The sequence below is a fragment of the Anarhichas minor genome, unplaced genomic scaffold (genome assembly GCF_050575085.1).
Source record: "Anarhichas minor isolate MPS153535 unplaced genomic scaffold, ASM5057508v1 ptg000029l, whole genome shotgun sequence".
Lineage (NCBI taxonomy): Eukaryota > Metazoa > Chordata > Actinopteri > Perciformes > Anarhichadidae > Anarhichas > Anarhichas minor.
In genome coordinates, this window is record NW_027466475.1 from 1,902,501 (window position 1) to 1,972,500 (window position 70,000).

The 70,000-nt window shown below is 39.9% G+C and overlaps 6 protein-coding genes across 9 annotated transcripts; 5 read left to right on the forward strand and 1 right to left on the reverse strand.

Moving 5' to 3' along the window:
* Positions 1-1,029: 1,029 nt before the first annotated feature.
* On the forward strand, positions 1,030-5,983 carry LOC142964041 (acetylcholine receptor subunit alpha-like). Its single transcript, XM_076104160.1, is given in 10 exon segments — positions 1,030-1,063; positions 1,278-1,420; positions 2,312-2,356; positions 2,965-3,074; positions 3,180-3,375; positions 3,596-3,833; positions 4,213-4,436; positions 4,510-4,632; positions 4,673-4,897; positions 5,808-5,983. Coding segments are annotated over 10 exon segments (1,467 nt in total). The 3' UTR covers positions 5,937-5,983.
* Positions 5,984-7,571: 1,588 nt separating this feature from the next.
* Positions 7,572-17,867, reverse strand: lnpk (lunapark, ER junction formation factor). 4 transcript variants are annotated; one of them, XM_076104110.1, is made up of 16 exons: positions 17,744-17,867; positions 16,347-16,407; positions 15,541-15,582; positions 15,111-15,161; positions 14,885-15,021; positions 14,669-14,727; positions 14,454-14,494; positions 14,021-14,104; positions 13,871-13,922; positions 13,584-13,694; positions 13,203-13,295; positions 12,894-12,999; positions 12,497-12,567; positions 12,225-12,395; positions 11,476-11,565; positions 7,572-10,264 (listed from the first exon to the last, which is right to left on the reverse strand). In XM_076104110.1, exons 2-16 carry the CDS (start codon positions 16,371-16,373, stop codon positions 10,032-10,034), a joined length of 1,368 nt encoding a protein of 455 aa, XP_075960225.1. In that variant the 5' UTR covers positions 16,374-16,407; positions 17,744-17,867; the 3' UTR covers positions 7,572-10,031. The 4 variants fall into 4 exon arrangements, with proteins under 4 accessions (XP_075960225.1, XP_075960226.1, XP_075960229.1 ...); XM_076104111.1 differs by having other exon boundaries at positions 17,665-17,828; XM_076104114.1 differs by lacking the exon at positions 11,476-11,565 and having other exon boundaries at positions 17,744-17,866.
* A 6,669-nt stretch (positions 17,868-24,536) lies between these two features.
* Positions 24,537-27,188, forward strand: LOC142964039 (homeobox protein Hox-D11b-like). Its single transcript, XM_076104158.1, has 3 exons — positions 24,537-25,464; positions 26,635-26,776; positions 27,095-27,188. The coding sequence occupies exons 1-3, from the start codon at positions 24,777-24,779 to the stop codon at positions 27,186-27,188; spliced, it is 924 nt and encodes a 307-aa protein (XP_075960273.1). The 5' UTR covers positions 24,537-24,776.
* A 5,181-nt stretch (positions 27,189-32,369) lies between these two features.
* Positions 32,370-34,995, forward strand: LOC142964022 (homeobox protein Hox-D9b-like). Its single transcript, XM_076104120.1, has 2 exons — positions 32,370-33,087; positions 34,751-34,995. The coding sequence occupies exons 1-2, from the start codon at positions 32,370-32,372 to the stop codon at positions 34,993-34,995; spliced, it is 963 nt and encodes a 320-aa protein (XP_075960235.1).
* Positions 34,996-55,296: 20,301 nt separating this feature from the next.
* LOC142964079 (homeobox protein Hox-D4b-like) lies at positions 55,297-56,828 on the forward strand. The gene is made up of 2 exons (XM_076104206.1): positions 55,297-55,798; positions 56,506-56,828. The coding sequence occupies exons 1-2, from the start codon at positions 55,363-55,365 to the stop codon at positions 56,826-56,828; spliced, it is 759 nt and encodes a 252-aa protein (XP_075960321.1). The 5' UTR covers positions 55,297-55,362.
* Positions 56,829-59,930: 3,102 nt separating this feature from the next.
* Positions 59,931-64,187, forward strand: mtx2 (metaxin 2). Its single transcript, XM_076104189.1, has 10 exons — positions 59,931-60,083; positions 60,810-60,857; positions 60,946-60,992; positions 61,098-61,170; positions 61,327-61,403; positions 61,556-61,648; positions 61,776-61,814; positions 61,911-62,036; positions 62,138-62,214; positions 63,170-64,187. Exons 1-10 carry the CDS (start codon positions 60,044-60,046, stop codon positions 63,327-63,329), a joined length of 780 nt encoding a protein of 259 aa, XP_075960304.1. The 5' UTR covers positions 59,931-60,043; the 3' UTR covers positions 63,330-64,187.
* Positions 64,188-70,000: the final 5,813 nt, after the last annotated feature.

Here is a 70,000-nt window from a genome sequence, read left to right on the forward strand (position 1 = left end):
GTCTCGTTTAACAGCAGACAGGATGATGTCTAACAACGTAGGTGTGTCGCTGTGCTGTCACATGAATGTGACCAGCTGATACCACGATTGACAGCCCTAAAAAAAACAATGACAGCAAGGAGATTATGAGTAAGCATGCGTCAGAGGAGTGAGGACGTATGAGGAATTACAGGCCTAAATAAGCAATACAGGAAATGACATTGTTTCTTGCAGAACCAGACCAGTTTCTGAATATATTATCAACAAGTACTGATCATAGATAAATGTCTGCAAATATTCAGAAATAAATTGCAATCAGAAACTCTTCAATTTGAGGGATGTATGCCAACCGTTCTTATCTGGAATTCTCAGATATTAACAACAAGTATCAGCTTCACAAATTCAGCATCATTCAGTCTCTATTTTATGTTCAAAACGACAACAAATTAATGCTCATGTGGATTAAAAATCGGTCTCTAGTTCATTGTCAAGCAACAAGTGCAGCTGGTATATGTTGCGTATCTCATTGGCATATATCATAATTTATAGGCTCATAAAGGCATGGTTAATAAAAAGGAACTGTAAGTCTGTTAGCTGGAAACACCTTTTGTATGAAGGCGTTAAATGCAGGTTAAATGTTCTGAACTCTAACTGATCCAGACTTGATGTCAAGAGGATCGGCCATGGATGGTTTTCCCCACACCCCCTCTTAACACTCAGATTAGGTTCTGCTCCGAGGATTTACACACACACACACACTTGATCGCAGTGCTTAGACAGCTCCAGAGACACTCAGCGCCGAGGCTTTTCACCAGCACGGCACTCTCTCTCTCTCTCTCTCATCTGATATATTTCCTGTAACTTCCCGTCTGCCTCTCTTCCAATGCATTCTCTCTCCCACTGGAGGGTTTCGGGTTGCTAGTTGTAAGCCTGGGAAATGTTTGCAGTGTGAATCACAGTTAAAAGCAATCTGCTGGCCTGCCTCTCGCTTCAGCTGTGATTTTGGTTCCAGCGTGAAAACATTTGTGGGGACACGGGCGTCAGCTGGATATGGCGACATGTCATCCTGTGTATCTCAGTCAAAGTGAGCACAAAAGGAAATGTATAAACCAGTTTGCCTCCAGCATAAAGCTCACATTACCGACATTACTTTCAAGTAAAGTTTAATTCCTCCAAATCTGCGTTTTCCTCTGACCTCCCTGTGCAATATGTTCAGAAGATGGCACTCATCAGTAGAAGGTGTGTACCAGAACAACGTGTGACTGAAGTGTTTGCGTACATGTCTGTGTGTCCTATAGGTCCAGTGTTCTGCTCGGAGGTTGAGACGCGTCTGGTGAAAACGCTGTTCACTGGTTACAACAAGGTGGTTCGCCCCGTCAACCACTTCAGTGAAGCCGTAGTGGTCACCGTGGGACTACAGCTGATACAGCTCATCAGTGTGGTAAGAGAGCGGGCAAAAAGTGCACCATATTCTGGAGCCTCCATGTAAAACGGTGATGTACATCCCAACGTGACGTCGGCCACTATTGGACCCCAGTTCCACCGATAACAATAGTTTGTAAAATGTCCTATAAGCACCATTTAATGGCCGACCTCTAGTCTACTCCATACCAGTCACGATTTAAGAGCAGACGTAATGACAGTTTCACTTCACGACTGATGTTAACTTAATGATGTTATGCTACTTGAAGTTAAATATAGGATGGATAATATTCATTTATAGCAAATTACATCAAGAAATAGGCAAACAGGTCCATTCATCTGAGCATCTTATCTATGGTACCAGAACAACAAGGCAGGTCTGAAAACCTCAGTCAATACAAAAAATATTTCATTTTATGCAACGGCCAAACTATGTGAAATAAAAACAGACAATATTCCGCAATGCATTTAAATAGCTTCTGATGGTGCTTTGTGTCATGCATTCATCCAGAATTATCCACACATTTGTTTTGTTGCCAGCAAGTAGCCTTGACCATTGCTTCTAATTATTTCTAACATTAACATTAGCAGTTATGTACACCCAAACAACCTGTGACGTGGCATATGTTTTAACATTAAGGCGGCTGTGACTATCTCCACAACCTTTTTACTTTGAATATGTGGTGTCAAAATGTTTAATTCACATTACAGATTGCCTCGACCATTAATATAATAGGATGTTTGCCTCTGAATGTGCTTTTTTATTGTTACAATGCCACAGATTGTCCATAAAAAACACGAAATAAATGGTTACAAGCGTGCAGGTTGTGTTTTGTCCTGAAATCTCTCATGAAAATCTTACTTGCCTCTGACTGGTTTTGTTTATTCTGTCTTTTTCTGCTTCTCTCAGGATGAAGTTAACCAGATTGTGACCAGCAATGTTCGTCTGAAACAGGTAAATGTGACTGTTGAATTCAGGAAAACCAAAAATATATGCCAACTACACATTTAGAAAATTCCAATGACAATGCTCAGAGGGTTCGTCACATTGCAAGTATGTAGATTTAACAGGATATGGAATAGATCTTCTTTTTATGAATTAAAGTAATGCTCACCTTTAATTATCAACAAAAGAGTGTTTCTACACACAAATTAATGTTATTAAAGTTTTTACCATGTAACACCCAAAATACAGTTATTCAATTATTATAAATCATATATTTTAACAATGAATCTGCTGTTTAATTGACATACTTGGATGTAGTTGCAACTGGTAGCCCATTATGTATTTATATGCTTTTTATTGGTGAATATATACACAAATAGTATCACAAATGAATGATATTTGTTGTGTCAACTAGTTGAAATAGAAAGAAGGGAGGATTTATGACATGGTGACTGCTGGAGGTTATTTGTATTTCTTGTGCTGTGATATATACAGTAGCTACATGACAACTTGTATTTTCACAATGTATTAATTCTGGGAATAAAAACAACTAAACTTGGCTTCATCAGTACACGAGTAGACAAAATTATCTCAAGTTTCCCTGATTTTCACCCCAGCAATGGCTCGATGTGAACCTGAATTGGAATCCAGATGAATACGGAGGCATCAGGAAGATCAGAGTCCCTTCACCCGACATATGGAAACCAGACCTGGTGCTGTACAACAAGTAAACACACACTACTCAAACTCACACACACACACACCTATACGTCCAAATGCCTCGCATGCTTCTCTCACACTCTCCCTTTGTCCCCGTCTTCCTCTTCCTCAGCGCTGACGGCGACTTTGCCATCATCCACGAAACCAAAGTCCTGTTGGAGCACACCGGGATGATAACGTGGAACCCTCCGGCCATCTTTAAGAGCTACTGCGAGATCATCGTCCTCCATTTCCCGTTCGACCTGCAGAACTGCAGCATGAAGCTGGGCACCTGGACGTACGACGGACTGCTGGTCGTCATCAACCCAGTGAGTGTGACTTATATATAATATATATATATATATATATTCACAGGGTTATGTTGACAGATTAGTGTGAAGCTGTGGTTTCAAATACTACAGATCTAGTAACCATCCTATGACTCCTGTCATGAAACTGTAGTTTACAGCATGTAACCCCTGAATATCTTCACCTTTAAGGCCCTTTTCTACTGCGGTGCATTACCTCCTATACTCCTCTGTCTTCTAGGACAATGATCGGCCTGACCTCAGCAACTTCATGGAGTCTGGTGAATGGGTGCTAAAGGACTACCGGAGCTGGAAACACTGGGTTTACTACACCTGCTGCCCCGACACGCCATACCTCGACATCACCTACCACTTCCTGATGCTGCGTCTGCCTCTCTACTTCATCGTCAACGTCATCATTCCCTGCATGCTGTTCTCGTTCCTCACCGGACTGGTCTTCTACCTGCCCACCGACTCCGGTACGTAGACGTATACGGAAACCTGTCCAAAAGAACTTTGACGGTGTGACTAAATAAAGTAGGTTATGAGCGTTTGTAAGTGACACATATTGCTCACATGTGTGGCACATATCAGGTAAGTATTATGAATGTGGAAGCACATGAACTCAGATATTTTCACACCATTTCGGGGGCACTTTCATACATGGAAAACACATGAAATCCACTGGGATGTGCTTGTACTACATGAGCTTGCTATTCTGTAACATGAGAGCATAAATAAAACAAGTTAGTTCATCAGTTTGCCTGTAGAGCCGTAACTTGCCACCATTTCTACTATAAGAGCTGTTTAAAAGTAGCCTGAATGTCTGTCTCTGTGTCCGTCTCCGTGTCTCTCTAGGTGAAAAGATGACTCTCTCCATCTCCGTCCTGCTGTCTCTGACCGTCTTCCTGCTGGTCATCGTGGAGCTGATCCCCTCCACCTCCAGCGCCGTGCCTCTCATCGGGAAGTACATGCTCTTCACGATGGTGTTCGTCATCGCCTCCATCATCATCACCGTCATCGTCATCAACACGCACCACCGCTCGCCCAGCACGCACACCATGCCCGCCTGGATACGCAAGGTTTATACCCGTGATGATTTCAGAAAGTGTTGTGTGTGACTGAATAAAAAGAATGCATCTGTTTGTGTCTCAGGTCTTCATCGAAACCATTCCCAACATGATGTTCTTCTCGACGATGAAGCGTCCCAGTCAGGAGATCCGGCAGAAGAGGTTGTTCCCCACCGACATGGACATCTCCGACATCTCAGGCAAGGCTGCAAATAAATGAATGATACATTAGCTTTATTTGTAAAAAGCTAAATAAATGCCAGGATGCCGTTTCTCTCTGCATTGTACTATTATCATGTTTATAATTAATATGTATTACCACAAGTATGACCTGTCTCTGCCCTGCAGGTAACCCCACCCCCACCAGTGTCACCTACCAGTCTCCCATCGCCAAAAACCCGGATGTTCGCAGCGCCATTGAAGGTGTGAAGTACATCGCTGAGACCATGAAATCAGACGAGGAATCGAACAATGTAAGACAATGGACACAAGTGGTTACACAATAGTTATAAATAAATAATTATATATATGTGTGTGTGTGTTTTATATTATAGTGAATATTATTATATGATATACATTATATTATAGTGAATATTATTATATGATATACATTATATTATAGTGAATATTATTATATGATATATATATATATTATATGATATACATTATATTATAGTGAATATTATTATATGATATATATATATATTATTATATGATATACATTATTATATTATAGTAAATGTTATTATATGATATATATTATTATATTATTATATGATATATATATTATTATATGATATATATTATATTATTATATGATATATATATTATTATATGATATACATTATTATATTATAGTGAATGTTATATGATATATATTATTATATTATTATATGATATATATATTATTATATGATATACATTATATTATAGTGAATGTTATTATATGATATATATTATTATATTATTATATGATATATATATTATTATATGATATACATTATTATATTATAGTGAATGTTATATGATATATAATATTATATTATTATTTGATATATATATTATTATATTATACTGAATTCTCTGTGAGGGTGACATAAATAAGATGTCCTGACGTGTTTATCAAAGTGTTATTTACTGCTTTTTTCATGTTGGAATAAAGGTTAAATATTTAACTGCAAAGTAGTAATACGTGTTTGATACCTTCATTGTTTTGCATTAAATCATTCTGGGATGTTTGCTGAGATTGATTGGATGTGGCACAGCCCTACAGAGAACATGTTCCACCAGCTGCCACTGCTAAATACCCAAATACCGTTGACTCATAGTCAGAGCACTTCAAACACGACTCTCTCTCTCTCTTCCTTCCTCGTCTCGTCTCAGGCAGCAGAGGAGTGGAAGTTCGTGGCCATGGTTCTGGACCACATCCTGCTCTGTGTGTTCATGGCCGTGTGCATCATCGGGACGCTCGCCGTCTTCGCCGGGAGACTCATCGAGCTCAACACGCTGTAGAGGACCCCGACCCATGAGGGGGTTAGGTGTGTTCTCAGGGCTTCAGCGTTCACACACACAAAAACACACACACACACACACAGTTTGAGTTGATCTTTAAATCACCTTCCAATGTGCACGTTGGTGCGTTCACTGACATTGAGGAGAACGCAGTTAAATAGAAATCCATGCATCTCCAGATCTACGTGCGTCATACTTGAAGGTACTCTTGTCTGTTATTTCAGGTGTTTTTGTACAGTGTTTTATTGCTGCCGTTCACTCTGGAGAACATGTTACTACTCTTATGTAAAAGCCATAATAATTCATTTGTTTTTGGCCACTTGATTTAAGGTTTGAGTCAGAGGATTTCCTTAAATGTTAAAACAGACCTTTTAACACGAGAACGTTCCTCATGAGGCTCAACTGAGGATGGATGCTGCACATCATTAGCAAATACTGTCTGTTGATGATGATGAACCCCGACTCATTACTGTAGGTCAGCCTGTTTAGATTTGATGTAGAAGACGTGTTTTATTTAAATCTAACTTCATTGCCAGTTGTATAGCCTGAGTCTGGTTGAGAACACAGTCTTGGTCTTTGAGTGCTGGCGAGATTTATTCCTGTCTGGAAGTTTTATTGTTTTGTTTCGTCTGACACTCACTTGACTTCTAAACGTGTCATTTATATTCATTGTGTAAATATTCATGGCTCAGTGGCATGGGTTGCTTGGTCGCGTGTAAATTCCTCTTGAATCTGCTGTACAGTTCGTTATGAGCTCACTAGTTTTTATTATTTTTGGATAAATGTTTTTTTTGTGGTTGAAAACCAGTTTAAAGTGATCTGCTGTTAACGGTGGACTTTCTGGCGGTATTGAGGTTCATGAAGTTAGACGTCCGTTCGGTACACGAACTGTTGTTCCTTTGGGGAACATGCGGTTAATGCTGATAATAATTGTGTGCTGTGCAGCTTTAATTGTGCCACAGCAAATAAAATGAACTGACATAACAAAAAGAAGCCACATCACAGCTGCAGTGTTGCTGCCTGAAGGTAACTTGATTTATTTTGCAGCTGTGACAAAAAATAATTGAGTTTGGTTTATTAATACAATAAAGTTCTGCTGTCATATTGACTTGACCAGTTGTTTATATAATCACAGTTATGAAGATGTGAAAAAGTGACAAATAAAATATATATATATATAAAAATATATATATATAAATATAAAAAAATATATATATATAAAAATATATATATATAAATATAAAAAAATATATATATATAAATATTAAAAAAATATATATATAAATATAAATATATATATATATAAAAATATATATATAAATATAAATATATATAAAAATATATATATAAATATAAAAATATATATATAAAAATATATATATATAAATATAAAAATATATATATATATAAATATAAAAAAAATATATATATAAATATAAAAATATATATATATATAAATATAAAAAAAATATATATATAAATATAAAAATATATATATATATAACAATAATATCACAATAATCAAAATGTTCTCACTAGTGAGATTCTGCAGCCGGTTTCATTTGGACCAAAAACTAAATGAACCTGTGAAGCGGACATGCAGAGCGTTCAAGAACCACAGCTATGGGCTTCCTCTGTTGTTGAACAACTTTATTAGGCGTGCCATGCGCTCACGTAATGACAACCAGCGTTGGCAGAAAGGTAACCGATAAATCTAGCAGAGCAAAACTAAACTACAAATGCAAAGTAAACGGGTATGAAGAGATTGTGTGTGTGAGACAAAGCAGAATCTGAGACGCTTTTAAATATTAGCGACAGCTCCGTATGTAGAACGTTCACCATGTTTTCATCAACAGCAGGGATACAAAAAAGCTTGTAAACACTTCTTGTACCATCAAAGATCAACATGTGGTCACGGTGTGGAGTCTTTAAATTCATCACATGGATTCTCTTCAACATTCAACAAACCTTTTGTCCAAAAGCACTTTAGCTGCGATGTTCTGATTCAAACGAGGAGCTCAAATTGTTGTCAAATTGTTCTGGGTTGTTGTGAGTTTTTGAGGAGTTCAACAACTAACTAGAAACACACACATACACACATACGCACACACACACATTCACACACACAAAATTAGTGCGAAAATCCTAAATTAAACATTAAAAAGAATATAATGTGTTGTTGGTGTACCTCTTTCAGCATATTTAGGCTGTGTGCGTTTCTAGTTCCAGACCTGTACAACGCAGGTGACACCACATATTTTCATTTGCATAGACACTCATTATTTATTCCGGTTCTATTTAATAACAAAAGAAGAACTTGTTGTCAAAACCACGCCGTGCTGGTGCCGGCCAATGACCCTCCTTAATTCTTATGTTGCTGCAGCAGCTCGACATCGTGCAGAACACACGGTTAACTCATGAAAACAACAGAGCGAGTTACTGAGTGTGAGTGCACACGTTTAAAGCAACAAGAAGAAAACATCAAAAAGAATTATCAAAATCCTACCGAGCACCAACCAGGCCGATACTTCTAAATAGTGATTCCTCGTCTAAATGTTTAAAACCAAACAGTGCAGCAATACTTCAAAAGATTAAAACACAATACGGCCAAATAAATAGAAAGAAACTCAGTGCAAGTGACTTCAGGACATACAGGTAAAACAGTGCATTTGGCAAATGATAGTTTATAATAATGTCACGGAGGACTGAGGTTGGCAATAACCAGAAAGATTAGCTCCAGTCGGTTTGTTCAGAGACTCCTTCACTAACAGCTTTGTTCATCAACACTGACGATGAACTCACGATACTAAAGTAGCTCGGGTTGACACGGCCCACTTTAAAGAGACTACATCTAACTGAGGAGGTTCACTTCTCCTGTGCTGTAAATGAACTGTTGGTGAAGAGAAATGATAAGACATAAGAGCGCAGATGAAGCAGCAGAGTTTAAAACACAATAAAACATGCTGCTCTGCTAAAAACACACGTTCTGAGTTATCAGAGTTCAGTGTTTGAGTGCTGCACACCGTCTAAAGTGGGAAGTTTTAACATAAGTGAAGATAATTTGCAGCTGATAAAAGTTGGCCAATGAAAAAGTTAGACTGCATCTAACTTTCTAACCAGCAAAGAGGCAACAAAGGCATCAATGTAGAGACATGCAGCAGCTGCTCTCTGAGTATCATCGATTCAGCTGCTGATCTGAGAGCAGCAGACGAGCTCGTATGGGGGATTAAAAGACGAGATGAAGAAAAACTAAAACAGTACCTTGAAACCTCGAGGTCCTGAGTGTCTTAAGATGCTTTTTAGTTGATTTCATGTGTTTCTCACAACCCAACAAAACAATAAACAACATCTATGTTCCATACTTGAATTTGCGTCGTAATAATAACCTGTGATATTCAGCTAAATATTCAAACGCCACACTGAGGGGTCAGCTAAATGATGCAGGAATTAAGATTTAAACACGTTTGTGCTGCAACCAGCAGTTCTACCTAAAATCACAACTCCTCATTAACAAATCAAACAGCAGCCGACCGCCTACGTCAAACCTAAAGGAACCTTAAAGGATAGAATACTGGAAAATGAACTAGGTTAGTCACCACATACAGAGCAGTGCAAGCAGCCAGCTGCTCCATCGAGAGACAGCTCTAGGATTCAAACTACAATCATCGATCTGACACCTTCCCGTGAACCGACCCAACTGTCAGGACGTCATATGTCGGCGTCATTTTAGGCAATATCGTTGGACAGTTCTAGTATAATTATTAATTAATGATTCATTAATTCATTTAGAACACACACCATTTTCTGAGCACATCCTCAGAATCTCCTCCGTGTTCTTAGCATGACGGTCTGTTGACGGTGAAAAAAGGACCGTTGACTTTAGACCCCCCCCCCCCCCCCCCCAAATAAAAGCAAACTGAAACAAGTGAGACTGATGTAGTTTTTGGTTGCAAGGAAGAACAATAGAATTAAACTGTTGATGCTTGTCCGCCTATGTTGCATTAAAATGCCACCTGTCTATCATGGCCAGAACCAACACCTGTTGTTTGGACCGGATGAGCAGATGACCCCGGTCCTCTTCTGGACTCTCTGCAACTACGAAGGCTGAGACTCGGTCTCAGGGGGGGCGCCGTGACTCTGCTCTGATTCCACCTCTTCCTCCTCCTGAACCACTTCCTCCTGCTGCTGCTGCTGCTGCTGCTCCTCCTCCTCCTTCTCCTGCTCCTGCTCCTGCTCCTGCTCCTGCTTCTCCTGCTCCTTCTCCTGCGACTGGCTCTCACTCTCTACTTCTTTAGTGGGTCCTTCGTCTTCCCCCAACTCTCTCTCATCTGAGGAGAAGATATGCAAGTAAGACGTGTAGAACACCAGCAAATGAACAGACAGAATAGTGAAGAGTCAGAGAAAGAGTCTCAGGTAATGTGAATAGTTTGCAATGCAGCACATGATTGGTTGTTGGGGGTTAAAATCAGTGGTGAAATCAAAGACAATTTACAGCATTTCCTTTGTTAGGGTTGGGAGGAGTGGAGAGCGTGAGCTGCGTCAGGAACGTCTCTTAAAATCTCCCTCTTATCCAACAACACAGCTTTCAAGAAGATCATTAAAACAGAAAAATGTCTCCGTTCAAATCAAACAAAAGCCCTTTTTCATCATCAAGGCCAGAATCATTGGTTCTTAATGTCAAGCTTAGTATGTTTCACTGTGGATCGAAAAATCTATCTCAACGCAGCACTATCTGCACACTTTAGGATTCAGTCAGAAATCAACTACAGGAGGCGGCTTCTCATAGATGAGAATGTTCTGGAGGAGATTCACACGACACTGAACTGAAATTAACTGGAAATGCAGGTCTGAATGTGTAAAAACTCAGACACGTACTTCAAAATACAAGGTAGAGATGGGACCTAAAATAAGTGTTAGGAACTCTAATTACAACTGTGATTGGGTAAAAATGAGCTGACGGTCGGATTAAAACCACTAATGAGAGCTTTCATATTAAAATGTGCCGAGCTAAACCAATACATCTCGTCTGAATGGGGGTTAAACTAACGGACACAATATAAAACCTTATGCACAAAATACTTCCATGAAGTGACCGGGCACAAACTCTGATCCTTTTAACGTGTAGATTAGAAAGCAAATCAATCCATTAAGAAATACATCTGAATGTTTTGTGCACTCAGTGAAGACCAGATCTGGGTCAAACAAGTGTAATTTCATATTTTAACAAATGTTAAGGATTCAGACGTTAACAGATCAGTTATTCCGTTTCTGTGATTCTCTAAACTTTGCCAGATTGATTTTAATTCTGTGAATAAGATCAACAGTATTTGGAAACAGTGCTGGACCCAGGTCTGGTGAAAACATCCCATTAGTCCTTCAACCCGGAGATCTTTGGAGTGTGATTAGAGGCAGTAGATTGGGATCAGCATTGGGCTGCGTTCTACCAGGTTATGGACTCTACAGCAGAGGAAATGGATCCATTCTGGGGTAATCAGTCTAGATTAAGCCGCATCAGACGGTGCAGAGAGAGGAGGGGAACCTGGACTCTGCAGAGGTCGGTTCTGAGGGGTCTTTGGACTCTGCTGGATCCGGAAACTGTGGACCAAATTCCACGGAGCCGGACCCTTGGCTAGAGGCAAAGTCACACCGTTACACCCACTGGTCACTAGAACGCAACACGGTTAGTGCGCTCACAGCTCTGACAAAAGGAAACGTGCTGAGGAACGTCGACGTCGTTCACCATTCCACCGTTTGTACAAATGACACCAACTAGCATTTGGGTAAGACACACACGGTTTAACTGGTATGCCACTCTGAAAGCTACTTCTCTCTGCTTACTAGTTTGTGTTGCACCACCATGACAACAAACAATTGCCAAACCTATTCAATTGTGTCAACTGACTTCATCTGGTAAAAAATATGAACAGAAGATATTGAGAGATTACCTCATGTTGTATTTCTCAACTCTAACGTTACAGGTTCTTAAAAACTCTGTTGCTTTGTGCAGCAAAGAGGATGGTGGTATTTGAAGGTGGTGGTGTCTCACCTCTGCTGGCTCCTTGCTCACTAACAACTACATAAAGGGTAGAAGTTGACATCGTTAAAGTTAGTGTTAGGAAAAGAATCAAACACAAACTAATGAGAAAAGGTTAACTGGAGCACTGCACTAGAAGCCTTTAACACGAGCGGTTAGGACATGGAGTCAGTGACATTAAGATGCACAGAACGGGGAGGAGACCTTGCCTTGATGGCTGCTTGTCTGTGCATCTGTGTGTTTTTTCCCAGTACCTCCAGAGGGGGGCGCACTCTCCTCTGTGTCTGTCCCAGAACGAGGCGTTGGTCCAGGGGAACGCGATTCTGCTCGCAGCCTCCTCTCGTAGCTGAACTCTGGAAGCCTGGGAGCCTGAGGGCGGGTCTTCCTGGCCGGATTCAGGAAGTAGCAGTACGCACAGCGGAAGGCTGAGCGGGTGGGAGACAGAAAACAAGAAAGAGAGAGATTAGGAGAGATTGTTAATGGAGAGTCTTTCTCATTAAATGTAATGGTGCGTTTCTGTTCTTACCGAGATATTCAAACTCTTCTTTCAGAGCCATGCCGTTATGAGAAAAACACTGCTGGCAGACCAAAGCGTATCTGTAGGAAGGAAGGCGGGACAGAGGCAGATGCTGCTTGATAAAATACTATTGCAATGTTCATTTCATTCAAGGAGTTATTTAGTCAAAGTTAATTTCCATTAATCTTCCTCCTCTAAGTCCTGAAGGCAGGAGAAGTACATGCATCATTCTGCTGCTATAGATTCCCAATCTTATAGGTGTGTGGGGTAGAGGAGGTCCGACAATGACTGAGCACCACTCCCTTGTGGGGAATCTGCAGACTGCTAAATGATACTATGAGTTTGGGTGAAAGTTACAAGCTACTTCCACAAGAGGGGGTTTTAGGTCCAACCGAAGGGTGTTCACCTGTTCTGTGGTCCGTCACCGACCAGGTATTCAATGACTCGGTCCACGGCTCCCCGGTCTTTGGGCAGGATGGGTCTTGCTAATGGAGGACCCGGTGGGTGCATGCCTTTAAGAAAACAGATGGGAACGAATACACACACAAAGAATGCATCGATCTTTTTAAATTCAGAAATGTTACATTTCATACAGATTCAAGGCTTTACATTTGAGTTCACAGCCTTGCTGATCTCTGTTGGCCTCAATACAATGTGCCATATGCACTCATAGAAGCATTTATGACAAGATGCAATCAAAGGCTTTTCAACCTACCTACTCCTGGTATAGGAGAGCAGGGGGTCCTGGGTATTGCCCCCTGGAGGACAGAGGCAGACAGAGCAGATCTCTCCGGCGGTCCTCCTGGAGCTGAGAGAGAGACATGTTCTGTAAGGAGAGCAACACGGGACAAAGACACAGACGCAAGTCTACAACAACTAAGCCAAAGGAAACTGGGCTTTCTGTTCATTCCTGTTGCCTTTGACTTAGTGCTTCGCGCAGAATCGGAGAATCTTCACAGTCGGACAGAGACCTGTAGTATTCCTCGGTGAAAGAACACAACTGACAAGCTCTCACTGTCAACTCACGGCGCTGTGTGGGTCCAAACTGTGATATTCCATCACACTTGATGTTAAGTGTCTCTGTGTGCCCCCTTACCCACAGGTGTGCCCCCTGGTCCCAACATGAGCCGCGCTCCAGGTGGGAGAGCCATTGCACCCGGGGTGCCCATCGGCATGGGTCTCATTGGCATCCCTCTCTGTCGGATCTCTGCATAGAGGACAGGAACAATCACAGAATTTGGTCTTTTTCTGATGCAATTTGTATTTATTCGTACTTTTTGTAGCGGTCGTCGCTGCACACCTCTGGCCTGAGCTCCCTCAATGCCACTAAACAAACTTTAAACGATGCTTTATCTTTTCCTTGTGTACTGATGCGTCTCATACCTTGTCCTGGCCTGGGAGTCATCTGAGGACGCAGCGGAGTCGACTCCAGCTCCTACATCATAGCAGCAAACAGAACCAACTAAAGTCAACCCAAACAACAAAAACAAACACTAAAAGATAAAACTAGAACAAAAAGACAACGGCACTCACAGCTTTCTTCTTAGCGTCGGGATCAAAGCGTTCCAGGATGAGTTTAGCGTTTTTGTACGTCTCCGTTTCCATCACTTCCTCCAGCTGGAAACACAAACGAGGGAAACGGTCATTTTAGCACTGAATTGTGATCCGTTAAAACACAGATGAGCCCTGGAGATAAACTTAGCCGGAATCATTTTGTAACTAGCAAAACCTAAATGATGAGAAGGGAAACTACATTAAGGAAACATTAGGAGGCAGCTGCAATGAACACGTAACAATTGTTGTGGCAAGAAATATTACTTTGCATATTGTTAAAAAAAGACAACATTTTGCACTTTAACGTTTTGAACAGTCACACTCCCTCACCTCATGACATCCAAACTCTCTTTAAACAAGTCAGTAAAAGCCACATGTATTAAATGCTGAGTGTGAAAAATGTGGCACTTACAATCTTTTTTTTGGAAACCTTCAAATCTTCCAATTTATCATCTAAAAAAGAGACAATAATAACAGTGTGGTGAGTTTAAGTCTGCAACAAGAACAACAGGTTATAAAACCTCTAGAAAAATGCTAAGTCAGAGTGTCATTTGGTAAAGTCATAAAATGAACCAAACCCTGAAACAGTTGTTTTGTGTTCGCTGGACTGACAGACGGACAACTTACTGTTTCTCTCCGTGCGTTTGGAAAAGAGAAAGACCAACAACTTCCTGATGAGCCACACCCTGAGGACGAGGGAGAAGAAGAGAAGCAGCGGTTCTTAATAATCAACTTCAGAGTCACTTTTCAACTAACATTAAGTCACTTTGCACACTGTACAGTTTCTCAAAGAAAACACCATGCACACAAGGAACAGGGTATTAAAGGAACACGAGCACTCACAGCACAGGGTAGATGAAGAAAGGCAGGGCCATGGCTATTCTCTGGAACCATTGTTCAGGTAGGTAGAGCCAGTACACGACCAACGAGGTCATCAGGTACAGGGCTGACGAGTAGAAGAGCAACCGGCCGACCCACAGCTGCACACACATACACACACACACAAACACCACGGTGAGAGAGAAGAAACTGCAATTCAAGCACATCTGGGATGTTTTGCTGACTCTACCTTTTGCAGACGATGGTTTTTGGCTCTGAACTCCTCCAGCTCTTTAATCTCCTGCAAGGGAAACGTGGAGGTTTAAAGGTTATTTAAACAGTGAGCAAAGAAGCTGAAATAATGATGACGTTGAGGTTAGAGTTCACCCATTGGGAGTTTGCAGAAATCTATTTTCTGTAACTTTAAATTCATTTTGGGATAGTCAAATATGAGTTCCAGGTTGATGAAACAGCGACAGGTTTGTGGATGTTCCTGCACCATGTTCAGTGTGATCATCCCGTAATTCAATCATCCTGCTTTTGAGAAAGGCCCCCGATTGATTCTATAACTGTACATAATCACTGTGAGAAACTAAAATGCAAACTGGGCATGATAGAAAAACACAGAGAAACTGAATGACTAAGAAAGACACAAACCAGATGCAGTGTTTAGTCGGTACCTTGTCAATGTTCTCCAGCTGCTCGACTGTGGTTGGCTTGGTCTGGATTGAGGATAAAGATCAGAAAATCATCATCGGGTTCATCAGACAAAAGTATCAGCGTTGCTCACAGTCAACAGATTAACAACTGATTGATGTAATCAATCAACCCCGTCACTGTAAACACATGTACTTGTGACTAATCAAGGGTCAGTTCCTGCTTCAATTAAATATCTTGGCTGACTGTCAACAAAAGAAAATGTAACTTCACATTTCTCTACATCTGTGTATTCCTCTCATTATACTTTTTGCTCTCTCTGAAAATTAAAGATTTCAAAAATCGAGGGTTGCACTTTGTATTGCTCACCAGCTCTGTCTGCCTGCCTGCCTGCCTGCCCCTTTGACTTCTCTAGTATGTCTAAAAATAGCAGATGAATTTCATCAAGCTCGGGTTCAGGGTTCACTGTGTCGACAGTTAACACAACCAAATCGTCTCAAATACTCAAATCTACTAAGATTCAGTGTCCGTGTCTTTTGTCTCACTTTTTAAGGCTTGTGAAGTACAATAATTGTGTTGCAGAGGGTCAGTCTTATTGACTTCTGTCCATTTGTAATTGTTGCTTGTATATTTTGGAACTGATTTTATGAATACTATCTGACGTACTGCATAACTTGGCCCCATGCTAGATTTCAGCCCTCCTAAATCTTTGTAATGAAAGACAACTCTATTCATGTCGGTCACAGCTCTCTGTTTATATTGTGCCATGTTAACTCCTTGATTTCACTTCAACCTGAAGTGGTTTTTGGTTTTTAAGATGTCTTCTTACCCTCCATCGGGATACCAGGGCCCCCATATCTGTAGATTACAGTCGTCTCCTCTTTGGTTCACTGTGGAACAGAAAGTCTCTGTTAAACCACAATCCTGGCTCCAGTTAAACAGTTCATGCTGCTGATGTTAAACACCACATTTAAGCCCTGCTTTGACGTTAAACACTTACGTCATCACAGGATTTAGCAAGCTGCTGATAGAGAAACTGTTCACAGTGGCTGCTATCGTTGTTGTGGATTTACTAAAGAAATCTTTGCCCTCATATAACTTATTATAGAACACAACATATTCTGTCAAGACCTCGCATGTTATAACTTATAGCTGTTTTCAGGCAAATGCGTTATTTAGCATTGTCCTTTCACATGAGACAATTAGGCTAAACTATAACGTTAAGTAAAGAAATGGTTAGTTAGTACCCAGCTGTCAGCACTAGAATGTAACCCTACTGTCCTCAATCTGTCTCTCTGTTGTCACCTGTCTGTCTGTCTGTCTGTCTTGAAATTACCGGTTGACCCTCATCTACATGCATGCATGTCTTTTATTGTTGTTTAGCTGGGTCTGACTGACTGACATGTGATATATATATATATATATATATATATATATATATATCTCACATACTCTGCATGCTTTTATGTTTTGTGCCTCTGACAAGGATGTTTTTTAGTGTCTAACAATGCAGCATAATCATGTCTTCAGTCCATGTTTATATTTAACATAGTTATCCCTCATTTCATTTGCTTTATGTGTGTTGAATTGGAGAGCCTCTGTGCTGCATGTCTTGTTAGTACTTGACAATGCAGTATAAGAGTCTCCTGAATGATGGTACTACTAATATTAATATGCTCACATATTATATATTTATAACATATTTTCGTTATATTCTGTTTTTAGGTTTACTTTGTAACATCTGTCCCGGGACTACAGATGAAAAATAGCCTCTTGACTAACTCTGGCACAGTTACAGCAATGTTTGTTATTAATGTGCACTGTCCCTTATCAAATAAACCCATAAAGCTAGCGTGAATGCTAACGTTGATGGAGCTATAGCTAACGGTAGCCGCTCTATTGAAACATTACGTTATACAATCACCTCTGTGCCAGACAGAGAGGCCTGTAGACTTTACAAATATCTTTGGTGTGAGGCAAACAGAAACGCACCTAAAGTGTAGCTTAGCTTTAGCTAAGTTAGCATATGTTAATGTAACTGATAGCTTAGTGCAACAATAACAACAGATTAGCATCGTCACGAGCAACACGCTGTCGTTTAAGGTTATTCATCCTAATTAGGGCTTTTCATTTAAATAAATACTTACATTAGTTGGTGTTTAAGTGTTTATGCTAGCCGGCCATTTAGCCAAGTTGGTGCAGAAACTACAACACTTTCGCTGTTACCTGAACTGACATATCTTCTTCTTTTTCTTCTTCTTCTTCTTCTTCTTCTTCTTCTTTATTTTCGGCGTCTTCTTCTTCTTCTTCTTCTTTTGCTCTTTATGGCGGTTGGCAAACAGCTCTCGGGTTCATTACCGCCACCTACTAATCTGGAGTGTGGACTACGGAGACCCTCTCTAATAAAGAAAACCAAACCAAAATATATATATATATATATAAATAAATAAAATAAATAAAATAAATAAAATAAATAAAATAAATAAAATAAATAAAATAAATAAAATAAATAAAATAAATAAAATAAATAAAATAAATAAAATAAATAAAATAAATAAAATAAATAAAATAAATAAATAAAAAATCATCAGTGAGTCTTTTCTCACACTCCACATTGAATTATGGGATTACTGCTGCTGTTCTACCAGTTTTAGGGTCTAAAAACTGTATAAATATGTAAGTAATTGTAGCAATTCCTCCTGATGTATGACTTGAAGATCTTACAGTTTCCTCCATGTTCATCTCTCATCAGTTCAAGGAGGCCAAGATCAATTTCAGGCTGTTTTAAGATGCAAGTCACGTTTTTCACCACTAGATGTCGCACACATTATATTATGGCACGTGGGCTTTCATTATTCAATGCATCGCTCAATGTGAGCTGATCGGTGGGGCAGAGAATAATATGTTTCAGTTAGTCAGGTTTGTCACTAAACTGTGATGATATCACATCGTAAATGAAACAATTAATTGTAATCTTGTCATTGTTATGCATGTCACAATGTATTTTTAATTTCATAAAATCATCTGCATTGTAATAATTCAACATTACGTTTCCTTTCCAGCTAAACAGCAACAACTGTTAAATGTATGTTATGAGATATTCTGACAACAATGCCTTTCTGCAATGTGCAGCATTTTATGACCAGACAGCACATGGTTCAGGCTGCAAAACCACATATTTATGGTTTTCATTTTGTAGGTTTTCCTTTTAGTAAAAATGACTTATTCTACAAAATAAATGTAAACTGCTGAATGTCACGCACCAAAGCAAATGAAGGCCCAGCTCAGCCCCGTAAACACGCATGTGTTAGTGTTTCCACTGCACTGGACATGTTGTGGAATCTCTCGAATATTCAGCAGCATTTTCTCAACTCCCAGCTGAGCTGTTTCGGATTAGGCTGCAGTGTGCAGAGATTTGGCCTTCAGCTTGAATGCTCACAGCTTCCTCTGGAGACCGAAGAGTTATGAGCCTAATAAAACTCCCCCCCCCCCCCCCCCCCCCCCCATCTCCCCCTTTCTCTCTCTCTTTCTCTCTCTCTCACACACCCACACAAACAAAGCACAAACACATTATGTGTAGAATAACCGATGAGTAATCTTGATGCTGATGTTATTTCCGTTTCATTAATCCGTAATAAATTAAATACTAAGATACTAAATGAAATGTGGGGACCTTTTTTAATCTTTATACAACTCTTCCAAAAAAGTAGGCCCTAATGTGTGTGTGTGTGTGTGTGTGTGTGTGTGTGTGTGTGTGTGTGTGTGTGTGTGTGTAAGTAGTGGCCTGGGACAAATGGATTTTGCAAAGTCACACTAAACAGTAATCACATCATCTTTGATTAAGGCAAGATAATTAACACATTTACTTTATATGTATCTTATTTTGAAAAGCCTTGCGATTATAAGAAAGCTCGGATGAATTTGTTGATTTGCACACGAGACCCAGGCTGTTCTAAAAATACACGTAGAACTGTAATATCAGCAGGTTTCGTTGTGCAGCAAAAGTGAAAGTGAAATTCGGTTTAATTAAAAACATAGTATCGTATAATAAATGAAGCACAGCAGGAAACCTGTGCTATTTTAATCTCTTAGTTGTGATTTTAATAATTTCCCCACGGTTTGATTTAAGATTGATATTGCCTCCCACTAGGTCTTCCCAGTGAGGATGACAGAGGTCCCGCATTGCCACCATTTGCTGTCTGCTGACTGAACGGCACACGGTTCAAAGACACTTCACTTTGGGGGGTTTAGACCCTTTTATTGGACCGACCGGTCAGTGTGTTGTCTGGCAGAGAAAAGGAGACACCTGCTTGAGGACAAATGTTCACGCCGACGCACGACTCGCTGCTGCTGCTGCTGCTCGGCCTCTCATCCACAACAAGGTAAGCCTCCACTTCTGCTGGCTTCTTTTTGCACAGCTGCACATCCCGCTGCTCAGTAATTCACCTTCAATCACCGCTGAAAACACGTGTTTGTTTATGTGTTTCTGTCCTTGACTTCCTTTGCTCTCTTTAGTTTCTTTTTGTTCACATTTCAACGCACTAATTGTGATACTTGCTGTGCTGCACTTTCACTCAATGGAACGCAACTGCATTGCATTTTAATGCACAACACATTTACTTTAAATGGAGTAAAAAGAAAACCGGTGAGCTATAAAATGTTATTACAAGCATGTGATACCTTTTAGAAGCAAGCCCTAAACAAGGGTTATTAAGGAGAATAAAGAAACAAATAAAGAAACGAAATAGTTTACATGCTGCTTTTTGACCTATTTACAATAGTTTAATTATTTCCACATTATGTATTTATTTACAGCGCGCAGAGATGAGAGTTAACTGATGTTAATTTGATAATTAACATGTTTATACGTGAAAATAGGGAAACTATTAGATGCAGGACTTCACACTTAAATAACGTTAATGCTGCTGCTGTGAGATTCAGTGGTGTCCTTAAGAAACCTCTCACTGTCAGCCTTCTAGAGTTTGTTTCATATTTCTGGTTTCTGTTTCGACATTTCCGGTGTTTTAAAGCCCAATGAGACCACACTATCAGCACAATATCTTTGGTCTAAATCCCATTTGTTAATCGATTCAGATCCACTACTGAACTGACTCCAGGTCATTATGGCAGAACACGTGATTTCACTTTAAACTATGAGCTTCGTTCGTTATTTCTGTTCGTTGTCGTCTGTGACGCCAGTGTTGCCTAACCAAACATAAAAGCACAAAGCTCACTTAAGATAATTCGTTCGTTTTTTTTCTCCTCATTGCGTTTAATTTAATTTAGCTGTTGAGCATTAAATAGCAAAAATCTTTTAATTAGACATAAATATTTATTATACAATTTAATCTCCACACACCTTTAAGGTTTTTATATTGCTTTAGACCAAAGGGCTTTCCAGTTTTAGCCTATTTGTGATGACTTAAAGCCATAATGCACATTTTAGGGCTACATTAGTTTCTTCAAAATGACTTAAATGTTCACAGAAAAGTACTAATTTACTGCAGGTTATAAGTCACATCGTCCAAACGTATGGGATGTAACCAGACACAAAACCACTGAGTATCTGTTGGTGTAAACAATGCACATAAACTGCAGTAACTGTTCAATGTGCATTGCACAGCCCTCTTGGTCAGAGAGGCATCTGAACACCTGTGTAGTGAGAGAAACTGCCCAAACACATATCCTGTGACAAAGACTGAGACGTCTCAAGTGCAGCTGCCCACCTGCAGAGACACCTGCAGAGACACCTGCAGAGACACATGAACGTCAGCACAGCCCATGTATCACGGCAGGTTGTGAAATAGTCACGAAATGCCATTTTGGTTTTTGTGAATATTGAAAAATAAATGTTCTGGTCTTTTTGTGTCGCCCTGGATGAAAAATGATGCCAATGGAAAGTCAATTAAGATCCTTATTCGTGGTGGAGACACACATTTAATGCATCCACGTGACTAAGCAACAGTCTGACCAAGAGACAAAGTATTTAATTTCCAAAAAGACCTCTCATGGTGGGCGTGAGGGGAAGTGGATGAGTCCAACAAACACAGACACCATGTTGTGGGTTTTATGGTTGGGGTTTTGTTGCCTCAACCTAACATTTGTCACAGTTTTCCTAAACCTAATTATGTAGTTTTGTTGCCTCAACCTAACTTTCTGTTTTTAACATAATGTCTTCCTGAAAAAAAAAGTTACACAAAACCAATAGACTGCATTTCATACATTATTTCACCAACTGTCGTGAGACTGTGTTGGCGATATTAGCAAATAAGAATTATTGGTATTTTCCACAGCAGACACAGGTGTTATTAGCACCATTAACGATGGCTCCATTCTTAATCGTCCCAGTAAACCATGACGGTGTGAAAGTGTGAGAGACAACAAACTGAAGCAGGACCCTGAAAACTGAAGCCGCCGAATGAAATTCATTCACCATTTTATTCTTTACAGCATGCGCTTCTCTTATTTGAACTGTGGATTGTCAAAATGTCTTCTATGAAAAATGTTCCTCTTGTTATTTATACATATATCTTAACTATCATTCAAAGCTAACATACATGCTGACAATTAGCATTATATTTCATGACAGTGGTGTGAACAAATGAAAAAAAGCCACTCTCAGGCTGTGATTTACATCTCCTACATACTTCGGGGCCTTTTCTTCGTTTGTCCCAAATCGTTTATCCCTGTTGTCCTTCATTAAGATATTTTACGGCGTCTTCTTTCTGAAGCCAGCAGCTTGCTTCCTCAGCACTCAGCCTTTTATTCCTATTTATTTAACCTTCATTCAGTCCTCACTATCGAGTACCTGGTGCTCCTTTTAATGTAGCTGCTTTGTGTGTGTGTGTGTGTGTGTGTGTGTGTGTGTGTGTGTGTTTTATGTACGTGTGTTTTAATATCTGGATGTGATATAAGTACCTTTTTTAAAAGCAGATTTTGCGCATGCAAAGAAAGGAGTATTTGTTCTGCTTTTTACACGCAAGAAATTTCTGTTTTCTATTCTTTCAACAGTCACGCTGACAGAAAGGCAGTCAGCCAGACGCCTCTCTGGTAGCGTTCCCTCTGTCTTCTGTCTCCAGAGCCTAATGAAGTAATGGACCTGAGCGGGCTACAGACTACAAGATGAGGGAGAGAGCACGATTATGGTTTTGAGCTGTTTTCAGGTTTTGGTGTATTTAAAGTTGCTGTGGTCTCTGAAGGTCTGGGTTCAGGCTGAGTTTGTTGGTTGGCCTTTGCCATCCTTCTGTTTTGCTGGATTGTGAGTTTAAATCTTGTTTATCAATAAATATTTTTTTTTTGTGGCATCAAATGGTCTTTACTTGAGCTTATGAATGTGTGTGTTAAGAAGTAATTGAGAAATTATTCCCGTCACATCTATATTCAGCAGCACTTTGATGTGATCAGCTGCGTGTCAGAATCCAACCTATTATATTATATTATATGCTCGTATAAAGTAAAACCCAGAAGTTCAAAAGAAAAGAACAGACGTCACTGTGGGCGTTTAAGCTTTAGCGACCTCTCTTCAGAACAACACACTGTGTCTCAGTGAGATGTCCTCATGACGAGTGAATGCATAAAATAGGAAACATCTTTTGATTAGACACATATCTTTACTGAGCAATAACTGGGAAAGCCCCGACACATTACAGGGGTTTCTTTTTACAGAGCTCTTACTTCATAAGGACACGACACGACTGCTCGACTAATACTGTTACTTAACTGCTGCCAACCACTGGTTTACTACCAGTAGTGCTGGTACTACTTCTAAAACAACTAGTACTCTTAGGCAGTAATTATCGATGGAGGGTGATGGGTCACAAGTTAACTTACTGCTGTTAATGTATCTGCTGCTATGTTACTATACAATTAACTGCTATTCGTGCACCACCGGTTGCTATTATTGCTTATTTTGCAAACAAGATATATTGATGATATTTCCCTTGATATATTTTCATTCATCAGATTTATCTGAGACTAAAGTCTGAAGTTGTAGAGTTGGAAAGCTTCAGTAGAGTTAGTGAGGTGTTGCATATATTAAAAAGGAAAATTAACAATAAGTTGTTGGTTATCATGATGCAAAAGCACCAATAAAGTAAAAACGTATTCTCTTTAAGAAGAAAAAAAGATCTGTTAGAGTTGAAGTGATAGTTTGCAAAATACTGAGCTGATAATGTAAATGCATATTAGTTTTATACAAGTTTTAAAATCAAAATTGCAACATTTCTTGCAAGGATGAAAATCATTTTAATGTTTAGGCAAATGCACAAATTTAAAAGATGTTCAACACATGTCATGCGGTCAGCAAAAAGTCAGATTTATTGAACCGTAAATATCTTGTGAGTAAAATAAACATTTTCCCTTCAAATATGCTGTACTGTACCTGTTATTGTTAACAACACTAGAATACCTGACTTTATTCTTTAAATAAAATTAGGGATTGATGCTTCATGTGCAATAATGTGTATCCAACCACTCAATCTGATTATATTGTATTTTTAGCTTTTGTTGTTTTTGTCCTTTACTGTTTGACTATTTATACTTGTTTCTTTGTTTGTTTTGTCCTACTGATGTCTCTTGTTGCACTATCCACTTTGCTGCTGTAATCATGCAAATGTCCCCACTGTGGTTAAATAAAAGATCTAGGATAAGATCTTATCTTCACCAATCCCCGTTTAGTGTGAATGCTTCTTTTGTCTCAGTCTGGACCTCACGAGACAGGATGGGGATAAAAGAAAAAAATTTAAAGGGCTCTAAAGTGAGCCTCCTAAATATCCAAAATGGGCTTTGAAGTACAGCTGCTAAGAATCGTCTGTGCTCCTTATTCGAAGAAAACTTGCTCTGAACATCGGGGTGGGGTTTTACAAGTTGAAAAATATCCAAGAGGTCTCATGACAATGAATGCATGCCAAAGCAGATCCAGTTCGGGGCAGGCTCAAGGTCAAAGACTCGGTTCTCCTCACTTTGCAGAAGGGTATTGAGAGGGCATGGTTTCAGTGGGCGGGAATGAAGATATGTGGAAAAAGGCTTTTTTTAATTTTTTACAATATTCCAGTTTCTTTGTTTTAACCTCCAGGGCTTGGGTCACGATGCAGAGATATTAATTGATTATAATTACAGAGTTGAAACAACTCATTTGCCCCCATGTGGATTGAGAGAAGGGGGTAGCCTATACATTATTACCCTGTTCATTGTAGGTTTTGTTGATTCTCAGGCCAAACCACACCCTGTTAGAGGGTTTTTTAAGTATTTGAAATTGTCCATGTATTTACCAAGCTGCACCTATCCGTCACAGTCGGACTTTGGCTCCATCACTTCGCCGTTTTTAACGGAGAGCGGCGCCGCTCTGCTGGACCAGAGCACCGCTTCGGCGAGACGACTGTCCGACTGCCGGGGCTGCTGTCACCACGAGCCGCGGCAGCAGTATCCTCCTCCGTGGAAATGGACTCTCCACCGGGCGGAGCGTCCCATCACCTCTGCGCCGCCGTCCTGCGTCCGTTTGCCGGGGGATGCCGTTCATCACGAGTACCGGGGACTACGATCCTCGCCTGAGACGATGCTCAACCAAGACTTTCTGTACGGTGGAGCTGTTTACGGCGCCTCCGGTGCACGTTTTCACGCACCTGCGTTTCCCGGAGACCCGCGGGGTTTCCCCGGTGGATACGCGGCGTTCAATCCGGACTCAGAGCTCCTCTTCCCGGCAGGACGCACCAGAGTCCTGCCGCCAATTTTCGACCAGTTTTTGGAGCACGCGGAGGAGAGAGTGGACCCGAGAGCGAAGATTACACCCGGGAGCCAACGGCAGAAAGAGACAAATCGGGCCCCGCAGACGAGCTGTCACTCCGGGGGGAGCAGCAAGGTGAGGGCGGGGTCAGAGTCACCACGGGCCGGGAAGGAGGACGAGGAGGATGCGCCGTCATCCAGCGGCAGTGGAGGAGACTATTCCCCGGGTAAGTGGAAGTCATACAAGGCAATGATTGCAAGAATAAAAATAGAGAGAAAGTATAATTCCTAACTGAGATTTTTGAAAGTTTTGAAAACCCCCACGTGCGATCACGTATATACAGAGAGATGTGTCGGCCTTCAACTGATATCATCGTGTTTCAATAACATCATAATGATGCATAGGTATTATAATGTATTTATCTTCCAACCTACTACCTCCATGTTCTTTAACATAAGTATTTTTGGATAAACTGAATGAAAATGTTTGCAAGAACCGGAAGAGGCCCAAACATGGAGCCAAGAAGAGTCATCTAATTATTGACATTTTGTCAGAAAATAGACTATTACTTAACTCTGATATTTATGTGTTTGTTTAATTGTTGTGTAGGCTGATAATATGTGTTTATTAAGTCTAATATTAGACCAGGTTCTTCTTTTCAAAATACAGCTATGGGTACTAAATGTATTAACAATAACACAAAAAATGGATCCTATACTTTTATATTCTACTTTCTTTTTACGCTACATTTCTAACACCTGAATGTATTTAATACAACAATATAATCAAATAGTTAGAGACTGTTGAATGTTTATACGTTTAAAAATCATATTTTTCATGTGAACTATTATTTTAAATTTGCCTATAGATGTGATTATTTATCTATTTCCATCAATACAATTAGTTATTATTCAATATTCTCTCCATTTGTTGGCAATTGTTACACCTCCAGCTGAAGGTTGTTGGTTGTTGAAAGAGCAAACAGTCACGTGGGCTACTAACCGTGCACGTGGGCCTACATTTGCCTGTGACGAACAAGATCTAGAACAGATCTACAAACGCAAACAGTAACTTGTCATGAGAGCTTTAATTCTAGACTTCATTACAACATTCTTAAGTTCATGTTAACTTCTTGAACTCACTGTTTTGACTTAGACCTTGACATTCAACTTTAATTCAAAATTAAAAGTAATTTCAGGAAAATTAATCTCCAACTTATACAATGAATGTAAAAGTTGTTGCACCATTCACAACAGTGTTGCATTACATTAATAATGTTCCAGACACACTCTAAAATGAGATTACGATTCTTGTGTATTTTTTGTTTGTTGTCATATTTCTTTGTCACAGCCCTTTTCCTCTATATCATTCTCCCCCTCTCTCCCTCTCTCTCCAGCAGAGCCCCCTGTGAGGAGGAAGAAGCGATGTCCTTACTCCAAGCAGCAGATCAGAGAGCTGGAGAGAGAGTTTCTATTCAACGTCTACATCAACAAGGGCAGACGCGTGCAGCTGTCCAGCCTTCTGCGTCTGTCAGAGCGGTGCGTGCATGTTGCAGTATTCCTTTAATCATGATTTATTTTAGTCTGCGCTGATTCACTGACTTACATTTGACAGATCTGCTGGGCCGAGGGCCACAACTCAATATCTTTGGGTTTTGGACTGTTCATCACACATTTCAAGATGTCTGAGAAGTTTAGATTGGCATTTTCACTGACTATAAAATCAAGAAAATATTTGGCAAATGAATTGATATCAATCAAAAAAAATGTATGTGATGATCATCCCTATGAATATTCTGCTAAAATACCCTCTAGCACAAATACATCAAGCATGTTTCTGTTCCTTTGCTGATCCAGGCAGGTGAAGATCTGGTTCCAGAACAGAAGAATTAAAGAGAAGAAGCTGAAGAGTGAGACACTGCTGTACCACGCAGGATATCACTTGTTCTGATGGACAGAGGAGGGAGAAAGAAGTAAGAGAGAGTTTTTCTTCTAACGCCGTGCACAACCTGTGTGACAGCTCTGCATTATTCCAACCAGGAGGAGACTGAATGCATCTAAGATGTCACCATGAAAATTCCCCATTGAATACGAACATTAAGACAATTGTTTTTTGTATTACAAGTTTTCTGAAAATGTTAAATGTGCAAATGATCCATTATTTTAGCAAACATGTGCTCATTTGCATCCATTTGATAAAGCCAAGTTCCAAATTCTTCTTTCATTTTGTTGACATATTAGAGTCAAAGGTTTCGAAAGAGGGAGTTTTGGATATCTCTTTGTATCCCTCAATAAATCTGAAAATACTGTCAGCAGCCATTAAAAATCCATTTTGGCCATGTTTTAGTAATAAGATGTTGTATAAATCAGGCTATGAATGATATATGAACAAACCCCTCTGTGTTAACCTTCAGCACACAGAGAGGAATGAAAGACTAAAGTTTGGTGAATGTAAGAGCTGCTGAAGTGGAGATTTCTGGATCAGAGTCTGAGAACAAACTCATTTAGAGGAAACGTCCTTTAAAGAGACATTTAGTTACATTACAGACATTTAGAGACTCTACAGGTGAACAGGGTCACAACATGACCTCATAGATATCACCATGAAACTTCACCACTTCATTACTCACATTAAGATGATTATTCTTGCTTTACAAGTTTTCTGAAAAGTGATGTTTAAATATGCAAATGAGGGATTATGTAATGGTAACTTTTGGTGAATTTAGGAGAAATCTACAGACGCAAACAGTAGTAAAGTAAACCCCCTTAATGTGTATTTTGGATGTTTTCTTTCCACTAGTCTTAAAGATCACTTGTAATGGAATCAAAATGACCCAAAATGAACCGGTGTATAACAAAAAAAGAAGCAATGTTTTTGCCTGTAGTGTCTCGCCTTAAAATAGTCAAAAATAAAGATACAAACAAACGAATAAAGACATAAATCCAGTTCCTTCCTGAGTTCTTCTAGAGCACAAACACATCCAGAGCCGTCTCTCTAAAGTCACATGTGTTATTGTGAAGAAATGAACCTTCTCTCTGCCGGTCGGTCCCTCCTGTCCGTTAAAACACGAGGACATACATTCTTTATCATTTTCCTTAAAAACAACAACAAAAAACGAAATATCGTGAAACCTCAAATAATCGTCTGTGGAGCCTCGTGTTTTGGATTTCACATTTTTGATTGTTGTGTGTTTTAATGTTCACCTGCTGACAATCTAATATGTGTTATATTAGGTATCCTTCTATCTGTATTGATTTTTGAATTATAAATCCTCTTAATGTCCACGTGACTTTGTTTATGATTAAAATGTAAATAATGGCAATATACTTATTCCTCAAAAAACATCTAATTTAACATGTAAATATAATCATTTTAGGCAAGCAAAGACAATCTAAACTCATCATTCTGATACCGGCTTGATATTGTTAGTATTGAAAGTGACTGCATGAAGAAATCAATATGAGTTCAATCATGTTGTGTTGTGTGATGAGTTAAATGTGACAAAGACAATCAACGAGCCTCGATCTTCTGCTTTTGTTCCAAGTGTTTTCTTGCCTTACTGCAACATTTGGATGTCATTATATTCATGTTGTATATATCAATACATGTACACTTGTAATAAAGACAATGTAATAAAAAATGTTTGCTACAACATCTCGATAAGAGGAACTGTTTGTTTGTTTTGAAAAAGCTTTGAGGGACTTTTTCCAGGAGTGTGTGATCCTTGATTTCATGTCAAAGTTTTAAATGCATTTCTAATTTTAAAAAGGCAAACCAATGCAGTATTTAGAGGTGAGATTTAGTCTGATTGTGAATTATAAACACCACCTCTTACACAAACCAGTCAACGCTTTTCAAATTTGCTCTGTAAAATAAAATGTCTTATGAAATCAGAGAACAGCTACACAAACTACTAGCTATTTTAAATGCTACAGTGTAAAACCATTCACAGGATGTTGTCTGAATGCTTTTTATACAGCAATAAAATGAAACATGTGTGATCACTTCTGCACCAAAAAAAGGCATTCCCAGAAGCTCAATTAAATTAGGCTCTCATGTTAGTTGGATGATGCCCTGAATCGTAAACTCAAACAACTAAAAAGCAGATTATTCAGCAGGTAGCTGCTGCCCCAGGTCCCATTGATATACAGTTTGAGTGAAACTATCAAAGAAAACTGGTGAAAGTAGTAAATAGCCTCTTTTGTCGTGCATTTCTGGACCCAGACAGCGGATACACACAGTGAGTCCAAGGCTGCAGATGAACCTTGAACCGCAAAACAACCACAACACACCACACCGTCACAACCACCATTTCCTCCACGTAAAGGCTTTTTATTGGGGCAATACAGACCGTCTGCTGTCCCTCTCATTCTCTTTGTCTCACGCATTCACTCAGTCTGTGTGAGAGCGCGGCTGTGTGTGTGTGTGTGTGTGTGTGTGTGTGTGTGTGTGTGACATAAAAAAAGAAAGACAAGGAGATGAAAGGAGAGATTGTGTTTGGGTTTATTGTAGGTCATTGGTTGAATGCCTTTAGTTCAAACTACTTTTTATTAGTATTTAACCAACACAGGCATGTTTCAAACGGATTTATTTATATTCCTATTATTGCCAAGCATGGAGCCGTTACAATCTTAAAGAAATGGATAATGTGATGACAGTAATCACATACAACTGAAAGTAGGCCTGGAAACACAACTTGTAGTTTAAGCACAAACAGTTATTGTAGTGCAAAAAGTAGTAGGAGCAGTTATAGAGGTGTCATCAGCAGTAATAGTATATGTAGCAGAATAAGTGGTATTTTAGCAACAATATTGTTGGAAAGAGAAGAAGTGGCAGCATATCGCAGTAGTAGTTGTCTTGAGATTTGTAGCAGTAGTTATATTCCTGCCAGCTGAAATAAACAGTCGGTACCACGAACAGAAGTTGTTGTTGCAATAATAACAACGCTTGTTTATGAAGCACATTTCATTCCAGATGGAGGAGAAATATGTTGCACGATGCGTCAGCAAACGCAAACGTTTCAGCCACCGACACTAAGATAAAACATAAGTAAGCTCAAATTAAAACAGATACATAAATGATACACATATATAAACATATATATATAGATATATACACTCATATATACTGTATATATATATATATATAAACATACACATATACACATATATACAGACACATATATATATATATATATATATATATATATTTTCAGTGTTTATATATATATATATATATATATATATCCACACACACACATAGATCTATATAGATATATATATACACACATACATATATACACACACATTTACAGACAGGCGGGCAGACAGACAGACAGACAGACAGACAGACAGACAGACAGACAGACAGACAGGCAGACAGACAGACAGACAGACAGACAGGCAGACAGACAGACAGACAGACAGACAGACAGGCAGACAGACAGACAGACAGACAGACAGACAGACAGACAGGCAGACAGACAGACAGACAGACAGGCAGACAGACAGACAGACAGACAGACAGACAGACAGACAGGCAGACAGACAGACAGGCAGACAGACAGACAGACAGACAGACAGACAGACAGACAGATCTCCTCCACCAGAGCAGTTATGATGTTACTGCCATCTAGAGGAATTTATTGCAGTAATGTCCCTCTGCCCTCAATCCTCAACGGTCCAGCTAAATTAAATTATAAGCGCTGATTCACGTGTTTCTTCATTTTATTACTGGGACCAGTTGACAGGGCTTATACCGAATACTACATAATAATAAAAAGGATGTAAAGTACCCGCCTGTTGAAGTATCTAATCTTGCATTATACAGTTTAGGACTCCCTGCGGTTTGCACATAGTTTAAACTCATCTAGCCAGCAGATGGCGCTACAGGTGCACAAGAGACAGCGATCAAGGTCTATGTTAGAACATGTTGCAGCAGTTCCTTCTGTGTCTTTAAACCACGCCCCCACACTGATAATCTAATTTTATAATATGTAGATCTTGAATTGTTAATAACCACTGGTTCATTTGAAGAAAAAAAAAAATATATATCTACATAGTATCTATACTATGTCTCTTTATAAATGTCAATTATGTATAGGAGAGAAAAACAGCCCTGATTTCACCTTAATGAAGATGCATTTTTTAAGATAATCCAAGGGGTTGTTAAATTATTTATATATCTTAAAACGCACGTCATCCTTCAGTTTTTATTAAAAAGTATAACTCGCAAAACGTGTGGAACAAAACATCCAAAGAAAAAGAAATAGCCTAACAAACTCATGTATAAAAATATATATAACGCATGCAGCTTTGCAAAGCTGCCAAAAATAATTGTTGAATTAGGCTAATGAGTAGGCTGTTAGAGAGTAAGTAATTAAGTAATTAAGTAAATAAATAACAGCTTTAAAATAATCAAATAACAGGTTGCGGAAACGAGATCCAATTAAAGGCAGCAATTAAAAGAAAGCTCACGTTGCGCCGCCAAAATTCGACGGTAATTTTGCAAGAAATTCACAATATTTTCATTGTAATATCAGAATAATATAAGAAAACCGCTTCTCCAAACAAATAAAACATCCAAAAGCAACCTGTCCTCTGAATCTCAATCCCGTTACGTTGATGCCACAAAAACGTGATTTTGTCACTAATTATAAGCTTTAATTTTGCATGAAGAAAGTGGTTTGGCAGAAGCACCTAAAGTGTAATACCACACACACACACACACACACACACACACATACACACACGCACGCACGCACACACTTCAAACAGGCTTGTAAAGGACTCCCTGCTACTTTTTATTCGACTTGTAAAACGGTGTTACAAGTACAGAGATTTAAAAAGCTTGGCCTATGTCTGCTACATTCAGGCCCATCTGGCAGCCAGGCTAGAGGCCCTATTATCACGTTTCTGAGCACAAAAGAATGCTAAGATTTATTTCCTATGCTGGGTAAATACAGTCTAACCATGTGATCTGCGGTGTAACCAATGGGCAGCCGAGACGAAGGTATGGGCAAGGGAAAAAAAATACTACCATTTTAGGGGAGGATGTAAGCCACTATACCGGCCCCATCTAACGTTTTACAGTCGCACTTAAGTGTCTTTTTATTGAAATCATAAAATAAACATGTCGCTAACGAATTATTATTCCATGATGGGGCTCCAGACTGAGGAGCCGTACGGGGCACATTTCATCCCGGGAGGCTTGCAGGGTTCGACGGCCGGCTGCACGAAGCCAGCCCGGAGAGCGGAGGAGGAGGAGGAGGAGGGGACCCCCGGCTCACACATTCCGGATTTTTCGCATTTTTCCAACAAACAAGCGAGCTTAAATGGCTTTTCTCCCTGGGTGAACACCTCGACTTCTCCTTCGCCCTCCTCTCCGCAGCTGCAGTCCACCCCCGGCGCCTCCATCCCCGGCCTTTTTCACCCACACCACCTCCTGAGCCACCAACACCACCACCACCACCACCACCCATACTACGGCCCGCAGACGCAGACCCATGCCGAGCACCTCGCACCTTCCGCGGTCGCTTCCGACAGCAGGTTCGTCCGCTGCTGGGAGGGGGCGACCCCCACCTCGGAGACCTCGCTGTCACACGCCTCGGCCGGGTTTCCCGGGTGTGTCCCCGCTCAGGGTGACCTCTCCGATCCGAGCCCGAGGTACGAGGCGGTCAAACCCGAGAGTTCGCCTCCGCCACCGCCGCCTTCGCGCGACAGCCCCGCGGATGCCAGCTTCGCCAGCCCGACCGAGGTGGTCCTCGAGCGGCTCGGGACGGTGGAGGAGCTGGGACGGAAGCCGGAGCCCAAAAAGGAGGACGAGGAGAGAAAAACAAAGATTGACCCGGGTAAAGACAGATACAAGCTACCAACCTCAGGAATGTTGATTAGCGTTTAAGAGGTGGCGATACACAGGTGTGTGTGTGTGTGTGTGTGTGTGTGTGTGTGTGTGTGTGTGTGTGTGTGTGTGCGTGTTGTTGCGAGTGTGTGACAGAGAGCGAGAATGTGGCCTAAGTAAGTAAGTGTGTGTGACTTTTATAGCCCTATAAATGTCTTGTAAACGGTCAAATATAAAACTTTATTGTCCATTACAATAATGAAGGTGCTATTGCTGTTATTTAACAATTTGTCGCCAAAGAGAAAACAGGTAAAGCTTCCGCTGCGTTTCTCTCTTCAGATTTGTGCAGGAAGTAGAATGATGAGTTATTCTATTTTTCTTGCAATTCATGCACGAGCTTATTGAGCATAAACATAAATATATACACATGTATACTTTAGACTGTATGGTGTATGAGCATGTCTATCCAAAACGACCTTAATCATTTATAGGGCCTTTACTGTTTAGCCTGCAGGCTTCATGCAGCACGCCTCAACCACAAAGAAATCGTTTTGTAATAGTAATATTTTTTACTTAAGATGCACAAAAGTACTTTTAAAAAGCTTGAATTAAAATAAACTAAAATGACAAAGGAACACGTTGGGCTAAATAAAATGTCTGGGCCAATAATAATAATAATAATAAAGATAATAACAATTATACATTGTATTAGATTTTTACAGTTTTTCTTTGCAAAGTTGTATTCCTGGCATTGCCTTGTAACTTTCTGTACATATAGGCTGTTGGTTTATTGTTAAAATTGATGTAAAATGAAATATGAACTTCCACTAGCTTGCCAGAAAATTAGGTTTGAAACATTTGAAATGTCCAGGTTTTAATCTAAGAGTTCTACTTGTTGGTAAATAAAAGTTTTCAGGACATGTGTGTCGAACAAAGTGAGCAAAGATGTCCTCTGTGAGGTGTGAGTGTACGGCTGCCAACCCAAAGCCCAAATACTTGTTGCTCTGTGGCTGTCTGCCCGTCTGATAGTTTTCACAGCACTGTCTGGCTGTCTTTACTTTTCTTTTTAAGTGGCCAGTAAATTATTTCAGATCAGTCAAAAGGTTCAAATACCGTTCACCCACCGCAGTTTAACTGAGTTTGGCTTTTTGACCAAACAGAGATTTACACTTTATTGGGTACTCTGCTGTTTTTATTGCAGCTGTCCTCCCAAAATACATTTTCATCTTTGTTTTCAGGTTTACAGCTACATGACTAACCACAAATACATTTTTACATAATGACACGTTATGTTAAATTATTAAAATGAAGGAAAGGTAAAATTAAGGCATAAACAGCCCTGATGAAACTGTTGTAGCTTTGCTAAAAGGAGTAATATAGTTTAAAAAAAGGAAAATAATCAAACCGTCTGTATTTATGGAGCTGTGTTTGAGCGAGTGAGATTGTTGCTTTTTCGAATGAGCCAAAAGTTGCAAGCTCATAAAAGTTGTTCCTGTGAATATTTTTTTTCTTCTGATTTTTATGTCAGTCTTTGAACTCCTTACACACACACACACACACACACACACACACACACACACACACACACACACACACACACACACACAAGCAGCAGCAGCTGGTGTGCGGTTAAAAGTAAAAACATCTACGCCACCCTGTGTCTTCTTCTGCAGAAAACCCAGCAGCTAGCTGGATGTACGCCAAGTCCACCCGGAAGAAGAGGTGTCCGTACACCAAACACCAGACCCTGGAGCTGGAGAAGGAGTTCCTCTTCAACATGTACCTGACCAGGGACCGGCGCCTGGAGGTGGCGGGACTCTTAAATTTGACAGAGAGACAGGTCAAGATCTGGTTCCAGAACAGACGGATGAAGATGAAGAAGCTGATGATCAGAGAGAGGAGGGGTGTGAATGAATGATGGATTTTGTTCTCTCTCTCTCTCTCTCTCCAGGATATAGGTGAGGATGTGGTGAGATTATAGCTGATAAAAGAAAACGCAGTGCACCAAGATGCCCCAACATCTTTTAACACCAGTTGGCACGAGCAGCTGTTACTAAGCAACGGCTTGTGAAGCCAACATGGCTGCCCTTGGAAAACTGCAGTGGGGGGGGATGTGCAGGGGGGGGACCAGGATGTGTTGTAACACAAAATATTCCTCAGAATACAACGCTCAAATTTACAGAAAGACCCATAAATTGAATATATAAAAAAACCATAGTTGATATCAAAGAGTTTGCTGTTTTTACGACGCATCTGTTTTTGTTGAGGCTGTATATCTCACATGTCCCAAGAAAACGACTTGACACATACTTGACTCCACAGAAATGGTCTGCTTTCTGCCAAAGTACGAATATCGTTTTATGATTTAATGCTGAAACTTTTGTCCTCATAAAAGCTGATTTTCGGTGTGCCAGACGTGACTGTGCTTCATCTGCTGTGGCCTGAAATAGTGTTTATTTGGAATCAACATAAAGAAAAACACTTGTGGTAAGAGAAACCTAAAAACCTAAGTATTTTAAAATCAAGAAAAGATTCACCTTTAAATTGAAGCTGATCTGCATGTTCAGTGTTATTTTAGGACACAACGCAGGACTTCCTGTCAATGTGCTGCTGGTTCACACAACATATTACATTTTATTACACATACTTCACATTATATTGTGAAATACATGAAAATAACATCACACGTGTGAGAACCACATGAAATCATTACATGTGAAACGTTTTGTGGAAAGTAACTAAGTACATTTACTCAAGTACTGTGTACTTAAGTACAAACCAGAGGTATTGTACTCTACTTGAGTATTTTCATTTTCGGCTACTTCTACTCTGCTACATTTCAGAGGAAAGTATTGTACTTGCTACATGTATTTTAACATTTTAGTTACTTTGCTGATTTAGATGATTGAAATAAAGATAAGTAAAGTAATAAGTATTAATATATTATTATTATTACAGGTTAATATACCCAGCAGTATATAAAGTAATCAAAATGAGCTCTTCCTTTACCAGCTGTGACATTAAGGTGATGAAATATAATAAATATTGATGCTAACACTTTTACTGAAGTATGATTTTGAATGCAGGACTTCTACTTGAATCTGAGTATTTTTACTTTGTAGTATTGCTACTCTTCCTTGTGTCTTTCCAACACAGTCTCACAGCAGTTTGTGAAATAGTCACAAAATTAAATCGATCGGTTTCGTGTACAAGAACACACGTTTTCTTTTTCCGTGTCGCTCGCCAGAACTTCTTGCTCGGGGACGACATTACGCTACAAAAGGAAAGTTAGGTTCAGGCAACAACACCAGTAAGGTTCAGGGAACACATCAAGGTTAGGCTTAATAATATAAATACGTATAGTTAAGTTCAGGCAACAAAAAACACTTAGCTAGGTTTACAAAGGCGTCGCACAATGGTCACGTGGTCACAGTCCTGTGTTTGTTTGACCCGCCCATAAGTGGTGTTCTCAATATTTAATACTACTCCACTAGCTGCATGCAATTAATAAAAAAGGATTCTAATTGACTTTTCATTGGCATTGTCTTCGTGCTGAGCGACACGAAAAAACACTTTTGACAATTCGTGTCCATAACCTTATGGATTATTACTCAGCTTGTAATTTTAATACAGAAACAATATTTTAACTATGAAATAAACAAAAAGGCTCATTATTAAAAAACACTACAACACCAGGAAGGAGGCCTGCACACAGATAACCACTGTGTTTGCTCCTGATTGGAGCAATTCTCTGTGTTACAACCAACCAGTCCCCCCTAAAAATAGTCACCCGGAGGGGCTGTTCAACCTTTGGTTCATCAATGAGCTTCCTTGTTTCTTTGTTTTTATAAACTGTGCATGTATATCGCCTTAATGGGGCCTATTTGTTGTTATTGTTGTTGCTGTGTTGTTGCTATATGTATATCTGTTGTTAATGTCTATGTTGCTCTACACACACACACACACACACACACACGCACACACACAGTGAGACGTTTTACACACAGAAACCACGCACAACCTCCATTTTTGAATGTACGACAACATCAAGTCAAGTTATTACAGGAATATTATGGGATATCAGTATTTTGGAAGTGGGGTTTTTTGTTTGTTTTTCACGAGGATGAGACGGACTCAATCAGAACACATTCTCTCTGGGAGAAAAGGACAAACACGACAGGCTATGTTAGCCTACAGCGGCGGTGACAGAGCCCCTCATCTGCTCTCATTTAGGCCGAGTGTGCTGCTCGCGAGGATTTGCTTCAGTGGAATAAAAGTCGGATGACATCATCGTTGTTTAATGAAGCGCTTTCTCTGTTTTTATTCTTCTCCTGATGTGACGCAATGGATTGGTCATCTGGGCCACATCGGGTTTAAGGTTTTATTCATATTTACATGAATACTTTAGCTGATAGTTGTAGATTTATCCGTGCGGTTTATTAAGGTACCTGTTCAGAATTACGTGAAAATAGGCTAACAACCTACTACCACGAGACGTAATTATAATGATAAATATTCAGTTCGATTATTATAGATGTAATACAATTACAGTTGAATTGGTAATTGCAATTTTTGCATTATATATTTCGTGTGAAATGGACCAACATAAAATACTACAACTACTATTAATGATAATAATAACAATAGTAATCATACTACATTAATAATATATATTATAATACATATTATAATACATATTATGTTTTGTAGCCAATTGTTTGGTTAGATTATCATGATAAAATTAGGCTAAACTTGTAATGTTATTTATATTTTTTGTCTCAAATGTTTATATTTTGTATAAAAACACAAAATACTACTACCACTACCACTACTACTACTACTACATATTTGTTTGCAGCCAATCGTTTGATTATAGAATAATAGAATAAAATATAAATATAAAAGTATATATTGTATATAGTATATTGTAATGTTTTGTTTAATAAAATGTTGCTATTTTTGTATGAAATATGAACCACGTGAACACAACTGCACTAAAACTATGCTTGTTAAAGTAAACGTAGTCCTGTTCTCCTCCGTTATTATGGTCTGATCCCACACGAGGAAAGCAGAGCCAGTTATCTCATGTACTCGACGTTTAATCGGATTACAGACCAATACCATGATGATTATATTATCCCAACGTCAAGGTGTTTGGCTGCTCTCAGGTATGTCGTCTGAGTCCCGGTCCGCAGAGAGACATTTCGGCCTCCTTGTTTCGTCAAAGTCAGCGCAGCGCCTCGCAGCTTCCCTCCTTTATGGCGGCCATATACAGTCATCCTACTGCAGGGTCATAAACCAACAGCATGCATTTGGAGAATAAACGTGACTTTCTCCCCTCCTCACCCCCCTTCCTCACCCCAACTCAAGACACAGAGAGAGAGAGAGGCACCATAAAGTCATTTAGCCCAGACAGCCATCGGGACTATATGGTTTTATTGGGACACCCTTTCCTGCCTTGGAGCCTCAACTGTCCTTCTAAATGTTAAAGTCATTGTCTGCAGATGAGACCCAGACAGCATGCAATCACATTTCTACACACCGCGAGACCCCCAAAAACACAGCACGTTTCATTATGTCTGAGAAGAGCTTCAGTCTGGATTCAGTTATTTCTTCTTCCAGCAGAACTCAGATTATTGTATCGGTGGTCTCTAATGTAAAACCCGGATTACCGGAGAATTAATTAAATGTTTTTTGTCTTTGAACAACATAATAAACTCAATCCTCAATAACACGATTTACTACAATGAATGGACTTTTAATTCATTTTCTGTTTTCTTATTAATTAATATGAAGTCGTACAAAATGACCCCCTCGTCTCATTTTCCAAATTAAAACGCCTGCGTGAGAGTTATTACAGCTTCATATTAAGGATATGAAAGCGGAGGAAGACAAGAACGCTGGAAAATACTAATGAAGTGTGTATCTGCAAAAACAAAACATTTCTCAGTTCCTTTCCATTATTTTCCTTTTTGTGCTCCAAAAGTATCAATCAAACTGGTGTTGGTAATGAATAATGTATCTCTTTCTGCAAATGAATCCTTCACATTTCAGTTTACATTTAATAACAACTAAATAAGAAATAAATTAAACGCCCAAACACAGTGAAACGTGGCAAAGAAAAGGTGAATAATGACCGAAACACGCGCTTTAACAGTTATTGTGCTGCAGAAATAAAACAGGGCGATAAGTAATGTTGAAATTATTGCTCATGATGAACTGTTGTTCCCAATAAAACGTCTGCAGTAACATAACGTGAATTCACAATATAAAATAACAGAAGTGAGTCACCGGTTCAGGCTAAATGATTATTTAGAAAAAGGATTCATGCAGCGTGCTTTTGTCGCACATGTGGGAGTTGTGGTAGTAACAGTAAATAAATACTGATATGAATAATCTTCTATTCTTTAAGGTGACGATACAAGCCTCGTTTCGTTTCTCTTCAAATAATGTGGAACTGTAACTGATTTAGGATGAAGACGTTTACTCTTCATCCGATCAACATATTTAAAGACTAATATAAGAAACAACCAGCATCCCAGAAAATGTCAAATTCTTTCTTCTCAAAACATGATTAGTTATGTAATAATTAGACCAAAAAACAAGTTAGTTAATTTGCAGATTGCATAAAAAGAAAAATAGTGTCTGTCTCCTTCAGAGAGCTCCTTCCCCCCTGATAGTGTGGGACTTTAAATCAGCACCCAATGCAAATATCTCATCTATTGTGTTTATTTAAACTGCTACTGGGTGCTTTTGACTGGGGTCCACGAGCCCATTCTATGAGATTTCTTTAAAAAACACTAATAACAACAGAAAACAATGTCATTAGGAACAAATGGAAATATAGAATAAAGCACCACGTGAGATATGACAAAAACACTAACAACCATCTAAAAACGCTGCTGCCTGTTGGTGTAATGACTGACTCTGTCCGCTGGGTGGAGGTGTTGCACCTCTTGAGCTGCAGCGAGTTGCCGCAGTGGTTCTGTGGTGAAAGTGGGAAAAGGAACTCTCTCTGGACTTCAAATCTCAGGAGAAGCGGAACTTTTCAGCATGTAACAGACTGAAGGGTGACATGAATCCACCGGGTCAATTAAATGGAATAAATTAAGTATTTTCAAATGCATGTACTATACTTCATGACATTCAGCCTATTTTATGGATGTTGGTTGCAGATTAAGATTAAACATTAAACATGAGCTACTTTCAGAAAAAAACGAGTCTGAAATATCAGCTTTTAAGGAAATAGCCCACAATGCCTTTTAGATTATAATGATTTTTATTAAATTATTCAAAGCTCCCTCCTTTGGAGACATGGGGTAAAGGGAAAGGGTCATTCAGTTTATTATTAAATAATATTTCCGTGATTGAGAGGTGATGCTCGTTTTTATTAATTCAGTTTGAATTTAGACAGCAGAGTAACATGAATGAGAAACACAATCACAGTAGTTTACGTCACTGCATTACTGCAGTCAGAAGGGTGTGATTCTACTTCCACTTTGCTTTTCAAAATAAAACTCTCTCTGCAGTCACTTAAACCTGCCTCATGCTGATCCCCAACCTTTAAGAGCTGCAAAGAGACAAAGGTAAACTTTTATTCTGTAAAACTAGACAGAAAAAAAGCTTCACTGTTACCCTTTCTTCTCTCATAGTATTTAAAAAAATCAGCCATTTTATTTTATTTCATTGAATTTAGGAGAAATAGGAAATGGCAAATATCTTATAACAAAATGACAAAAGCATGAAAATAATTCTCTGAAAATGATTGTAAGACGCACTCTCTTTCACGGCTCATGACATAAATCAAATGAGTTTTCAAATACACGGAGGCATTAAAATGTTGTCGACACATCTTTGTGCTCGTGTTGTCAGAGAGTTGCACGGCTATAAAGAGGTAAATCATAAATCATAGAGGAAATAAAAACAAAGAAGAGGTATCACCACCATGGTTTTTCCTTCTTATTTATGCAGTAATCCTTGAAAACATCGAAGGATTCACAAGCTGAGCTCTGAGAATGATCTGCAGCAACGGCGAGAAGAAAGAATTGTGCCGTATTTTAGACATTCAATGGTGGAGAGCGTGTTTCCTCTGGTCAGGGCGACAAATGTGCCAAATGTGCCAAATGCAGAGGGAAGTGTGGCTTCAGGAGAGAAGAGATGCTTCCTGATTCTGTTGTTTCATATGAGAGGAGACACTGCAGGTGTTTAAAGAAATGTACTAACATATCACCATGAAACTGCCCCAGTTTGATTATTTACATTAAGGCTATTAGTTTTTTATATGACAAGTTTTCTGAAAATGTTATGTTTAAATATGCAAATGAGGCATGGTCTTACTAAATATGTGCTAATTTGGATAAAGACAAAATTCTTGTTTCATCTTGTTGACATGTTAGAGTCAAAGGTTTTTACTGAGGGAATTTAGGATGTATCTTTGTATCCCTCCATAAATCAGAAAATACAGCCATTAAAAATCCATTTCCTGAGGAAAATGGATTTTTTTTCAGAGGAAATGGATTTTTTCGTCCATATTTTTATTAATAAAATGTAGTATAAATGAGTCTCTGAATGATGTGTGAACAAACCCCTCTGTGTTAACCTTCAGCACACAGAGAGGAATGAAAGAGTAAAGTTTGGTGAGTGTAAGAGCTGCTGAAGTGGAGATTTATCATCAGAGTCTGAGAACAAACTCATTTAGAGGAAACGTCCTTTAAAGAGACGTTTAGTTCCATTACAGACATTTAGAGACTCTACAGGTGAACAGGGTCACAACATTAATATATATCACCATGAAACTTCACCACTTCATTACTGACAGTAAGACGATTATTTATTGTATTACAAGTTTTCTGAAATGTTATGTTTAAATATGCAAATGAGGCATTATGTAATGATGACATTTGGTGAATTTAAGAGAAATCTACAGACGCAAATAAACAAAGTAAAATAAAAACCTAAATTTGTATTGTGGATGTTTTCTTTTTACTAGTCTGAAAGAAGACAAGTTATGGAAGAAAAATCTCAAAACGGAACATGAAAAAACAATGTTATTTTTCTTTGGATGTCTGGTGGGCTCGTAGCCATTGAAACGCACTCCAGATTTTGATCACTAATTTGGGCAACATTTCAGACACAAATGACATTTAAAAAATATTTTATTTTTCTTTGTCACCAATTAAAAATGCAAACTGGATCGGAGGCCTTTTAAAAAATCTTGAGGTGTTTAGATTCACTTTAGTAGGCCTACACGTGTGTGTGTGTGTGTGTGTGTGTGTGTGTGTGTGTGTGTGTGTGTGTGTGTCTGGAAACACAGCTTTCTCTTGAGTGCAGATGCCACAAATTCCTCCTTTTCTGTCTGCACGATAATTTACACGCACTCAGGTCATAAAAACATTTTTTACGAGACGACTCCACAAGCCATTGGCCGCGATCGGGTTATCTGTGCGCGTGCGCAGTGCGTAGCTTCCTCACGGGCAACCTCTTCTCGCGCGCGCTCTCGGTATAGCCCAGAGCTGCGCCTCGGCACCTGCGCGCCTCCATGGACGGTTTCTCTCTACATCCTTGTTTAATTTTAATCTCTCGGCAATGTTTGTCTGTATATTTGTCTTATGTATTCGTTAAAGTAACGTTTTAAAGTGAAAACGTGCAGAACAAACGTCCCTTGTTTCCATTTATCAGATTTAAAATAACGTTTAATACCGAAAGAGAAGAAAAAACGGGCGGAAAAAGCTGCGTAGGTAGATTCATTCTGCATGTTTTCTCTCCTGTCTCCTTTGGACAAATTCATCTTCCACTCATTCCGCTTTTGGATGCTTTGAGTTTTTTAATTTTGTGTTCTGCTTTTGTTGTGTTGGTGTCAGGATGCTGCGGAGGAAAATGGAGTCCAGCAGGCTGCTCACATCAGGTACCGTGATATCCAATCATTGCTCCTCTGTGCATGTGTGTGTGCGCGTGTGTAGACTTAACAGTGTTCTGCTGCGGATTGTTGTGATCTTAATGTCCCGGATGTTGCATATAGCTTTAACTTATTAAGCAGGTTTTTTTTTTTACAATAGACTGCAAAATATTACAGAATATCTGAATTAGTAATGATACAGACTCTATCACTAGCAAAATGTCTTTTTCACCAGCACATCAAACTAAAACTGCATATGAACATAATTCCTATAGGCTATATATATATATATATATATATATATATATATATATATATATATATGAATAGATTGCATATTGGAGACACAAGAAACAGGACTCTTGTTGAACTGTTATTTCTCAAACGACTAAAAGGGTTGCAAGACGAAAACAAGAGGGAGCAGCTCCTTTTATGATTATTTTATAGTTAAATAACATAATAACATTTGGTTACACCAGTCCAGATGCAGAAACTGTATATCAAATATATTAATGCTGGGAAAGTTAACGCGTTATTATCGCGTTAACGCATTAATTAATTAACGCCGACAATTATTTTATCGTGCATTTAACACAGTTTTTTTAAATTGTTAAGCCGACATTTTTAACACAAGAACCGGCCGGCAGCGAACGGTGAACAGCTGTTTGTGTGGTGTCTCTTCCGTCTCTTCCTGTTTCCTTCACCTACATTCCCCTGGGTCCTAAGTCCCTCCAAGTACAGCCTCTTATCACCCTCTATGTACCAAAGTACATTTATAACAAATACCACACATATTACGGTAATCAGCGTTGCATAAGTGTCTGACCAAAATAAAGTGGTGAAAAGCCTTCAGGGAGAATACATCTAATCTAAATGTTTTAAGGATGCAGACAGTGATATGAGGACATGGACCCTGAGCCGTCCTCACTAAGACACACTTAAGCTGTGTTTCTGTATTTAGCTATCTTCAAAGATATGCAGGTGTTATATCTTTTGGTATATGGTTTGTCACAGAAAGTGGCTTCATGAGTGTACTTCAGCTGAAAAACAAAAAGGAAAATAGTCTTATTTTCCCCACTTCAAACAAAAAAAAAACTTAAAAAATGGGCCTGTAGGTTCCACGATGGATCATCCTTCTAAGAAAATGTTTCCCTTTAACATCTTAGCGCTCTCCCTTTCTTCAAAATGCTTTCCTGTGAAATAGCCCGAGGCCTCCATGAAAGAAACTGAATTTCTCTTCCTCCATAAAACTATTGGACAGATGGACAGAAGGAACCCTTTTCCTCTGTGTTCTTGTTTTCATTCACGTTATTTTTACGAGGGCAGCCTGAATGTCAGAGAGACAAAAGAGACTGTATTTTTCTCCTTTTTTTTTTTGGAATTTTACATTTCTCTTTTGCGTCACGAGTGCAGCAGGCGGGGTGTGAAAGATAGAGAGAAACAAAGACAGTATTTCACTGGTGCTGCTCAGTCAAGCTCAGCTGGCACTCAGAATTTACAACCTACTGCAATGCAGCAGGGAGAGAGTGTGTGTGTGTGTGTGTGTGTGTGTGTGTGTGTGTGTGTGTGTGTGTGTGTGTGTGTGTGTGTGTGTGCGTTTATGTGTCCATGTGTGTGTGAGAGAGAAACAAAGAGACAAAAGGAGACAGTGACGCAGAGAGTGGAGACAAACATTCAATTAAAGAGGCAGACAGACAGAGACATACAGAGACCAGTTTGTGTTTTTATGTCAGTAAATTATAAAACATGTTCTTCTCTCTCCGTCTCTGCAGGATGCTGCAAACGATTTCAGATGCAGCCGCACATTTACAAAGAAGAAATCGACCTGCAGGTTTGTCCCTAGACACTGATTTCACTATTGCTACTGCAGCAAACCTCGAGAATTGATGCTGATCATCTGTTACTGACGTTTATCCGCAGACTTTTCACATTTAAGGAAGCTCTTTCTGATGCATTTCACTGATCGCATGTTTCTTGTTCTTTATCAGGACTCGCACAGCTTCAGTAAAGTGAAGCAGTTGGCCTTCTTCATCTGATACAGGTAACAAAATAATAAAAGAAGATATGAGCAGATAAAAAACAAAAGCCACTTAGTTTTTTTTACCAACAATGATTGACTGACAGCCTGTTTCACATATAGTGAACTAATTCTCTTTTGGATTAAACACAAAGATTATTGCAAATATACAGAGATATAATAAGTATGTAGTGTTACATGGTTCCATTTTGATTTTGTGGCTTTGAATTTGTAGTGGTACTTTTTATAAACTGGTGATGGACATTCAGGTGATTGCATCCTATTTTTAATTTGTTCTTTTAATTTTTAAATGTATTTTAGGCCAAGAGTGACATTGCTATTATAAGCCACCAGGGGGCGATAGCCGTAAGGAAATAGGTGGAGTGTGCACATATGGAATCACTCAAAAAGACAAACCTTCTCTCAAAACTGCACACTTATTATTTAATATTTTCTTAACTGATAAATTATTTATTTCTTAATTTGCATCATAAACGCAGATCTGCAAGAAACTAGTTAATTTCAATACTATGGAAAATAAAGAAAAATAACTGATGAAAGCTCCTCATACAATATGCTACATCATCATTGTCTATCAACAAAACCTTAATAATTAATAGAAATAAAAAATAAAACATATTTAGATGTGACTGCAGATCTGCGTCGGCTGCAGGGCCCCAGCTGGTCTGTAGTGTGTCTGTTTTAACACCAGAGGGCGCTACAGGTTCAAGTCTGACATGTTCTCCACACAGCATCAGTATTCTAGCTTCATCAGCTCCGGTACACACAACCGTAACGCCACCATCCTTTAGCTTAAGGGGGGTCATGAAGATTCTCTTCTCCCAGTTGCCTTGAATGCACCTCGAACAGGGCGACCTGGTCCGGCTCTGCCGTCCCGGGACATGTTCTGTTTGGTCTGGACGTGATTTTATGCCGCAGCTGCTAGGAAGCGTTATTCGGCAGGACGCCAAGCAGAGGCGCTATAAATCACAGATCCAAGTGGCCACACTTTGTTTATTCAAAGGAGAAAGATAGTAAACGGACTCATATGCTTCTTGAGCATTGAACGTCTTTTACACTGGACGGTTCAACCTGTGCGTTATATAAATAACTGGTATACGGTTGATGAACATTTTGGAGATATACTCCAACATTTCTTTAAAAAAAGAATGAATCAAAACTAAAACCTGATTGAAAAAAGAGAAAAAAATACTGTTCTTTTTGCTGCACATGAATATATATATATATATATATATATATACATATATATATATATATATACATATATATATATATATATATATATATGTGTGTGAAATACAAGTGTTATTTTTCTGTAGACAGTGTGCCTAAACTAAACCAAATTCTTATTATTTAAATTATTACTATTGTTATTCATATTATTATTACTGTGCTTCTTATTATCAACTTATCATAAAGTAATTTAAAGTAGGTGTATTTTCTTTTGAAGATGTCCTACATGTAGGCCTAACTTTTGGGTTGTTTTGACACTAAAGCAGCCGCAGAGCTGCCGAAGACACACACACACACACACACACACACACACACACACACACACACACACACACACACACACACACACACACACACACACGTCTGTTTTCACAGAGCCAGTTTATGGTTTTATGGCTCCCCATTTACGGAAATCAAAGCAGGAAACAAACGCTCCAAACAACATTCCAGAAACATCCGGAAAAATGCGAACTGCGTTTAGTCTCTGCTTGTTTTGGAGGAAAGGATCGCAGTGAAAGACCCGCACGGGGGTCTCAACAAGGTGACGGCATGCGGATCCTCCGTTTTTATGCACACGATATGTTTACGCACGGATTTTACACCGGTCACACAAGTCGAACACAATTTATTTAAGGAGGATGTGTTGCCTTCAATTATCATTACAACCAAAAGCATTAATTATATCAAAGGGGGCAATATTTCAATTAAACACACACAAATACAAAGAAAACTCATCTTTTTAGGCATCTTCAGAAAAAGAAAAAAACATTCAAAAATAAGCTATATAAATATAATTGAAAATAGGAATGAAAAGCATTGCAACCCCTCTGTGTGAATTAAAATGACCACAAAACGCATTATCTTCAAATATCTTAACAGCACAAAACCCCCCAGAGATTAAAGCGGCTTTTTTTCTTAGGCGCCATTATCGAATAAAGTGGTTCTCGGTGCAGGGACTAATAATTTATGAACCCGCGTGGGAGCAGCAAAAAAAAAAAAAAGGAAAAAAAAAACCGGAGCACGTGACGGTAATAAAGTGTGTTTTATTGCCGGAGGTTTGACAAGCCCCAAAATATAACTCAGAGAGAATAGCCGACAGGCGGCCAGATGGGATTGGAAGCCGATATTTGTCCGAAATCAACAGAATGCTCTTTGTGTCGCAGAGGGAAACACCGGAGACGGCTCCAATAATCAGCTTCGATCCGCTGCGACGGGACTTTACAGTAAAGAGCCTCCGCGTAATAACGCGAGATTAGAACGGAACAGTAAGTGCGTCTTGTTTTCATATCTGGCACAGAAATGAAGTTATGACTGTAAAGGATAAGGGGGGCAGATAGAGGTGGAGGATGGGGGGGGGGGGGGGGGGGGGAGAGTCCCCAAAGGCCCTTGTTTACGTGATGAAGGGGTCCAGATCCACCTGTAGTCCAACATATAATGTAATTATTAGAAGACGTTAGTTTGGGCTGAAAGGCTCACATTCTGCCGGACAATCGGACTTCATATTCATTCACTTTTCACGGCGTGTTTCAGGTTTCAGTGGTAAGACGTGACGTTGGTTCCACATTAGATATTTAGTTAATGTTGTTTTTTAAAATCAAATAATATTGATTTTAAAATGCTGCTACATCATAATAAAACTCCGGGGGATTAAATCATTTTAGTGTTATTTTAAGGTCCTAAAAAATATAAAACATTCAGTTTTCAATTATACGTTTAAATATGTTTTATTTCACATTTTTATATCAAATCAGAGGGTCGGTGGTTCGATCCCCGGCTCCGGCTCTGCTAGTCGCATGTCGATGTGTCCTTGAGCAAGACACTTAACCCCAAAATTGCTCCTGTAGTTGTACCTACGGTGTAGAAATGTGATAGAATCTGAATTGTAAGTCGCTTTGGATAAAAGCGTCTGCTAAATGACTGTAATGTAATGTAATGTAATGTAAAATCAATTCAAGTACTTCAATAATAATAATATTGTTGTCTGCCCTCACAGTGCAGAGAAGCCAAATATCAGTTCCACGTCATTCTCTTTGTTTATTCTATTTTTTAACAAAGAGGTCTGTGTAACATATTTCGTGAGGAGACCATGAAACACAGTGTGTGTGTTTGTGTGTGTGCGTGTGTGTGTGTCTGTGCGCTTTCCTCGCAGCGTGTGTGTTCTTCATACAGTTTGTACTTTCATTTCTGAAGTGGCTAAAAAATATTCCATATGTTGAGGATTATCAGGTTCAGGATTTTTACATCATAATCTCCCATTTAGGGACGAGAACATACTATTTTTAAATAAGGCTAAACTGTTGATAATCAACATTGAAATGAAGCTGTTGTATCAGGAAGCACAGATTTTGCTGATTTGCAGATTTAGCTAGTTTTCACTTTAGCAATTTTAACAAATAACTTGAAGACCAACGTGCAGAATGATTTCCTGCTCGTGCGTGTCTGTGTGTGTGTGTGTGTGTGTGTGTGTGTGTGTGTGTGTGTGTGTGTGTGTGTGTGTGTGTTTGAGTTATCAGGAGTTATGAGATATTTAAAAGTGGACGGCTGTGTTCACACCAAGCCTCGCTCCTCTGGAGGCCATAAACAGGAGCGAGAAGACGACGATATATATGCAGCAGTTTATGACAAGGGGAACATTTGGATTAGAGTCACAGCTGGGGACAAATACAACAACAGCGACATTAATCTCGTTAAATCACCTTTAACCAAATAACGGTCAGGGCTGGACGACACTTTTGGTGCAGTGATTTCCTAAGAGGCTGGCAAATATCTGACTACATTTCATCGGATTGTGCACAAACGTAAATCCTCTGTACAATGCAGATTGCCTATGACGAGTATTTTCTATTAATTAAGGCAACCTAATGTATTTCGAAAACATTTAGCTGCAGACTCTTAGATCTACAGACATCCAACGATGTTGAAGTCCAGATTGATTCACGAACACAAACATGCATCTATCGATATATTTGGGACAGGCCTGCAGGATGTGTGCTGTGCAATCATTTATTCTCTTTTAATTATTAGTTTGTGGAAACTATAGGCGAAATAAAAAGCCTACACATTTTTAACTCGATTATTTTAATTGTATTAGTCATCATCTAGTGCATTCAAGGATAATTGAATGTAATTATGCAACATTGACCAACAAAATGGAGCTGCTACTCAAAAAACATGACAAAGATAAAAAAAACAAGGACAGTACATTCTTGTGTAATTGTTAAATTGGAATCAGGATGAATGTAAACAGCAGCAGCTAAACTATTTGGGCATTATGGGAATGTTTTTTCCTTAATGTTTTTTCCTTATAAATACCACCATTGTCGGTGATGTGATTTGACTAAATTCCTTTTAATTTCAGCGCCATTGATTTGATTAATTTGCAAAAATATTTATTTGCGTACATGTCTCGTCACAACGATTCATTTTGTAATCTACACAAACACAACACGGTCAACGATGATTTTATCGTCATCCGCGGCTTCTGCTCACTCGCGCTCGGTCAGCACGAGACGGTGCGCGTCGATCTGGAGGGCTGGAGGTCGCAGTTAATGTCTAAACCGGGTTAAAGCGGCTCTCAGCTCGGCTTTGACCCGGCAGCGGGCTGGGGGCGGAGGGGTGAGCCGGCGGTCAGCCTGTCTAAGATGAAAAAGTGAAACGACCCCAAAGAAAGAAAAGCCACATCTGAATGGCTTTATGTCGCAGCTCGGGACGAGAGGCAGTTTATACGAGTTTGTCTAAAATGCAGTTTAAAAGCTGCTTGAGCTGGTTGTGGTTAAATGGCCTGTTGGAATAACAACTGGGAGGTGTGTGTGCAGCATTATATTATAAAGAGGATTCAGTTTAAATAACATGATTTACAGCCCAGGAGCTGACGGTAATCAATACCTTACCGATAATTGAAAATGGATGATTAAACGGCAGCTTCAGGAAAAATCAGTTAACGATGAAGCAGAAAAATAATCAATTCAATTCTGTTCAAACGAAACCATTTAAATATAAATATGGCCATTTTCTCACATTTTAACACTTTAATTTCAAGCTGCCTTTGCACAACAATAATCCACGCAGGCATGAGAGGGAGAGACCAGGGGGGGGGGGGGGGGACAATGGGCTCGCGACTCCCGCAGGCCGCGTGAACTCTGGATGGTCCCCAGCGCGAGCCCCTGCCCGGCCCTGTCCAGCGCGAGGACTAATGAAACGGTGAACCAGCGGTCAACGATTCTGATTGACCCTCTCGCGACCCGCCGGCAGCTAGGTTACATTCTTAAAGAAGAATGCTCTTTACAAAAAAGAAGAAGAAAAAAACCCTAAAACGTTGTTGTTGTTGCATCTAAAAAGAGTCCGCCAAAGTTCAGAGCATTGAAAAGGTGTAAGCTAATGATTCCTGTATTCAAACGCCTATTCAGCGGGAGCGTTGGAGGCTGGAGTCATTGTGAAAAATGAAAGTTTTAGGTCAAAGTCTTTTTTTTAGTGGAGGCATGGATTAATAGTCCTGGACTGAATAGATCCTTCACCACTTTTCATCTGCAGATATGTGCTCTCTCTACTTTCATTACTCAACTCAACCCATTCAAATAGCAGAGAATCAATGTTTAGCTCTTTTTGTGTTTATACCTTTCACGAAACTACATCTTGCTTTACATAAAGTTTAGCTTGCTCCCTCTAACTGCAACCAACTGCAGCTTTGAGCAACAAACGGTTTGGGGTTTTTCACCAGCTCCTCATCCGGGACCGCCATGGGAATTTAGTAAATGTAAACAACAGAAATGAGTCCACGCCAGAGCTCAGAGAATCACCCGAGGCAGGAGCTGGAAACAGACAATCCCTCATGGCATCGAGCCCCAGAAACATACAGTAAACACACACATGTGCACAAGTAAGTAAATGTCAGAGATGTTAGTGATCATATAGATCAGTGTGTGTGAATAAAGAGGTGTGAGAGAAGAAGATGAGATATGATATTATTGCCTTCAGCCTTGGCATTGATAAATAGAGTGGGATAAAAATCAATACATACTATATTTTACCCTTTATTCAATATGATAATATATAACACTAACTGTATGATATCAGTCATATTGCCTTTCATTGCAGATTGCCAGATTATAGTTTAAACCCTCGGTGGTTCCACTGGCAGACGATAAACGTTGGATAATAAACACCTATAGGGGCCAGGAGGGGGGGGGGGGGGGGGGGGGGGGGGGCATCATAAATGCTCTGCAGCAGCATCTAAATGAGAAACTCAGACTTGCCCCTCAGGGCCGTGTTCTTCCAAAGCATCGTAATCTTCATACGAGTCCGATCTGAAGTGCAGCCCAAGTTCAGAAATTCGCCACCACGGCCACCACGGCCACCACGGCCACCACGGCCCCAAACGCTGCATAGTCACGTTTGTGCTGCTTGTAAACGAGCTGGTGGCTTGTTGGGAAAACTTTGGGCATGAAAGCAGCTGTCATTATTATTGCATCCTCAAATAACTAGAAAACCTGACTGGTGAAGTTGGTGGGTTGACCAACTGCTGTGGCTTTGTGTTTAATATAAAATATATAGAAGGCTTGTTCAAGCAAACTGAGGCCTCTTATATGTTTCTCCTCTATGGAAGCAAATCATTTCCTCTGTTTTTACATTCTATTTATACTCATGGCACTTTATCCAATCCAGTATGAGCGTAGGCCTACCTCTGTGACATAGCTATAGCTATTAGAAATTCTTCTGAATGATGCATTATGATGGAGAGTATTTCAGAATATAGTGTATACAAACAAGTGTCACTGTGGCTGGACTGGTGATGGTGTTTATTACAGGTAAATACTTTATTCTTTCATTGGCCTTTCACTTGTTACATCATGTGACATTATCAACAACTTTTAGGACTTTCCTCCACCAAAGACATTCTCAGTCGACTAACACTTATGATTTTGTCGACTTATCGATGAGTTGATTTGATCGATACATTTGTAAAACTCGAGTTTCTCCACAAAGATGTACTCATGAATATACAGAAATAAGTCATTCCGCATGAACAAACGTCTAAAATCAACTGAAGAAATCTTAGTCGGTTTCGAAGGACAGATTAGTCGACTAATCGACTACTTTCATGGAAGTGAAGCCACTTCTTCTACTTCATTCTGTAAATCTCTCCCTCACCGAGCTACAAGACAGATTTCATGCAGATATTTAAAGTCATTATCCACAGTTCACAGTGGAGGCTGCCAGTCCTGCAGATAACTTGCTTGCTTACAGTAATTACACTTATATATCAGAATAAATGTGGTGTGTCCTTGATGATTTATTGATGTCAAATAGCTACATGCTACCAGCACCATTAATGGTCTCAATAAATTACACAATGACACCGACGCAGCGCGTCTTGAGCAGTGGAAACACGCACATCTTTTAAAAATAAAAAATGAAGGGGTGAACAGTGAGTCATGTCAAATAAAAGAAGAAAAAACAACACGAGTGTAAATCTCTGTCAGCGAACAAGAAGAAGTCATCAGCAGCCGGCCGTGAAGTGAACCTTCGCCTATATATACCCTGTAGAACCGAATGTGTGTGGAGCTGCCTCAGTCACAGATTGGGTTCTAGGGGAGTCTATGGGCGATGACTAACCATCCATCAAAATCTAAAAATCTGGTGACCGCTAACAGGGCTTTATAGTCCTGCTCTCTTTCACACTCCACAACTCAAGCTTTCCTTCCAGGCTACCGGTTGTCTCAGCAGCAGGCAGAAGTTAGGTTGTCATGTCATGCCTTTGCTGTTTGCATCCAATCTGAAATTGAGCAGGACGGTTTACATGTGCAGAGATGTGATTACTGCGTGGGTTTAATTCCCTGGCAGCCTCTCACTTGAGTCTTGATTAAGACATCAATTTGGTTGCAGCAGCAATAGGCTTAAACGCAGCATGGCTCGCCGCCTCGATGACGGGCCTCCTGCAGCTTCCTCAGAGCATTTTGTCACTCCTCATTTAGCTTTTTGTTCCACATTCACACGACTGATGGCACCAACCGACACACCTCAAATCCAAAGTTGCCTTTCCAGTTTTCACCACAATAAATACATTTCATTTGTTGGCATTTGCTCGTCCATTTTCTGGACAGTTCACAATAATTCACAATAATTCACAGTTCACAATAATTCAGAATCAGAATCTTATCTTTAGTATTCCTGCACCAACAAGCAATTTGACTCCAGTCTTTGCATCTGTCTTGATGGAGTAACACAGATATAGCAGCTTTAGAAACAAAAGGACAACCAAGCTGGACAGATAAAGGACTGCTACAGAAGAAGTGAAAACTATATGAACATTATATAAATATATATATAAAAAGCAGGAAAGGCCAACAATAAAATAAGAAATGAAATGTTTGTATACAAGTGTTCTGTAAGTTGTCAAATAGTACAAAGAAATACTAGTTACGTACATGTTGCATATGTGTAAAGATGATATATAATGTAACAGTGTTGCTTTATCTTGTCCTAAATGTTGCCAAATGTCAGAATGTTGCCAAATGTCAGAAATTGAAGCTTTAAATAATACATAAGCTGAAAAAAAGGCTGAAAGTCCTCCTGTCAAATGAAAATAAACCTTTTACTAACACTTCCCACGGCAAAGTGTGGCATATAAATGCTTTGCTCAAAGGCATCTCAGTGGAAGTTATTTAGGAGGACCAAGGACTCATTCAGATGTTCTTTTCATGTTTAAAAAAAGCTTTTTGTCTGTGTGCTTAGATGCTACTCCACCACCTCCTATGAAACAGAAAGGGAAAACATTTTCAAAAAAAGTGTGACAATTTATCTGCTTATAAGTCATCCCATAGCTAACAAATGACTCAGACTCATCTACACCCTCCGCATGAGCTGCTTTAATGCCTCAGCCAAGCCAAATCATTTTCTCCCTGCTCTCTTTATTTAGAGTATTACAGGGTATATTAGGCAGAAGTAATAGCACATTGCAGCACTTATTATTAAGAGGTTTTTGGCTGCAGCATCAGACCTCCATCCCTGAGGAGCAGCTGCTGCTGCAGCCAAAGAAGAAATCCTCCTGAGACCCTGAAGGATAAAACACGGATTTATGGTGCAAACATGATTTTTCATCATTTCGTGTCATTTATAGCGAAAGATATTCACGCATGAGTTGCACACAGAATACAAGCCCCCCCCCCCCCCCCCCCCCCCCCCCCCCCCCCGCCCCCCCCCCCCCCCCTCATATGACCTTTTCTCTCCGTGTGAGGGCTTCAATTTAGCATATTCTCACTTATCTCTTTCACGTTTTTTCGATTTGAGATTCCGCGTAATTCGCTTTCATTTCTCAGCCCTGTCGCATTTTTTCTCGTTCAGCTGGCTTTCGCATCATTTTTTTTAAAGCCAAGCAATGCATTTAAAAGCCGCGGTGGTGGTGGTGAGCGGGACACCTCGGGCTGACCCCCCCGGCCTAACAAAGCCAACTACTAGTCACTGTCTGGGACCCTTTTATCTCATTCTCTTATTGGAGGCCCCTTTCTGACCGGCCATGTTTTGTTGTCCATCCTTTTGACTCGCCACAAGGCCAAATATGGCCCCGCGCGGGTCCCTCAATATGGGCGAGATTAATTTTTCAGCTCCGGCCATCTGTGTGGGGGTAAAAGGCAGTCAGCTAAAAGTCATAAATCTACAGTCCGCCTGCGTTTTCAATAGGTGCTGTGTGTGGGAGAGGGGGGGGGGGTGGGGGGGGGGGGGGGGGGGGGGGGGGCAATTAGAGATGGATAGATAGATGGATGGATAGATAGAAAGATACATAAGATAGATAAATAATTACACTTCATGGCAAATGATTCCTAACGTTAAATCCACAAACATCGACTCTTAACCACCCCCCCCCCCCCCTGCCAACAAAACTTCATTAGTCCTATAATGAAAATTCACCCCCCCCCCCCCTTTCAAATTATCCCATTACGTCCGACATAAACAACCCGAAGTGGCCTCTCTCATTGGCTGGCCGCAGGGTCACGTGGCCCGCGCGGCCGTCCGTCTATTTGACAGCCGCAGGATGGCTTGATGCCAGAGGGGGAAAAAGAGACAGAGAGAGGGGAGAGAAAGAAAAATTAGTATTCTCCTACCAGCCTCGCTATAAATCAATCATGGAGTCCTACGTGGTGAGCTGTAAATATGCTGAGCCGCAGTTCCCGCCTTGTGAAGAAGATTACAGTAATTTTAGTGACCAAGGGGGGTATTACAACAGCCCCCAGGACAGTGGTAGTTATGTAGGGGGCTATCAGCCCGGGCAGCCCCCTCCACCTCCATACACACCACAACAAACCGGTTACCACTCTCCGCAGGGGCACCGCCGGGAGGATGGAGAGGACCACTCGCAGCACCAGGCTGCGCCCTTCCGCGGCTACAGAGAGACGGATGCCGCCGGGAAAGAGTCGAGGTTCCCCGTGGCTGACCTACAGTGCCAGGCTTGGATGACCTGTGCAAAGCCCGCTCAGGTGCAGAGGAAAATGGCCTGCCAGGGAAAGGACAAGCCGCCTATTGTTGTCTACCCGTGGATGAAGAAAGTGCACATCGCTCATGGTGAGACAGCCTGAGGATTTTCATCTCTCTCATTTTAGATCTCCAATTCTCTCTTACTTTGATTTCTGCATCATTTCAGTTTTCCTGATTCCCATGTTTATGTTTTTTTGTTTGTCTGCCAGGCTCTCTCTCTCTCTCTCTCTCTCTCTCTCTCTCTCTCTCTCCTCTCTCTCTCTCTCTCTCTCTCTCTTTCTCTTTCTCTTTCTTTCTAGTGTTTTGTCCATTTGTGAGCACCGTTTTTTGTTGTCGAGTTATTTATGATCTCAGTGAGGGTCAGGAAGAATTACAACCCCTATAAAGTTTTATGGCCCTGCCAAAGCGCACGTTTGTGCATGTGTGTGTGCATGTGTGTGGTGTGTGTGCGTGCGTGCGCGTCTCTGGTGCGCAACGTTGCAGCTGAACAAAAAGCTGCAAGTTAAAAGAAAGTTTAAATAGCATGTTGGACCTCTTCCCGGTCAACCACACATACAGATTCACATTTCAAATGACCACATGACAATAACTGCGATAACAATATTTACTATTTTGAAATGCTAGTCTGCAGGCTAACTCAATTGTATTTATGTTTAATTATTTAGCTTGATTTAAGTTGTAAGCTAATATATAATGAGTGAAACAAAATAAAATAAAATGTAAATAAATAAAATAAAAGATTTCCCTTCAATTTTGCCCCTGAATTTATTTATTGTTATGTTATTTTTTTACAGTGAATCCGAACCACCTGGGCCCGGAACCAAAGCGACTACGGACGGCCTACACGCGCCCGCAGGTTCTGGAGCTCGAGAAGGAGTTCCACTTCAGCCGCTACCTCACGCGGCGCCGCCGCGTCGAGGTCGCCCACGCGCTCTGCCTGTCCGAGCGGCAGGTGAAGGTGTGGTTCCAGAACCGGCGCATGCGCTGGAAGAAGGACAACAAGCTGCCGAACACCAAAGGAAGGAGCAAAAACAAGAAAGCGACGGACAGCAATAACAACAACAGCAGCGGCGGCAGCGGCAGCGACAGCAGCGTGAAGGCGGTGATAACCGTCTGAAAAACACAACACAGGTCGGCTGTCAGAGGCCGCCATGTTGGCACCTTCACTCTCCAAAACTGATGGTGCTAAGTTGATCCAGGGTGACCGAAACTATTCTAAACATGCTTTAAACATTACAGGCTTTACATTACAGGTCCCAAATAAGGACTTATAAATTCCCTTATGTATTTTGACTTATAGCTTAACTTTTACTTTGTTTTTAAATATTTATGTTGTGTAGAGGTTGCAGCCAACTCCACTCTGATATTTAATTCATTACTAAATGTTTTGAGTCCTACATTTAAGGAAACGTCAAGGTAGACGGTCTGACATCTCTCTGGAGAAATTAGGGAATTGACATCAGATATTAACGGCGCGTGGTGCCTATTGGTTGGGGAGAGTGTGTCTCTTGGAGAAAACAGGGTTTTTATTTCTACAGGGTAAACATAATACAGGGTTTTATAATAGCTACCTGAAAGTAACTTATGAATATGCACATTACCAAAACGTTGTTTCACACAAACTGGCGCTTAAAAAAGGGGCAAAATAATAAACAGGAGACCGGACAGGTCTAATGGTTTGGCGGCTGAAGAACAGTTCAACCAATAATGTTTATATTTTGCACATAGAGGAGCCTCCAAAAACAATGCATATTTAGTAGGATAAGTAGCCATAACGTGCAGATTTTTTTTTTAATCTCCAAAGATGAATGAACTTTAGGAAAAGTACATTTGTATGCACGCGGAAATAAATATAGAATTTGAAAAACAGCCAAATTGGAGGTAGAGGTTTTGAATGCACGACGCTGACTGTAAATCCAACGTGTTTTCTCAGGGTTACAGGGTTTTAACGAACATCCCCTTGTGAAACGTTTGTTGTTTGATTTAGCACCGAGAGGTTTGACATAATCCTCTCTGAAACAGTATGTTGCATTTTCAAAGAATATGTTCTGTCTTTGATTCCAGTTCAATATGCTATTGATTTCTATTGCGCCAGTACTTATTTTTTATTTCTATTATTTAGAAGCATATTTTATTCTTTGTAGCAAACATCTGTTCTTTTTTTGTATGTGTTTATCTTTGAAAAAAACGAAGAAAATCTCTTTGTGCAAGATTTTTTATATGTGGAAATGTTTTGATAAAATACTTCGATGATAAAAGAAATTAAATAAAAAAAGTTTCAAACGGCAAAACTGCTTCTCATCCCTCTCTTTCAATTACACACACACACACACACACACACACACACACACACACACACACTCTTATGTTGTGAGACCGTTTTTACGGGATTGTGACAGAGGGTCAAGGGAAGTGACGTAGACACTACCCCCAACATGTTTTATGAATGTAAGAAACATTCACAATATTAATCTTTGAACAAAGAATCAAACCGCTATGGATGACGATAATCTATTTTTAATGTCAACATAGACTTCATCATCAGCATATTTGGGAAAAGCAAAGACATTTTATAGCCTTTCGACACTTTAACTGAGCGATGCGTTATAGACGATCTTTGTTACGCTCATAATTTAACAGAGCGTGAAGCCACTTGAGGTGAGCCAAGACAAATATCTAGTCCGTGATGTCTCAACTGAAGCTTTCTAAATGTGAGGATTTCCTCCCGTGGGAGGATTGAAAATGTGCTACGGGGATAAACGGCGATCCTGAACGTTTAATCATTCGAGCGACAGTCTGCTTTAAGCCAAGACAGAGATATCGGAGCCTAAAAGGAGTATAGGCTTTATACATGGTGGACATATATTGTAGCACAACATATAGTCGATCAGCGTCTCTTTATGATAAAAAAAAAATCAGAGTCTCATGCGCCTTTTACGCATTATTTACGCACAGCGCAGGGCTACTTAAGGTGAAAGATATGGTGTGTGTGTGTGTGTGTGTGTGTGTGTGTGTGTGTGTGCGCGTGTGTGTGTGTGGGATGTGAGGGAAATGAGTGCAGAGAGACATTAATTGGTGGCATCCGGTCGAGACGCGGTTAAATGTGCAGGAAAGGCACAACGAGGAGTGACACAAAGAAACATGGAATATCTATCACATGCTGGAGATGCACCTCCAGTCAATACTCACTCACTAAAGGAAACGCTAAAAGGTCCAACATTGGACACAGTAGCACAGAGAACTGGTGGATACTTTATGGGTTTTGCTCTGCTGCAGGAAATGCAGTAAACCACATTTACACAGATCAAACGTTGTGTAACTTAGATGATTATATACTTTGTGAAAGTATTTTTTTCCAGGAACATAAAAAACGTATATGCTCATTAAAAATATGAACATTTTATTCAAATCAAAATAATACAAATAAACTTGACAACATGGGGACTGCAGGTGTGCAAAATATGCTATTTCGTCTATATAATTCAAAGAAAACAGCATATACTGTCTGATTGATTGTATACTGTGCATTATAATCATATTGTGTGATGCCCGAGCTGTGTGTGTTTGTGCTTGGTGGACGTTATGCATGGAGGCTGCTGTCTATCGCACCAACCTGCCGTTCTGAAGACTGACTGTGGTGAAGCAGGAACGACCCCGGCTGGTTGCGCGAAGTACTGCAGCCTGCAAGAGAAATACACAGAGACCAAGTCAGAACATCACGTAGAAATGTTGATTGATGAGGTAAAACAACCTATAAGGCAATGTTTGTGATGAGTTATACAGTTCCCAGGATAACAGAAAACGTAGGAGGACATTTGATTAACATTCATTTAATTAGTGTCAGGACATGATAATAAAATAAACACCCGTGCATAATTATACAAACAAACCAGCCATTCACACTACTGTTGGCAAAGCTTACAATGGTCAGTTGAGACTGTGTTAAACTGATTTAAATATTTGACAGTTTTACGGCTAAAATTCGCTCTGGCATTGTATTAGACTCTATTATGTATTGTTTTATTTTTATTTGTTTGTCCACCTGTATACATTATAACCACACCGAAGACTGTAGATACTTGTTAATATGATATAGAAATGTATCTTGCTATGCCAGAGAATCATACACACAGTGACTGTGGAAACGGTCCAGCTCAGGCGTAAAGCGGAACTAAACAATCTGAGTTACGTTTCCTCCTCGGAACCTTAATCTCGGGCGGACTAGTCTGTGACTGCAGAACAAGCACTTGCCCTTACACTTGCATGCAGTGGATTTGACCTCATCTTTAACCATAATTATTATTTAGCAATAAAGGACATTACAGCATCACAATGTCTCTTGCGGCAGAGGCTTTCGTGTCGCAGATGGCAGGTAATGTGTTGACTTTGCCCAGTGTTGTTTTATTATTGTCTAATAAGCTAGCTTTAGCCAGCTAACATCAGCTAACGTTTACAGCCTTGTAGCAGTTTCCTAGCAGTGGTTAAAACACGAGTGGCCATTGTCGTTCAACGTAGCAGGACTGTTGAATTATAACTGTAACGATGACGGTGCTGGTCCACTCTATTTGTGTAACGGTAGCAAAGACTAGCTTGGTGGTTAGCCTAGCTCTCATACAGCACTGTCGCACAAGCTAGGTGTCCCAAATGGCTTGCTAAGTGTCGCAAATATGTTATGTTTTATAATGCTAATAAAGTTGTTTATCACATCAATGTTAAAATACAAACCCAAGCAAAGAAGAGACAATTCAAGCAGCAACGGTTCAGGTGCATTCACGTTGATGACAACATTGTGCCGAGTTACAAAAACACGACTTTACCTTAATGAAGAGGACTAATCAATGTTAACGTAAACCGAAGAAGAAGTTATGCGCCATCTTGGATTTTACGTTGGTTGTAGGGAATTAAATGAAATGTACCTACGTTTCATTGGTTTAAATCGTGTTTTTTTTTACCTTTATACAATCCTGGTATTGATGTGAAACCTCCTGAATTGTTGCTGAGATGTTTAATGAATTAATAAATGATTAATGAACAGTTACTATACCACTTTGATAAGCTAACTTATCGCCTTATATTTGTGTGTTTTTGACACTGACAGCTGCTGAGCCTTGGCCTGAATCTGCCACCTTGTACCAACCGCTGAAGGGTGAGTAAAATGGAGAAACAATATGACTTTCTGCTACAGAGGTATGGATATTAGTGTGGTTGTTTACATTATATTTTTTATTTTACAGAGGATCAGATTCTGCTGTCAGACTGCGCCTCATCTCTTGCTGTTCAGGTGAAACTCTATTGGTTTGTCCTCAACAAATATATAAGCAGGCGTAATATGTATGTTATTTGATAGGTGACATAGAAAGTCCTGTCCTGTTTCCCTCCTGTGCAGACCTACCTCAGGATGTGCGGTCTACCAGTGCAGGTGGTTTGCAGAGCAAATGCTGAATACATGTCACCTTCTGGTTAGTTCACATGCTGTGAAGCCATTAATAACTTTGTATTGCTATCGGGACATTTTTAAATCCAGTTAAAACTGATGTTATCCACATTGTTAAGCTTATTTTGTTCTTATTGGCTGTGCTTTGTAACCTACATTACACTTTTGTGTCTCTCTGTAGGGAAGATTCCCTTCATCCACGTAGGGAACCAGGTGGTGTCAGAACTCGGGCCGATAGTGCAGTTCACTAAAGCTAAGGTGTGTAACACGGACATCAAAGTTATTGATTTATTAGCACGGCGTGTTTAACGCTCAGAGACATGTTGAGACTTTTTAATCCCCTGAAGTTTCTTATTTTTCTTGTTTTATTTGTTAGAAAATACGTATACGTGTGTGTTTTGTGTTCTCAGGGTAATTCTCTGAGCGACGGCTTAGAGGATGTTCAGAGAGCTGAAATGAAAGCATACATGGAGCTGGTCAACAACATGCTGCTTACTGCTGAGGTACACACACACACACACACACACACACACACACACACACAGGCATCTAAACACACAGCTGAAACAATGTACCGATCAGTATTTTTGGATAATATCTTCCAATTCAAGTCTGGCCTCATCCCTACAGCTGTACATCCAGTGGTGTGACGACGCTACGGCTGCCGAGGTGTGTGTATATTCATCTTTAGAATAAAATAAAAAAAAGATTTGAAAGTGATTATTCATTGCCTTTTAATCATGCGTGCGTGTGTGTTTTGTGTAGATCTCGCGTCCCAGATACAGCAGTCCTTACTCGTGGCCTCTCAGTAACATCCTCGCCTATCAGAAGCAGTGGGAGGTTCGCAGGAAGATGAACGCCGTCGGCTGGGGAGGGAAAACCCTGGAGCAGGTTAGCCACCACCCGACACCGATTGTTCTCATGCTATTATTTATGATTTCATAAAATATATTGACATAAATAAAACCTGTCTGTCCTCTCATGTGTTTCAGGTTTATGAGGATGTGAGTCAGTGCTGCCAGGCTCTCTCCCAGCGGCTGGGAACACAACCATACTTCTTCAATAAACAGTAGGTATCTCTCTGTCAGTGCATGTGTGTCTGATATGTCTTGTTTTTCTCTGTCTTTCATAGCAGCTTATTAACAGAACATGGCACAGTGATGTAGGGGAAAACTTTAGTACTTCTCTGCAGATTCTGCTCTTTAGCTGATCTCATTTGGGTCAAAACAGAAACGAGCCTTTGGAAGCATCGGACAGCTGTTTCTTTAGCACCACCTTGTGGTGTAACACTGTAATGACCTACTTATTATATTGAAAGTGGAACGTCTCTCTGTAACTCCTGAGAACATCTTGTTATGTATCAATGCATTTAAACCAAGGATAGAAAATGCAGCCACTTTATTTCTTTAATGTACTAATTGTTAACGCCACGGCGTCTTCAGTTCCTTCTCATTTACAGCTGAGTGAGGGAAGTGGTTGGAATGGTTGGTAGAAGCAGCGAAGTAGGGCTGCACAATTAATCCATCATAAATCAATCATGATGTTAGCTTTTCCATTATTAAATTAACATGATCGACTGCGATATTGACGTTTTAAAATGATGAGAAAGCTCCTCTGCATATCAAATCAAGTGCTTCTGAAACTAACAGCCAGCCACCAGGGGGCGATCCAGATGTTTTGGCTCCACTGTTTGGAGAGCTCTAACCCTGCAGCAGCATGTGAAAAACGTTCCTGAACGTTGCGGCTGCAGTCCAGAGTAGAAGAGTAATAACTTTATATTTAATGCACTTAATTCAGGTGAAGAAGAACCTTATTTTGATGCAAAGATTTGTGAACTAGCAGGAATGTAACGCGACGTGGAAGTTAAAACAGAGCTAAACAGAGCTCTGTTGATTTCATTTTGGGTGAAAGCTTTTTGAAAGCCCCAAAAATCAAAGAATAATTCTGGTGTGTGTGCGTGTGCGTGTGTGTGTGTGCGTGTGCGTGTGTGTGTGCGTGTGCGTGCGTGTGCGTGTGTGTTGCAGGCCCACAGAACTGGATGCGTTGGTGTTCGGTCACCTCTTCACCATACTGACCACCAGACTGACCAGCACTGAGCTGGCAGAGAGGATCAAGAGCTACAGCAACCTGCTGTCCTTCTGCAGACGCATCGAACAGACCTACTTTGAAGACAAGAGCTCCTGAAGGAAAATGAAACCTCTCACCTGTATGATTCTTCTTATTATAATGATGATCTCGTGCTGTACATTCGGTCCCTCCTCCTCTCATTCCCTCGCTGTAGCACTGAGAAGCTAAAATCTGCTTCTCTTCACACGCCTGTCCCTTTTCGTGATTCTTGCTGTCCTTTTCTCTTTTGCGTGGTACTTGTACGTTGTTGCATGCTGCTGATAGGAGACCAGGTGAGCCAGTTATGGATTAAGATGTGTCTACTGCATTCAGATAAATAGACCTTAAAGTCATGCAAGCTCCTTCTTTAGACACACGTATATATCTAAAACAAAAAGATAATTTAACACAAAATAAATCCTGACTTTCACGAGAAGAACACAATCTGATCTGCATAACTCTTTCAGTTGAGCTGCTACAGGAAGCCACCAAACGAGTTTTCACAGAGCCTTTACATTTCCAGCATTATGTGAATGAAATAAGAATACTGACGATGGTAATGAGACTCTTCTGTCCCAGAAGGAGGTCGGAAGTCGGGGTTAGCTGCAGATGATCTGATAGGGATTCAGCGTCAGGCTCAAGGACACTTCAGCAGGGTGGATGCTTCATGAGCTTAGACTTAGTTTATCTGCTCCCATTGTTTGCTGTCTCCTCTGACGTCATGGTGCAGATACCTGCAGGCTCAGAGAGGTTGGATTTTTACAGCTGTGTGACACGGCTGCCTTTCACTTAGACGACGCAGTGCTGCTTTTCTTCTGTATAAAAGAAAGAGCTGAACATAATGAAGAGGATGTGACTTAATCTTTAGTTTTTCCACCATTGTTTTTTCTTTGTGTGAATTGAAAGTGCCTACAGAATAAAAGTCATTCAATTCAACATGCTGAGGGTTTTGTTGTTTATTTTGTTCCAAATATAAAGCTTTGAGTTGAGTCCTTTGTATTACAAGTTTTCTGGGATTTTTAAATGTGTTCATTTGCAAATATTTCCTAAACAGAAATCCAAACATTTCATAAAGCGAGGTTCAAAATATTTGTTTAATTTTGTTTACATACTAGAGTCAAAGGTTTTAACAGATGGAATTTTGGATTTATCTTTATATCTCTTCATAAATCAGAAAATACGGTCAAAAAACAGCCGTACACATCTGTTTTCTTTCCACTAGTGTAGAAGAAGACAAGATAGAAGAGAAGTCCAAAAATTGACCAGCTTATTGAAAATATATTTTTTGCCAACAGTGTCTCCTGTTAAAATTACACAAATTCTAAAAATGGGCCAGATTTGATGTGTTTGACATTTTCTTTATGTGTAATAATCTTTTATTGATAAATGATAATATAACTGCTCTAAGCATTCTGTCATCAATTCTACAAAATGAAAGACAACAGACAGACAACCTCAGTATTGATGAAGGAAAGATCAGCTCAGCCTCAGTCGGTGAGAGCGTCTCCTGAAATCTATTTTCAGGCCTGATAAGTCGTTGCAGGTTCACGATGTCTGATCACCTCTCATTGGCCTCCAGACGAAGCGAGCGTCTGTCTTCCAGGTTTCCTGTGAGGTCAGAGTTTGACCTCTGAACTTCCAGGATCAGTGACATCATGAGTGATGTGCTGCAGCGGCCGAACACATCCAGAGGTCATCAGCCAGACAGCAGGCGGACAGACAGAGACACAAACGTACATCTTTACCGAAGAAGTTCACTAAAGTCTGCAGTCATTTGATCCCCAGACCACCGAGAGCCACACGACCCCATCATCTATATTCATTCATAGGTTAACTGTCAAAGGTAAAAATCACCCGAAACATCACATCTCAGGTCCACTGTTTTGTGTATTTCTTATATTCTGGAAGATAATTGGTCCAACATTTTGTCAATGCAGCTACAATGTGTTTAGTCAGTGTGCAAACACTCTATTGTGTGTGTGTGTGTGTGTGTGTGTGTGTGTGTGTGTGTGTGTGTGTGTACACTGATCTGCATTCAAACTCTTTAGTAAAAGTACAAAAGTATTCGCATCAAAATAGATTTACCAAAAGTAAAAGTACTTATTATGCAAGCAGAATGGCCCATTTTAGAATCATATACATATTATTATGGCTGGATTATAATGAATAAGTATAAGTACTTATATACTCAAGTACAATCAAAGTACCTCAAAGATATGACGGTTTCTTGCTAGAGTCTCTATTTTACACAGAACAATCCTACAGGAGACGTCCATCACAGAAAAGACAGATGGACGTCTTCACCCACAGCCACGCTGTCCTACTCTCCCGGGAAGAAATGTTTCTCACCAGAATATTGCACATGATTTGTATTTAACAATCCTTCATTGTAAACCAAAATACATTGAACTGAAATGTAAATAATGTAGTATCATAGCTTCATTGCCATGTAGGTTTTCCCATACACAGAATTAGCTTACGTGTGTTGTTGCATAACATACACATAGTAAAATATAAATAAAAATAAGTATTTAAACATAAATATAGAGTAGAAGAAACCTACAGTAAAAATACGATACAAATATATATAAGATATATCTGTATTAAATCACAGAGCTTCTTGTAGAAGTGGAAGTTTTGGTGCAGAAATGTGCAAAATGACCCAAGAAACGTGCAACGGTTCACATTAACAAAGTATAAACAGAATATGTGTGTTAATGTAACGCATGTCCAGATGTGAAGAGGTCAACTTAAGGTGTAGTGTCTATAGGAGGGGACAAGAGTCCGTGTCGGGGGGGGGGTCACGGCCTTGTTGATGAGGCCAGCTGCGGATTGGAAGAAACTGTTTTTGTGATGTTTTCTTTGTAGTCCTGATGGATCGCAGCCTCCAGAGGGAAGTGACTCAAAGAGTTTGAATCCAAGGTGGGAGGGGTCTATCACAACATCTCCAGACCATGTTGAGTTCATCGTCTACAGACCAGTTGGCTCTGTCAGCACAATGCAGGGGTCCAGGACTAGGTCAGTGATGGTTTAGAGGTAATTTTAACATTAACATTAACTTAGTAGTCTTATGTAGGAGCTGAACCTTTTCCCCTTATTGCGCTCATCTCAGCTCCTCTGCAGGAAGCAGCGACGTCTGTAGACAGAGAGCCACGACAACTCATCCGGTGGTACTCTAACTGTTATCTTCATTATGCAACTATAACACCGACCCCGCCTTCAGTAGAGACAGCTGCAATGTCCTTCATGTTCTCTCCAAACTCTTCTTTTTTAGACCTCCTACTTGTATCAAGGCTAGATTAGCAGGCAACTGTTTTAGAGCCCCAGACCATCAGGGGACTGAAGCTTCCAGGTTTAAACATTGGTGGCGATTCATTTAAAATATCTTTTTTGATTGTAAATTGGAAAAACTGAAATGATTGGGTTCTTGAAGAAAAAATAAATAATTATTATCTAATAGTGAGGTCCTGTCTTGTAGAGGGGGTCCTGAGTTAAACTGTATTATTTCAGTGTGTTTATATGGTGCATTTCACAACAGCACCTTTGTGCTTAATCCAGTTACCACGAACTAATTACTAACTACTACATACACAATGCAGAGAAAATGTCGAGGGGGAACTTATATGATCTTAAAAACCTTTATTTTCGAAACACTCCACTGGACACAGCTTTATCAGGTGCACATGTTGTAATGACAGACTTCTTCCAGGAGGGGGCAGCAGGGGATAGAAGAGGATCCTGCTGCTGCAGAGATGTGAACGTTTTGGTTTGCTGATTATGGCAAAACTGTATAAGGATATATTTAAGAAGATGGAGAAAAGAAACATGTGCATACACAAAATTTGTCCATTCTGAATTATTTTGCAGTTTCGGGGCAATTTTTATCTGACAAAATGTGAACACGTGACAGAAACTGTGACTGTAAACATTTGTAAGAGGAGGGCTGTCTGCTGTTTTTAATAAACTGTTGTTGGTTTCATTTGTTACAACATTTTAAACATTTTGTTTTGCTTTATATGTCAATTAATGAGCAGATTGGCCTGTGCTCTGTTTTCATTGCACCACCGACCAGTATGTAGCACTGGTTGCACTGGTTATGATTCTGCTTTTTGATGCATGCTGGGCCATGATGCAACAAAATGAAAAACAAACCCCAACAACAAAAACAAGGCATTTGAAAGGGTGGAGCCGTAGAGTCTGAATGCACTGAATCATTATTTCAGTTCCTCTGCTGTGCATTTTATTCGGTGACATGTACGAGCATGGTTTTAATTTCTCTTGTTGGTGAACAACAAACTGAAGGAATTTGGCTCGGGGATTTGGTGCGTAACAGTAAAACACTATAGTGTGACATCATTTGAAAATAGAAAATATAAAAATCTACAATAAATATGGTAAACAAACAAAATAATTGCAAAGTGACACAAAAATACTACAAAGACACATCAGATTACCTCAAAAAGACAAAAAGCAACTGTAAAGAGACACAAAATGACAACAAACAGGCAAATCATTCACAGACAAAACATAACGACAAAAAGATCAAAACAATTGCAAAGTGAGGCCACACAACTACAAAAAGACTCCAAATGACCACAAAGAGACATAAAACAACCACTACAAAGAGATGCACAATGACTACAAAAACAGGCAAAACAGTCAAAGACAAAATCAACTACAAAAAAAACAAAACATTTTAAAAGTGCCACAAAATGACCACAAAGACACAAAACCACAGAGAGGTGCGTAACGACCACAAAGACACAAAACCACAGAGAGGTGCGTAACGACCACAAAGACCCAAAGCACCACAGAAGGAGGCTAAATAACTGTAAAGTCTCTCTTGCTCCTACGTGGGAGAGGTGGTTGGGTCTTTGGCATGCCTGTGCCCAGAGGCCATTTGTGTCATACTCCACCCATGGTTAATCAAAACCACAAGTGGTGCTGGAACAAAGACATAATGCTGCAATAAAGGTTGAATTGAATGTGTGATAATAAAGAAATAATACTAAACACTGTTTCCAGCTATGAATTCTGAAAAAGATTAAGATTTGTGTCCAGCTTTGGTCAGTTAAGTGATTAGAGGACGCACGTCGAGTCAATGAAAGATCCTCATCAGATGTGTTTGTGTGTGAGAGAAGGAGGGCGAGGGCGTTGTTAAAGTTCATTTAAAAAATAGGAAGGTTTCTGCGTTCATGGGTGTGATTCATGAGTACATATACGAACATGTGCTGTGACGTGAAGTGTCAGATTAGACAGTACAACTGTAGGCTGATAATTACACAGCTTGATTATCAGAGTGAGTCATGATACATAATCTGGACTTTTTAAATTTCTCTTTCCCCGGGAGGGAGAGGAGAAGATTGTTTTTATTGTATCCGGTGAGTGTGGGTGAGATTGTTAATACATATGGTGTGTGTTTTATTTTTTCAATTCAATAAATCCTCTCTGGTGCTGTGAGCCAGAATATCTCTAATCTCATTCACATAAACAGGATCAGCGGGACGTCTCAGGTGTCGCAGCACTGGGGCGGTTTTAGAGAGTGAGCTCAGGGCCTGTGGGTGAAGATTTAGACAAATGTATTTATACATGATAACATCTTTTCTAACCCAGAATAAAGGACGTCATCAAGGTTAAGAGCCAATGACTTTTGACACAATCCCCCCCCCCCCCTACACACACACTCACTGAGCTTTTATCAGCACCCTGCCAAGGCCCGGCACCGTGACAGCGCAGCAGGAAACCCTGCCCTTCTCCACCTCGTGGCAAGAAAACAAAAACCATTTGCAGGCAGCGAACAAAGCCATACGTGTCTCCTCACTGAAGGTTTGGATGCTTGTTAAATGCCCTTCACTCAGTTAGAAGAAGAGAAGGAGGCAAGGAAATGAATGCACGTTAAGCATCTTAAAATGTGCAGATATTTACATGAAAGTAAAGAAAAACATGATAACAAAGGGTATTGAAGGGTTTGAGCGAACATTCATTTTTGTAGTGAAGACTTTTCAGACTGCATACAATGAAAACTTTTATTTTATTTTATTTATTTGCTTATGAAGCTCAAGGGACAGTCTGACTTTACACATGAGGTTCAGTTTATTTCATGTCTCTTCCAGTGGAAACAGTTGAAAGTGTCTTCTGTGTCTCTGAGAAAATAACCCTGATGTCATCAGGAGATGCCATCAAGATGCATTATGGGAAAAATATTGACCCATTACAAGTCAGATCACCTCCACCTCTTTAGATCACTCTCTTCTGTGAGTCGCCCAACTTCATTAAAATGCAACATAAAATTCTTGGAGTACTGTTTTAATGTAAATTAACTAAAGTTTCGCTTCACCTCTGACCTGAAAACACTTCCTATTGACATCACAAAACACAGTTATTTCTTTCTTTTAATTAACCACGACAGCGAACAACCTTAAAGGACCAGTGTGTAGGACCTGGCGGCTTCTAGTGGTGAAGTTACAGATTGCAACCAACTGAAAGTTCTCGCGTGTGCAAGAATGCAGTAAATCTACAGTGGCCAAAGCTAAAACACAAAAATGCGAATGGCCCTGTGTAGAGCCAGTGTTTGGTTTGTCCGTTCTGTGCTACTGTAGAAACATGGCGGACTCCCTGAAGAAGACCCTGCTCCTGATGTAGGTATATACTCTGAAGAAAACATACTTATTACTGCTTTCAACAAATCCCCCTTAATGCTACACACTGTTCCTTTAACCATACAGGTAAATGAAAACAAACACTGTCTC

Excerpts from the sequence above, each read along its gene's own strand:
- lnpk (XM_076104110.1), bottom strand. The coding sequence starts at position 16,373 with ATGGGGGCCCTGGTATCCCGATGGAGG. Across the intron at positions 14,105-14,453 it reads AGGTTTCCAAAAAAAAGATT|CTGGAGGAAGTGATGGAAAC; the intron begins GTAAGTGCCACA and ends TTGTGTTTCCAG. Across the intron at positions 13,695-13,870 it reads GACTCCCAGGCCAGGACAAG|AGATCCGACAGAGAGGGATG; the intron begins GTATGAGACGCA and ends TCCTCTATGCAG.
- LOC142964039 (XM_076104158.1), top strand. The coding sequence starts at position 24,777 with ATGTATTTACCAAGCTGCACCTATCCGTCACAGTCGGACTTTGGCTCC. Across the intron at positions 25,465-26,634 it reads TGGAGGAGACTATTCCCCGG|CAGAGCCCCCTGTGAGGAGG; the intron begins GTAAGTGGAAGT and ends CTCTCTCTCCAG. Across the intron at positions 26,777-27,094 it reads CTTCTGCGTCTGTCAGAGCG|GCAGGTGAAGATCTGGTTCC; the intron begins GTGCGTGCATGT and ends TTGCTGATCCAG.
- LOC142964022 (XM_076104120.1), top strand. The coding sequence starts at position 32,370 with ATGTCGCTAACGAATTATTATTCCATGATGGGGCTCCAGACTGAGGAG. Across the intron at positions 33,088-34,750 it reads AAAAACAAAGATTGACCCGG|AAAACCCAGCAGCTAGCTGG; the intron begins GTAAAGACAGAT and ends CTTCTTCTGCAG.
- LOC142964079 (XM_076104206.1), top strand. The coding sequence starts at position 55,363 with ATGGAGTCCTACGTGGTGAGCTGTAAATATGCTGAGCCGCAGTTCCCG. Across the intron at positions 55,799-56,505 it reads GAAAGTGCACATCGCTCATG|TGAATCCGAACCACCTGGGC; the intron begins GTGAGACAGCCT and ends ATTTTTTTACAG.
- mtx2 (XM_076104189.1), top strand. The coding sequence starts at position 60,044 with ATGTCTCTTGCGGCAGAGGCTTTCGTGTCGCAGATGGCAG. Across the intron at positions 62,037-62,137 it reads GAGGGAAAACCCTGGAGCAG|GTTTATGAGGATGTGAGTCA; the intron begins GTTAGCCACCAC and ends CATGTGTTTCAG. Across the intron at positions 62,215-63,169 it reads CCATACTTCTTCAATAAACA|GCCCACAGAACTGGATGCGT; the intron begins GTAGGTATCTCT and ends TGTGTGTTGCAG.